Consider the following 72,089-nt stretch of genomic DNA (forward strand, 5'->3'; position numbering starts at 1 on the left):
ATATAGAACTAGTAGTACTACATAGAGGAGTGGCCATTTTAGGTAGAATCAGTTTGAAAACTGTTACGTGTACAAGATCAGATGACTTTATAGACTTAGAATTTGTTTTTATATTAAACCAATCCTTACGATTGATTGATTGTTGGGGTTTAACGCCCATGCAGCAATATTTCAGCTATATTCAGGCAATGAACATGAAATGGTGATGATGAAAGGAAAAGAGGGATGGGACACAAGGATAATAGGGTCGACAAATTTTGATTGCCACTAGAAAAAAAGTAGGGATGGGTAGGGTCGTGCAATTTAGCCTCCTGTGGCGGAGCGCAAAGGTTCCTACTCCTATCGAATACCATATCAGGGTTCTTTAACGTGCGAGGAACGTAGCATCTTTAACAACACGGTGCACCACTATGGTTTGCGGTCAGGTTTTCCGTATTATAGCCTGATAACACGCCAAGGGTACCGCATTCCACCACCTGGGGCACACATCCCAGTTGCTCTGTGGGCGGAGCGCCTAGTCCCCAGCCAGGTTTCTGAGCACTATTAAGTCGCCTTTTACGACAAGCTTAGCGCTGCTGCTGGCCTATTCTTTTAACATCCGGACCTGCACGGGGCCCAATCCTTACGAGAGTTATCTCCCTTGAAATATCATTCTTATTTTTTAAAAATTCAAATTTTTAAAATCTGGACGTCATAGAGACATGGAATCTTCACCAATATCCTTTAGTCCATGTGACTTATCATTCGCATCTAGTATCAAAAGTCACATAGTTTAAAAACGTTTTCTTACTGCAACATCGTGCTTTGATATAAAAAAAAAACGATAAGAGATAAGTGTACACATGAGGTATGACATGACTCTTTTTGTGAGCAGTACATTTTAAGCTCAGGTTTACAATTGTCCGACCACCTGTTCAAAAGTTATGGCAGCTTAATTGTTACGAAGAGTTACTTTAGTTATCTTGACATTATTTTATGACCTATTCAAGGTCAAATCATCGTGAGTTCAATAGTAGTGGTTCCAAAAACATTTGGTATCATTCGAAAGATAATTCAATTTCCTTTATAAATAAACCACGAAAAACAAATTTTCAAGAAAGGATTTTCAAAAACAAATTTAAAATATACCCCTACCCTTAGAAAACTGGTCTCAGTATCAAACAGAATTCTCATTCACAGCATACTGACATTGTAGAACTCATATTTTAGGCATTAATAATTAAGATAATGATGTACCTAACATATTTGATCTATTCAGGCGCTTAGATTTTGGTTTTGGGGTGACAAAACTATAAGGTCGGAAAAATAGGAATTTTCAGAATTTTAGAATTTTCTACTTCATCACCCGATATTTTTTCAGAATACTGTAGTTTAAACAATTTTTTTCATTAATATAAAGTCTTAGCTTTAAAATGAGCCCAAGTAATAAAACATTGAACCTTTTCAAGTCAAGTTAGGTGGAAAATTACCACCCCTACCCATAATTAAAAAATACCGTTTACATGACTTAAAATGTTTGTCATATAAACGGTATACAATAGACATTTTAGGTACTATTGTTTAATTATTTATGTATTCAACATATCTTCTCATTTCAGGGCCGTATTTGTCAGTTTTAATGTGACAAAAATTAGTTTTTCATAAAAAAGGGAATATTCGGAGTTTTATATTTTCCTCAAGTTCATCTATAATTGGCAATGTCTTTCAAAAAATACAATACTTCAAATAAGCTTTTGTATATGCAAATACAACTATATAGTGTCTTAGCTTTCTAATGAGCCCAAGTATTAAATATTTGACCTTTTCCCAGTTCAAATAGATGGAAAACTTCATTTTTGTCACATTAAAACTGAAAAATACTCACCTGAAATGAGCAGATATGTTTGATACATCAATAAGTAAGACAATAGAACCCAACATGTCTATTGTAAACCGTTTATATATTAATTATTAACATCTGGGTTCATGCTGAGGCATTTTTTCCATGGGTAGGGGTGGCAATTTTTCACCTAACTTGACTTAAAAAAATTCAAATATGTATTACCTCATTTTGAAGATACGAAAATTCCCCTTTTTTCCAAATTTATAGTAGTTGTCAACCCAAAGAGAAACTCTTAGCATCTGAATTGACCAGGTATGTTGGGTACATCATTAACTTGATTATGAATGCCTAAAATATGAGTTATACGGTGCCGGTATGCTGTGAATGAGAATTCTGTTTGATGTTGAAACCAGTTTTGTAGGGGTAGGGGTAGTATTTCTAACAATTCTTTTTAATTCATTCTTGAAAATTAGCTTTTCTGATTTATTTGTGTTTTGACAGAAAAATCAAAAATCCTATTCCCAAAATTCATCAAAAGAACACCGAAGTATACATTGTGATAATAATAAAGAGAAAATACCACATAAATCATTTTTACTGAAGCATAAATACTCTATGGGTTTTAATATTGAAAAATATGTCAATTTAAGCGATTTTTCGGCGGAGTAGGGTTACATTTTTTCATTTTACGGCAAAACCCTAAGTGTTACCGCAACTTTCTTGGTACTATAGCTGAGACATTGGGCTATATGATGATACATACATATGTCAGTCTACTTCGTTCTGTAGAAAGAAGAAGTTCGTAGAATCAAAGGCTTTAAAAATCAATTTTTGCTTAACGAGATATAAAAAGTAGCCATAAAATACAAAAATGCTTCAGTTTATTTTTTGGCGACAAGAAGATTCGTAAATGGGAGGTATAAGGGTACCTGAAAATCATATTTTGGTTGATGACCCCTACAAAACTGGTCACAGTATCAAACAGAATTCTCATTCACAGCATACCGACACCGTATAACTCATATTTAGAATAAATATGATATAGCTTTGCATGTTAAAAATCTGCTTGCAGAAACGGTAAATATAGATGTACATATATATATATTTGGAAAATACACACAATACCTTAAATAAATTTCTTTTTTGCAACCCTTAAAAATAGGCCAGTTTTGTTGATTTGATGTGCAGACCAAAGACTGTTCAGGGAAAATAAGGAATTGAGATTTTAGGTTAATATTGCAATATTTTTCATTCAATATGGCTTTTAGGGGGCAGAATAAAGGGGTTAATTTCACAATTTTGAAACAAACTGCCACCTTTTACACAATTGGACCCTGAGAGATGGTTGAATCAAACAACCTTGGTAAGCATGCTAACATCACCCCATGTGCACACATTTGCACTCTTTAGAAAATTTCGATTCCAATACCCAAAATAAAATAAACCCTCATTTTATGCTCAATTGTAGAATCAATTCTATTGAAGTTGTATTTCTACTAGCTATTTAACAAACGTGAAGGTAGACTCAAATAAATTATTTTGCAGAGTGCAGCTTGTAATGCCTGCAAAGGTTGAACCCAGAACATTTGGAGCAAGTAAGGATACACCATTTATAAACTTGACACAACTACGATATTTTATTAAGATTAGATATTTGACACAGGATAATAAATTGACCAGAACCAAAGTGGTAACGTTTTTGTCATGATTTCAAAATGGTTCCAATATAAATCTGTAAAAACTAATCCCAAATTTCCTGTGGAGATATGGTACAATGTAGTACAATTTCAAAGCGATCCATTGTACAAATTATATGAGATCCATTCACTTTTATTCAAGTTACTATAAAGACATAAGAAAAGAAAATGCTTGTTTCAGGCCCCTTTTGGACCCCTAATTTCTACACTATTTACGTCTAAGCCCCAATGATTTATCTCACTCTTCCTTTGGTAGTACATTGTATAATGCCTTGTAATACAATTTCAAAGAGATTCATTCGCTAATAGTCAAGATATTGTTTGTACATCAGGAAAATGCATGTTTCTGGCCCCTAATTTGTGATAAATTCAAGTCTTCATCCAAAAAATCAATCCAATTCTGACCATTGTATAGAATATTAAGGAACAATATCACAGACATTCCTTTGCTTTTACTGGAGTTATGAGGTTGAATTCTATCAGATGCTTATTTTAAGCCCTTTTACAATTTGTAGGCCCCTTATTCTAACACAGTTGGTTCTATAAACCCCAAAATCAATACCAACCTTCCTTTTGGAGTTTGTAACCTTCTTTAAGATTTAATAAATACAAAAATGTATCAACCAATATTTATCATTTACCAAAGAAATCTATCCAAAATAATGATGCCCTACTCAGGCGACAAGCCTAAATTGTTAATTGTTTAACATGAAGTCCCCACCAAAAAAATTAACCTCCTAGACTATTTTCTAGGAAAAACCATCCCATCTAAGATTAATTTGTACTTACATTTCATTGTAGTTTTAAAACAATTAGTAAGAAATAGAGGTGCTATCACAGTGACTTTTGACCAACCAGATTTTCTAAGCTGATTTCTGTAAATGATCCATCTCTATAGATGAATATGGAGTGCCTACAAAATTAATAATTATCTTTTACACCCCAAAAACCGCAAAAAAAAATTAAATTAAAAAAATAACATATAATTCAAAATAACTGTTACACATCGAAAAAATACCATACAAAATTGGAAAAAATCTGTTAGGCAAGGGACTTACTTCTTTAAAATGTCACCTAATAATATCAATTAATTATGTAATGAGTATTATCTGATACTTCCATATTGTTTACTCAAAAAGTAATTTCCATATACATGTCAATTTAACTTACACACAGTAACTATAAGATTTATAATATCTAAAATAAAGTCTACATCTTAATCTCTCTCCATCTACATGTCTTAGTACTATTTGTATGGATTTGTCACTTTTGACATGAACAATAAAACTGACTATTTACATCTACTTGTCTAAAGGGTCTTTTTATTCCAGGGATAGATGGACAAACATTACATTTGTCAAATGTTACAGACCCAGAGATTTTGAAAAGAGAGGGTAACTGGTGTTTAAAAAGGGGTATTCAAGGTTGTTATTTACTAATTTTACTGCATATTAAGCACGAATGTAACAATTTTTTTTAATGAAGAGGAGGGTTTCCACCACCAGGAACCTCCCTTGATTCTCCCCACTAGATCATCTATTTTCTTGTTGTTTGTCATTTTGCAGGTTGGGAACAAAACCTAAAATTAGGGTTAACCTACCGTTTGGGGCACTATCCCTCATATGGTAGGTTTTTCATCCATTATATGAATAGGAAATTTGGAAATTTTGATTTTCTATTTTAAAGGGTAATCAAGGGAACCAAGGTTATAGCGATAATCAAAAGAATGTAATCCGTGGACAAAGATCAGACATGGAAAACAGACACACACAACAAAGAACACAAAGTAACTAAAATCATACATAAAAAGTAACAAAAAAAATGAGCAACTCAGACTCCAGTAAAAAGTGGGAGCATGGACCAGGTGCATCGGTAGGGTAAGCGTCCTCTGCTTTTCTAGAAACACCCGCCGAGTTACTCATGAAAAGTCAAGTCCGGGGTAGACAAACTAGGAAAAGGAACACTATGACTTATAAAAACTATGAAAACTATAAAAGTGGAAATATTTATTGTATTTGAAGTATATTTTTTGGAGGAAGGATACTTTTTTTATTTCTAATATTTAAAAAGTTGTAGGCCTTTTAACATTGAAATTTACTTGGGTCTGTAACTTATAAAATGGTGCAAGAGTAAGACAACTCGTCTCTCGGACTTGGACCAAGACAACTCGGACAGTTAAATAAGACAACAAGCATATTGGGACAATAAAAAAGACATCCGGATGAAGAATGTGTTTAAAATGAAAAAAAGAGTTCGCAAAGCACAGCATGATATGACCCTGAACAGTTTAGGCAAATATGGACAAAACAAGTTTTTGACACACTTAGAAATGTAAGCATTGAAGACTTACAATTCACTATGGACATTGTTTGGGGTGTGGCCGTTTTGAACCCTTAATTATACATGTAACTCAAAAAAAAATGAAAGAGATATACATGTATGAAATATGTCTGGAAAAGGCAGACAGGGATTTTCATAAGGAATACAATATTTTGTTTTTAGAATTATTATCTGACCAAAATTTAAAAAGGTTTTTGGATGTCAAATTTTGAAACAGAATTTTAAAAGGAACAGCTTGACATCCAAGTCATATAAAATCAACAATAAGCTTTTCCTACCCATTCTAATGATAACAATCAATTCCCCACTTTAAGCTCCTTATTTCCAAAAGATATGGATCATAAACCTTAAAAGAAACGTAAGGGCCCTTCACTATATCCCTATGAACAATGTATAGAAATATGAAAAAGATTAGTTGAGGTTTATCTACTTTATTGTAAATAAACTAAAGTAAACGGACATCTACAACGACGACAGGATGAGAGTAAAATTATTGTTTTAGCAGTCGTATAAAAAGGCATTAATAATAACGACTTCTATATGATCAGGTTAATCTGACCCTATCTAAAATTTTATGCCTACCCTTACAGTTTTTACCATTTTACAAGTAACATGTATATTGTACATGTATATATAAGCTAAAATGACATCCCATTAATTTAATGTAAAAAAATGATAAAATAGAAAAATAAGTGTCTACCTGCTCTACCTTATTTTTTATGGGTGTTACCCTCAACACACATTTTCTACACAGAATGAAAACCCATAGAATGATTCAGTGTAAGTGGGTAATGACGAACAACTACATGTATATTCATTTTATTTTTCAATTTTACATCATGATTTGAACCGAGCATAATTCAGTTTCAAATAGTTTTTATTTATCCATAAAATTTAATCCATTATAAATGGGTTTGATTCGCTGTTACCTTTATTTTCATAGACGGGCCCAGTTGGTCTTTTGAAAATCCTTCTATTATTCTTGAATATCTTCTTTATTATGATTTCAGTCCGAGTTGTCTCAACTCAACAACAGTCTGTAAGTCCATGGGACGATGATTTCTTCTAACAAAAGGAAAATAAAAATTTCATTTGCAAGTTAAAATAAAGGAGCGACCATTTGATTTTTAGGGGGCTAGGATTCAATTTTCTATCCTTTTTAGGACCTGCCTTTTTTCTTCGACACTGCTCCATTTTTTTTATTTTGAATTAATACTAAAAATATTAGGGCAACAATAGATCCTGCCTTTTTATTTTTTTTCTCGAGGCTTGTCCTGGCTTGATATTTCTTGAAGATTCCTGGCTTGATATTTCCTGACTATTACAATCCTACCTTTGTATTTCAAATTTAATCGAAGCTCCCCTGTCAAATAAAAACTTAAAAAAATAAATTGTGGTTCCCTTACTGGCCTTATTACTTTACAATATATCATATTTTGAAATTTTTAATATTTTATAATTGATACACAAAACCCACACAACCCTCCAAACATAAATTTTAGTCTAATTTGTGATGATTTTTATAAAATACATCACACAATGTAAGAAAATGCCCTCCATACATTATGCGTCCATACGACAGGTATCAGAGAGAATCATAATAGTATTTTTTTATTCGTTTACTAGTAAAATTATATACATATACATATAAATGAAGTAAATTAGTTGTCCCAAACAGCGTGGTAAATATGGCCGATGATGGGGCATGAAACCATTTGAACATTTAAATGGTGGAGCATTGTTTAATTTTCGCAACTGATTGCGTTGACAATCTGGCGAAAAGTTTTTACCGAAGTCAATTGTAAAAAAAGATAAATATCGGCATATAATCACCAATTTTAGATAATCAAACATTTTGTCTCTGTGTTTACATCCTTAAATAACCAGCTACAAATTCTCCTTTCTGCATCCAAGGTTTTTTTTAGTGTAGCGGAAATGGCCGAGTAGTTCCGATTGTGAGCGGAGGGATACATCCATCTACTTTCTATTTGGACAGATCTAGTTGTGCAGGAATAGTGGCACATCAACATGACATTAAAAATATGAAAATACGGACAAAATTAACTTCTTGGCCAAGTTTCAAGTCTTTTTATCATGTAATAACGAAGAAATTAACAAATGACATTTTCCTTTAGCGGAACCTTAATGCTCACAAACCTGTAGCTGTGTTTTATCGATTTTTTTTGGTACCATTGTTTAGCTATGATGGGCAAAATGACATTTTATTTTACTTCATCTATCTATCAAAACCTTGAAATTAAAGTGATAACAGACACGACTTCCTCTGCCTCATTTTTTTTATTTATTCCTTAGATTTGACCCAGCGGTCACCTCAGTACAATACTTTATGATAAAACAGATGATTTTGATTTATAATCGCATCAATATACCTGGTTCTACTGCATACGGGGTTTACATCTCAAATATAAGATATGCTAGAGCCTGCACTTATTATGTGGATTAAAAAGGGCAAGTCTCACGTTATGTTGGCCACTTTTTAACAGTTTTGACGTTCTTGTACATAACACAAACCTACGCCGTAACTCTTATGGCCACTATTGACGCGGGAAGTTTGGCTAACCATAAAGTCTCCTTTAACTCCCCATTTCACTTTGAAATACCTGCACCAATTCTGGAAGATAAGTGGATATTTTATTTTGTTCCGGTTTATTCATGTCTTTCAGTTCATGTATTATTTTTGTTTTTACTTATTTTTCAGTTTGTTCTTAGTAGAATCATGTCCACTGATTTTTAAGCTATTATCTTGTTATTAATAAATTAAACTGGAAAGTATGAAACAAACAATAAATTTAAAATGATATGAGGGAGACAACTTTTTAGCAAGAATACATCAACAAAAATATAAGAGAAAAAATTGAAGTACAAATTCAAAAATGGTTTTCCTAACTTTTCTATGAACTCGATTTTGATGAATAAGACCTCATTGATTTAACTGAAACATTTGAGAAAGAAAAAAGGGATTTACATTGATATTCTTTTATATTTTCCATGGAATTGTTTTACACAATTTTGCACTGTAACTTGAGATCACACTGCTAACCATGTTTTATATTTTACGCAATTGTTTGTTATAATAGTTTTATTGTCTGTATAATACCCTGTGTGTGGGTATTAAGAAGTAGCATAACGTATATAATCTGATACAAAATATTTTTATTCAATTATTTGGACGGTTATATCATGCGTTCAATGCGCAGCGGTTTATTTACCTACTTTGGAGAAAATTATTTAAATGAATGGCAGAGAAGATTCTCTTCTAGAAAAAAAACTAATCTTAAAAGTTAATTTTAACACTTAAATTGAGTCAATTAACATTGTATCATTTTAATTGATGCAACGTATCGTTTTGGTTGAGAATTGTATCTTTAATTAAGTGAACATAGAAATAGAGAACGATTCAAGCCTTTGATAGCCTATAGTTTTATTGATTGTTAAGATTAATGGTTCTAATTTCTAAATAGCCTCTAAGTTATCATTAGATGGTACTCTTTTTGTTGGTGCCACTGTATAATGTGTACATGTATTTATGTCTCCCCTTCAAATAATTACAGTCCCTGTATGGGGTAAACTTCCCACTTGCCCCATCCCCCTTTCCCCATTGTCCCATGTCCCATTCCCCATAGCCCTATTTCCCATTGTCCCATTCCCATTGTCCCATACGCTATTCCCTACAGCCCCATTCCCCATTGCTCCATCCCCCATTGCATCGTCTTATTTCCCGTTGCCCAATGCTTTTTTTCCATTCCGAAAAGAAAAAGTAAAGTAAATGTTTTGTCTAACACATATAATGCATTAGGATGTAGAAAGTTTTGTGCAATCAATATTTATATTAGAATCTCGCCGGCTAATTCGAGAATTACCAAAATCACGCGATATTTGCATTGTTTACATGCACAGCCATTCAAAATATTCTTAAAACTATAGATATATGTATAAATTGTGAATGAATTTTATTTCTAAAATTATTCTTAAAACTGTTAAAATTGTCCAGATAAGATTTTTGTTGATTGTTGTTATACATATATTTCAAACAAAATTCTTGAAAATGAGATATTTTTGCAAATTAAATGAGTGCGAACACTTAAAATGTCCTTAATGTTCTAATATTATAGTTTAAGATATTAAAATTGTCAAAAAAAGTATCATGTGTGTAGCTTTGACACATCAATTTCAATCAAATTTCTCAAAAACGACATATTTCTACAGATTGTAAGGGTGCGGAAAATTTTAATTTCAATAACGGTCCCAAATTATTGTTTAAAATATTAAAACTGGTAATATTTGTATCCGGTCGGTGGTTGCGACACTCATATTTCAGTCAAAAATCTTCAAAATGACATATTTTTGCAAACTGTATGTATGCGAACACTTTTATTATACCTATTAGTCTAAAATTATTGTAAAAATGTTAAAATTGTCTATATCATTATTATGTTGATGGCTGTGATACATATATTTCAGACAAAATTCTTGAAAATGAGATATTTTTGGCAAATTAAATCAGTGCGAACACTTAAAATATCCTTTATGGTCTTATATTAATGTTTAAAATGTTAAGATTGTCAAAACAAGCATCACGTGTGGCTTTGACATATTAATTTCAGTTAAATTACTCAAAAATGACATATTTCTGCAGATTGTAAGGATGCGAACAATTTTAATTTCAGTAATGGTCTAAAATTCTTGTATAAAATATTAAAACTGGCAATATTATTATCATTTTCGAGGTTGTGACGAATGACATATTGCTGTCTATTGAAAGGGAATCAGCATATATTTGTTTTAAATGGTCTTGTTATTATTGCTCAATGTGTTTAATTTATCAATATTAAAATCATACGAGTGTCTCCGACACAAAATTATTTCAGTATAGATTTTTAAAAATGATTTACGTTTAGACCTAAAAATAGACATTGGTTATCTTATTTTATATAACTGTATGTATAAATAGACTACGTGTTTTCGGAAAATCATTTCAAGGATTATCATAAATCAACCTGATAAATAATAATAGTTTAACCATTTTGTATCTTAATAGAAACAGGTAGGTACTATTTCCGTTAGTTAGTGTTTATTAATTAAGTAGCTGTCTTCGTAAGAATCATGCAAAATCTGAAAAATATGATACACCCTAAAGAAGGCTACATATTTTTATTTTGAAATTTACTTGTTTTATGGGTCTATATTATGAAATGTGCAATTATTCATTCTAATCTGTCTACTCTTAGAAAATAATCCACATTGAAAATCCAATAGATTCTATGGTATTTGAGTGTCATGTACAGAGTTATCTCCCTTAATTATTAAATCTACAGTGCATTCTATATATTTTTTATCTCATAAGAACACAGGTTATATGAAAAACCAAAGATTAATTTCTATTTACTATGACAATTTAAACAAAATATCAAAAATAAAAATATGTAGGAGTTTCACCCATGAATCACATTTTGCATGATTCTTAGCTGGAGTGCTACTTCAAAGAGTTTGCCTGTTTGATAGACATTCTTGCAATATATCTGTCTATCTTTCTGCATTAGAAAAAAATTGTATTTATAATTTCTCTTCGTAGACACCATGACTACATATTATGGTCACTTCTCCTTAAAACGGAACAAATAACTTTACCTTTTCAATCACCTCTATGACGACGATTATTTGAAATTAAATGTCTCTCAATATTTCTAAAACTTCCTCATTTGTCTACCCCGGACTTGAATTTTTATGAGTAATTCCGCGGGTGTTACTAGAAAATCAGAGGACGCTTACCCTATCGGTGCACATGGTCCAAGCTCCCAGTTTTTAGTGGAGTTCGAATTGTTCATTTGCTTTTGTTATTTTGTATGTATGATTTCAGTTACTTTATGTTCTTTGTTGTGTATGGCTGTTTTCAATGTATGGTCTTTGTCCCTACATTACATTCTTTTGATTACCACTATAACCTTGGTTCCCATGATTATTCTCTCAATATAATGTCAATTAATTTCCTGGGTTCTACTTCCAACTGCACGCGTGCTGTATTATGCCGCAATGTAACTAATCGTGAGTTATGTTTATGGGGTAACTTTTTTCTTTCTTTAAAACTTACAAATTATTAGAAGCATAAGATTGCATTGAAAAGTTTATTCCCAGTTGTTGGTGGAGCCCGAGTTGCTCATTTACTTTTTTACTTTGTATGTATTATTTTGGTTATTTTATTTTCTTTGTTGTTTGTGTCTGTTTTCCATATCTGATATTTCTCCCTGGATTACATTCTTTTTATTTCCGCTAGAATCTTGATTCCCTTGATTACACTTTAACTATAAAGTTCAATAAAACTTTAAGTCTTAAAACTTATTCGAAAATATATTTTCTTAAATTCCCAGTTGAAGTTGTTGAAGATTATCGGGTTTAACATTGCTATAAGATATAAGTTTTATTTCACTTTTGTGGTTTTAATAATAAAAAAAAAACAATACCAATAAAACACAACTTTTCTGGAGTTTTGCATATTACGATTCTGATGGCCATTTTCATAAGATACGTAACATTAATTTAACTGTTGCCGTAAGTTTGAGGACAAACGGAATAGTAACTGTAATCTTGCAATATAGAACAGGGGAAATATGTGAGATGGTAAAATTTATATAAAAAATGGTAAAGTAGTGCCCACAAATGACTTGGTTAAAGATTCTACAAAGACAAGTTGTTTGTAATGGGATTCATTATAACGTACGATCAACGTCCTATCTTTATAACCAATGAAAGACCTGCGTGTTGTGTATTTGTAGCATTGTAGCAGTTTATGTGATATTTCCTTGATCGAAACTGCTTTAGTTCAATATTTAAGGACTAAATACAAAAATGCCAATCATATATTATTGCAAATTTCCGTATTCTAAACACGCATTTAAAGGAGCTACCAGACATTAGGTTCAAAGGTTACATCTATAAAGGAAGTTAAACAACCAAAAACTATCGCCATAGGAAGCTAAATTCAGAAAGTAGACGTTGTGCAATGTGTTATACAATAAATGAGCCTCAGTTTTTTTTTTTAAAGATATCCTTTCTTTAATTTAATTTTCTATTTAAGGACCAAAGTCGATTTTAAATAAGGGTGGGAAATCATGACTCTTAAAACAGTGACCTGCTTCCCCAATCATAGTAGAAAAATCCTAGAAGATCTAGAGGAAGGAGATTTGATTGAGATTAAGAGAGGAATGTTTTTACACTGGGCTTTATACAATGGTAAATAACAAAATAAAACTAAAACTGTAATTTTTTTCAGACTTTATCGTCAAATTTAGTTATAAACACAAAAGTATTTTGTCACAAGCAGCATGAAATTTTTTTAAAGTATTTTAGTAATACCGACAACTCTTGTCGGTTTTATTTTGTGATAGCTTATTTCTTTTCTGCGAATATTTTATCTTTTCACATCATGAAACCATCATTTACATGAAGTTTTTTTTTTAAATACCAAACCAATTCACAAAAAATGCATGCCTGTGCAAGGATCTCTCCCTCTTCATTCTTTATTATGTAGGAAATGAAGAAGTTATCCATTTAACTGTAAATTCCGACCGTTCTACATCTACAGATGCAATGTTTTCTGTAAGCGGCGGCTTGAACGACAAAGGTGTTGTCAAAGTAGATAAGTTTTGGGACGTTGTTCAAAATGACGAAATTTCTAAAAACAACCAGCATGATCATACGCACAAGTAAGTAATAAGATTTTCGGTATGTTTTGAAATACAGTATATTCGACTAATGAAAACCAAAACTGCGTATCAGAATTGTAAAAAAAATCTTTGGAAATCACTGAAGCGCGACCATGCCTATGTTGCTCAAATCTTAATATATGGCTATTTTTTTTTACAGTTCCTGAAATTTCATTTCCTGAGGTGTCCAACAAAACTGTAATACTTTGTGTGTATTATTATGGTCATTTTATGTTCATTGTTGTGTGTGTCTGTTCTCCATGTCTGGTCTTTGTACATGTCCCTGGATTACATTCTTTTGATTTCCGCTAGAATCGTGATTCTTTTGATTACGCTTGCATGTAAAGTTCGTTATCTGTAATAATATGTTCATTATTATTTAGAAAACTACAATATGTAGTAAACTTAAAGTTATGGGTATACAATCAATTGATTGGCTTCCTTCATATTTGCCGCAAAGAGTACAATTTTTGTCTGTAAATAATACTATGTCTGAACCAGTGAATGTAGTTTGTGGTGTACCTCATGGTAGCATTCTGGGACCGCTGCTATTTTTAAGTTACATGAACGATTTATCAATTAGCATAGATAACAAATGTAAACTAATTGTATATGCAGACGATAGTGTAATATTATTTCAACAAAAAGATCCAAATGTAATATCAAAAACATTAGGAAGTGTATTAGAGCAGTGTTCAGACAGGCTGATTGATAATAAATTATCATTGCATATAGGTAAAACCAACTGTATGTAACAAATGAATTTGGTCCCAAAAGAAAAATCAAACAAATCTCAAATGTTTCTGTTAAATGTTATGATCATGTAATTAAAGCTACAGATGTTGTCAAATATCTCTGAGTTTATATTGATAGTTATTTGAACTTTGATAAATTAATGTAAAATATTGTTTCTAAAGTCAATGGAAGACTGAAATTTTTATATAGAAAATGCTAAATGCCTTGATTCCAGATCGAGAATAACACTGTCAACGTCTTTGATACAATGCTATTTTGATTGTTCATGTGCCTCTTGGTACAGTATTTTAGAGGCGGGATTAGCCAAAAAATTGCAAATCTTGCAAAACAAAGTTGTTAGGTATATTCTCGGCCTGGGACTCAGAACAAGCGTAAATTTTGAAAAAAAATTGAGTGTCAATACATGTATGCTTTCGGTGCCAGATAGAGTTAACCAACATAGAATTAACCATATTTTTTTAAATATTTACCATAGTACTGCACCTGAATATTTGTGTGAACATTTCAAAATGAATCAAGGAAATACAAGAGGTGCTTCAAATTTAAATTATAGTATACCTAATTGTAAATTATGTAGTAAAGATAGTTTCAAATATCATGCTATACAAACTTGGAACAAATTACCCCTTACTGTTACAAATATAACGAACATTTTTCTCAAAACAGAAGTTAAACTCTTAATAAAGGAAGAATCCAAAAGGAGAGAATAAAAAATATTTTTTTTACTACAAAATGTCACTTTTTAGTATAATAAGTTGTATTTACATACACTGTTAATATTTTAGCAAATGTGAAATGCCTTATGAGTTGATTCAAGTATTTTTCAGGTATTCTTTTCTTCTTAAGGACCCCATTGGAAATAAGCCTTGTTTAATAAGTACGGCTGTATGGGTTATCCTTGACAAGTTTCAAAGTTACATATAAATGCTAATTCTTATTCATGTAATGTCTTCGTCTGTGTACGTTTATGTCTATGTGTATATGTATACTGCATTTTATGTTTTTATTATACGTGCTTGACTTGTCTAAATAAATATAAATAGAAATAAACAAATAAATAAATAGATGTCGACAAAGGATTAACGTCAAGCGATGCTCGAAAATCATAACCATGAGTCGTTTTGCTATTTTTAGAATCCATATAGAATTATTTGTGTGGTCTTATGTAATTAGATTCAATTTAAAAACAACTGATTAAAGGTTATATTTCAGTAAAGTTACAATTCATATTATCTGCATCTGTCTTCGATGCAATTCTTCTTTATTGGTGGAAAATATTTCTGCAACTTTTGGATCTTTAAGAATAATTAAGGAAACCAAGGTTAAAGCGGTAATCAAGAGAATTTAATCCAGGGACAAAGACCAGACATGGAAAACAGACATATATATATAAAAAAAAGAACATAAAGTTACTTAAATCAAACATACAAAGTAACAAAAGCAAATGAGCAACTCGGGCTCCACTAACAGAATTGGTGTCGTTTTCTACTCATCGCCTACAGTTGCCTCTCATAATTCTGTCAGAATCTGTCAGGATTTTTGTTCTACGACAGCAGATAGAACAGAAATCCTGACTGATTCTGATAGGGTCTGACAGAGGCTGTCCTGGGTCAGGACACATTTTGCCCTAATCCCTGACAGATCCTGACAGAAACTGACATGGGTCGTGACAAAGAAAATACGAAAAACTGTTCTAAACTGTCGTACCCCCTGGACAGTTCCTGACACTAAATCTTCCTATTCTGTATGACGTAATTTATAACAGGAGGACCGCGATTAATAAATAAAACTGTGTGACTAATGTAAATTAGCTAACCCAATTAGTTAGGAAACAAATTTTGATTTCAAAATTTACATTGAATTCCCAATTATATATAGAGAGCTCGTCGTGATCATCATCCCACAATCACTCGATCATTGTTCATGTTCCAATTTTCAAAAATTATCATTGTTTACATGTATATTTTTTTTACATTCTATCATACACCTGTGGTATCAATTAAATCAAATTATTACAAAATTAAAGGTCTATGTTTCTGTTCTAAGTGTAAAAGTCGTAACAGATAACTTTCAGATGTTCGGTAATTCTCACGAAGTTCAAGATTGACAAAGTCTTTTTTTAGTGACAGCTACTTTTAATGACATAAGGGTCACAAATCATTCTAAAAATATTAAAATTGACAATTTAGCATTAAATGGGTGACTGATGCCTAAATATTTCAGTCAAAATTCTTCAAAATGCCACTTTTAGCAACGAATAACACTTCCAATTTCCATACATAGTCTAGATATGTAGAAAATGTAGAAACTAGAAATGTTAGTTTCATATTAGTGACTTTGACACCATTATTTCAATAAAAATTCTGCACAATGTATAAGTGCAGTCAATTTTATTTTTCATGAGAGTCTAAAACTATTGACTAAAATGTTTATTTTTTTTTCAATACAACTATCATGTGGGTGACTGTGACTCATAAATTTCTGTCAAAATTCTACAAAAATGTCATATTCCAGCATATGTTATAAAGCCCACACTTTTAATTTTTATGAGGGTCTAAAATTGATGATTAAATGCTTAAATGATTAAATTTTTCAATATAACTATCATATAGTGGCTCTGACACATTAATTTAAGTCAAAATTCTTTAGAAATTTCATATTCTTGCACAATGTATGAGTGCGAGCACTTTTAATTTCCAAGAGGGTCTAAAAATAATGACTGAAATGCTATTTTTTTTCAATATAACTATCATGTTTGTTGGGGTTTAACGCCCGAGCAGCAATATTTCAGCTATATTCAGGCGATGAACATGAAGTGGATGATAAAATGAACATGAAATAATGATGAAATGAAAAAGGGATGTGACACAAGGAAAATGGGGTCGACAAATTTTGATTGCCACTGGAAATAGGGAGAGGTGGGTAGGGTCGGGCAATTTAGCCTCCTGTGGCGGAGCCCTATGGTTCCTACTCCTATCGAATACCACAGCAGGGTTCTTTAACGTGCGAGGAACGTGGCACCTTTCCCAACACGGTGCACCACTATGGTTTGCGGTCAGGTTTTCCGTATTATAGCCTGACAACCCCAGCATACAACACGCCAGGGGTACCCCATTCCACCACCTGGGGCACACATCCCAGTTGTTCTGTGGATAGAGCGCCCTAGCCCCCGACTATGGTCCTGAGCACTATTTAGTCGCCTTTTACGACAAGCTTAGCGCTGCTGCAGGCCTATTCTTTTAACATCCGGACCTGCACGGGGCCAATTTAATTATCATGTGGTTGCTGCGATACATTTGTTTTAGTCGAAATTCTTTAAAAATGTCATATTCTTGTAAGATTAATCAAGGGAACCAAGGTTATAGCGGTAATCAAAAGAATGTAATCCAGGGACAAAGACCAGATATGGAAAACAGACATACACAAAGAACATAAAGTAACTGAAGCAAATGAGCAAAGTAACAAAAGCAAATGAGCAACTCGGACTCCACTAAAAACTATAAAATATATGAGTGTACAAACTTTTAATTTGCTTGAGGGTATAAAACTATTGACTAAAATGCTACATTTTTCGATACAGCTATCATATACTGGCTGTGACATATAAATTTGAGTCAAAATTCTTCAAAATGTCATATTCTTGCAAAATGTATGGGTTTACACACTTTTAATTTCCATGGGGGTCTCTCTAAAATTAATGACTAAAATGCTAAATTTCTCAATATGATTATCATGTGGTCGCTGCAACAAATTAGTTTGGCTCTACATTCTTCAAAAATGTTATATTCTGGCAAAATGTATGAGTGCCTACAGTTTTAATTTCCATGAGGGTCTAAAATAGTGACTGAAATGCTTAATTCTCCGATATAATTATTATGTGGTGGATGCGACATTTTATTTTGAGTCAAAATTCTTTGAAAATGTCATATTCTTGCAAAATGTATAAGTGCGCACACTTTTAATTTGCTTGAGGGTATAACATTATTGACTAAAACGCTATATTATTCAATATAACTATCATATAGGGGCTGTGACATATTAATTTGAGTCAAAATTCTTCAAAAATGTCATATTCTTGCAAAATGTATGAGTTCACACACTTTTAATTTCCATGAGGGTCTCTCTAAAATTAATGACTAAAATGCTAAATTTTTCAATATAATTATCATGTGGTGGCTGCAACATATCATTTTGAGTCAAAATTCTTCAAAAATGTCATATTCTTGCAAAATGTATGAGTTCACACACTTTTAATTTCCATGAAGGTCTCTCTAAAATTAATGACTAAAATGCTAAATTTTTCAATATAACTATCATGAGGTCGCTGCAACATATCATTTTGAGTCAAAATTCTTCAAAAATGTCATATTCTTGCAAAATATATGGGTTCACACACTTTTAATTTCCATGAAAGTCTCTCTAAAATTAATGACTAAAATGCTAAATATATCAATATTATTATCATTTGGCTGGCTGTGACACATTTGTTTGAGTCAAATTCTTCAAAAAACCTCATATTCTCGCAGAATAAATGAGTGCGAGCACTTTTGATTTCCATGAGAGCCTAAATATATTGACTAAAATGCTCTTTTTGTTATATAACTTCCATGTGGTAACTGCGACTAATATATTTCGGTCAAAATTCTTCAAAAATGTCCTATTCTTTCAAATTGTATTAGTGTGAACACTTAAAGTTCCACAAAGGTCTAAAATTTCTGTATAAACTGTTTAAAACTGTCAGTATATATAAGTAATCTGTATCATACCGGTGCCTAGATCTGCAACCAAAAAGAATTCAGTCCAAATTCTTAAAGTCAGGGGCGTAACAAGTACGACAGGCAATAATTTTTGTTGGTACTGCATGCCATACATAAAAGTCGGGTAAAAATTGAAATAAAAATCATGGCGAGGTTTCCTTCCCGTCCTACGAATCGGAATTCGGATGCTACGTCTTTCTTTTTTCGTAATCACGTACATGTACTGTATGTGATTCAGTCAGAGAATTATTCTCGAGCTAATGACTGTCAGAATCTGTCAGGAACTCTTCCAATCCTCGTATCGGATCTACTTAGAACAGTTCCTGACAGGAGGGTGTCAGGACCCATGACAAATTGTGGCAAAGCTTGTCTGAAGTCCTGACAGGCCCTGACAAGTGTGTCGCGAATCAGAACAGTTTCTGACAGTTTAGAACTGTTCTATGACAGCCAATCCTGACAGAATCGAAGAGAGGTTAGAAGTGATCGCAATAGTTTCTGACCCGACCTCATCATTATACAGACTTGTTGCCATCATTTTGGATATTGGTTTCCACAGACTCTTTAAACCAGTTTGTGTGAAAAGTCAAGATGAAGGAAAACGATTATTTCTTCCACTACCGTTTGTCAACAAAGGTATAGATGCAATTAATTTGGCTAACATCCTCCATCACAAAAACGTTACCAATAAAGTTCCCCCATATTTCAAAGATAAATCCATACCAATTATTTCATATTCCTATACTTCACGCATTACATCCAAAATTTTCAATTATAAAAGGCTATTGCAGAACCTCGAGATTGAGGACTTCAAGGCTAAACCACCTGACTGTTCTTGCAAAACCTCTCCACTCAAATATGGTCCTTCTGGTCACGTCGTTACGGGAGATTTAACCAACATCGAAAACGAATCTCTGCGTAATATCCTTTCTAAAGATTCAAAGTACCGTGAACTATAAATTGGAATTATAACTTTAAAGTTCTTATGGATGCCGTCGAGGACTATACAAGAAAATGGATAAAACGAGAACAAGAAGACATTGATTCTCTGTCAGAGTAGTTAAAGGCCGTGAGGTCTTTAATTTTGAAACGAATGAAAGTTTAAAGTAGGTCAATGAGTGCCAAGGCTACATCGGTTTTCAAAGACCCCGATGTAGCAAAAACATTGTCTACTATACATGACATATATGTTGTCGTACCAGCAGACAAAGCCCAAAACAACATTGTTTTTGTCTGCAAACCGTTTTACGTCCAATATTTATTATCAGAGGTAGACGTAGAAAATAATAGCAGTGATAAGACCTATACTGCTACCACACTCTCTAAAGAAGAGATTGTGGAAAACCATAAATCTGTGCTATCCTCTTTTGGTCTCTCTACCAAGGACGATGATTGTAATTTATGTGTCTATGTACTGGAATCCTAAACTCTACAAGAATTCATACACACAACGTTTCATAGCTGGATCTGCAAAATGTACCACCAAACATCTGTCAAAACTTTTAACTTCTATACTCACAACTGTCAACGAGGGTCTGTAGTCCTACCACAACACTTGTTACTCCCTTAGTGGTATTAATTCAATGTTGATCCTGAAAAATTCGAAAGATCTTTTGGAGACAATTAGTTCAAGACTATTATCTGAATTAAATAGCATTAAAACCTATGATTTTTCAACACTGTATACTTCTATTCCCCATACTCAGTAAAAATCCCGACTTAAAAAACATTATACACCGTTGTTTTTCCACAAAAGATGGTGCACCTAGATGCAAATATATAGTACTTGGTAGAGATTTCTCATACTTTGTAAGAAATAATTCCAAATCATCTTCCAAATATACAGAGGAAGATGTTTACAAAATGCTGGAATTTTTAATCGACAACATATTTGTCGAGTGTGGTGGACGTGTTTTTCAACAAACGGTCGGCAATCCAATGGGAACAAATTGTGCTCCTTTACTTGCTGACCTATTCCTTCACTCTTATGAGGCTGATTTTATAGCTGATCTGATCAGAAAGAAAGAATATCGTTTGGCTAGATCCTTCAATCTCCGTTTCCGCTACATAGATGATGTATTATCTTTAAACAATCCTAATTTCGGGGATTTGATACATCGCATCTACCCAAAAGAACTTGAGATAAAGGATACTACAGACACTGTGAAGTCAGCCTCATATCTTGACCTACACTTAGAAATCGATGGTAAAGGAAAACTATCGACCAAACTTTACGACAAACGTGATGACTTTTCATTCAGAATTGTCAACTTTCCTTTCATTTGTGGCACCATCCCTTCAGCACCTGCGTATGGAGTGTTCATATCACAACTCATACGTTATGCCAGATCTTGTCGAAACTACGCATACTTTTTGTATCGCGCTAGAACTCTAACAAATAGGCTTCTGGAACAGGGTTATGTTGCTACAAGATTGAAGTCATCACTGCTGAAGTTTTATGGTCGTCATCATGAACTGGTGGATCGTTATGGTGTATCCATCTGCACCATGAAAACTGATTTATTCAACAGGTCATAGTTTTCCTTTCTTCGTTTGTCTTCCCCGGACTTGACTTTTTATGAGAACCTCGGCGGGTGTTTCTAGAAAAGCAGAGGAGGTTTACCCTACGGTGCACCTGGTCCATGCTCCCAGTTTTTAGGTGAGTCCGAGTTGCTCATTTGTTTCGTTACTTTGAATGTATGATTTTAGTTACTTTATGTTCTTTATTGTGTATGTCTGTTTTCCATGTCTCGTCTTTGTCGAAGGATTACATTCTTTTGATTACCGATATAACCTTGCTTCCCTTGATTACTCTTGCAGTAATCCGAATTAAATAATTTATCAACATGAAATAAAGTCAGCATCGAATCAGGATTCCCTCCCCCTTTTTTCGAAAATCAGTAATTATACGAAATTTATCATTTTTAACACAAACCAAAATTATAAATAAGCAATCTTGTCACATTTATAATAAAATAACTCACAAACTGTGAAAGAAATGGCTCAATCTGCTCTATAATCGGCGTTTTCTTCTCGTTCTTCGCAATCCGTGTTTGTTTACATCTTCAAATTTGAAGAAAGCGGACTATCAAAAAGCGTAGGCGCGGAGTGAAATTTAAAAATGCCATTCAGAAATCCTCATTTATTTCTGTTAGATTATATCGTACAAGCTGAAAGGCCGAGTAGTTCCGATTGCATTTAGAACGGTATAATTGGCAGGTGCATTGGCGGTAAATTTCATAATTATTTAAAAAAAGTTTGTTTTATCACATTTAAGAGGTAATCAGCGTCAGTGTAATTGCAATGTTTTACAACACTTTACAACTATTTATACTCAGTTTGGAATACTGAACTTTTCCATAACAGTAAGCGTTTTTATTATTTCTATAATATGACTCTGAAGTGGAAAAACCGTGGATGAATCAATGTTGAAATTATTGACACGACTTCAATGTTGATACAACGTAGACACATCCACGTTGATTTCATCGACGTGGAAACGACGTAGACATTTCGTCGACACATCAACGTGGAATTTATCCACGAGGGTACCACGTGGAATTGACTTGATCCACGTCACCACCAAATAACAACCATATTTCTATATTGATTCAACGTGGAGTGCCCGCTGAGTCCGATTTCTTTGAGCCGCAAATTCTCTGAAACCATACAAGGTCGAATATATTTGTGATAAGAACAATAAATGTAGTATTGTGTATTTCCTAAATTTGTCTTTGAAACAATCTTTTTTCTACCGTCAATTACGGAAAACGCGAATTTTTGGGGAAATATCCCAATTCGGAGACCGTCATTGGTCCGTGTGTTATAATACGCTTTCCCGCATGGTCAATCGACGTATTGTCCGGATCATGCGTACATGTGTTACTCGATTATTGTACGTTCATCATTTTCTTAATTAAACGACATTCAACATTTTTATGAAAATGAAATGGAAAGGCGTAGAACGTGTCGAAATAAACCTTCACCCTTCTATGTGTAAACATCTGCGCCCTAAGTTGGGACCCTTATGTGTAAACTGTCTGGTAAATTCGTACCCATTGTTATGAGTAAAATACTGAATTATTTAAAATTTAAGAATTTATTGTGCACCTTTTAACTGGGTGGAGCAACACTTTCAGAAAATTAAAGGGTGTTCAACTCAGATACCCTTCCATTCCACCCCACCTCCCAAAAAAACTATAAAAAAAACGACTGGATCATCAATTACAAACAAACAGGAAATGACATTTTCACACATTTAGAATGACTTAAAAAATCTTGAAAGCTAAAAGTATACATGTAGTTGTCTTTGTTTTATTACATGGTATGATAAGGAGTTCTGTTCGAGCTAAATCCATAGTTGGGATAAAGTGTGAATAAAGCCTTAGGCTTTTATTATGAATAAAAAAAATCTGTTGCGTGTCCGTCTTTTTGTCCGTTCGTCCCCAGGCGTTTTCCATTTGATAAACAATACATTGTACAGTTGTTAAGCACAATAATACATACAAGTTCGATTTTGAGCTAGATAAAAAAAATTTCGAGTTGGCTCAAAATATCAGCTCCTTCCATAGCCTTCGGTCAAATTAAATCTGGGACCAATGAAACAGCTTCTTAGTCTCAGATGAAATCATTTTGTTTTAGGAAAGTGCATTGGCATGAGGATATGAAACTTAGCGTTGTGATGCACCATTTAACTTCCGTTGTGTGTGTGTGGGTGGGTCGGGGGGCTTAGTTTTTTTTCATTAGTTGATAACAAATGTCGACCCTCACTTTGGAGAAGATAATTTGGTCAAAAGAAGTCAAAAAAGAGTCAAAAGAAAACCAAGTCCCGATGAAAGATTAATGGTCAAATTCTCTTAATTAACTAAACAATTTGAACAAAAAAGATGCCCCGTGCAGGTCCGGGTGTTAAAAGAATAGGCCTGCAGCAGCGCTAAGCTTGTCGTAAAAGGTGACTAAATAGTGTTGAGAACCACAGAGCAACTGGGATGTGTGCCCCAGGTGGTGGAATGGGGTACCCCTGGCGTGTTACATGCTGGGGTTGTCAGGCTATAATACGGAAAACCTGACCGCAAACCATAGTGGTGCACCGTGCACGTTAAAGAACCCTACTGTGGTATTCTCCCGGAGTAGGAACCATAGGGCCCCGCCACAGGAGGCTAAATTTCCCGACCCTACCACCTCTCCCTATTTCCAGTGGCAATCCAAATTTGTCGACCCCATTATCCTTTTGTCCCATCCCATGTTTCATTTCATCGTCATTTCATGTTCATTTTATCATCCACTTCATGTTCATCGCCGGAATATAGCTGAAATATTGCTGCTCGGGCGTTAAACCCCAACAAACAAACAAACAAACAAACAAATAAATAAAGCATTGATGTATGGTAGATGATCGTTGTTCCTTTACAACGATTACTCATTTTGTTTGGATTCGTAAAATTAATACTGTGGGAAAAAAATATACATCTAGGTTTGGACGTTGTTTGTCTTAGGCCAATTTTTTTATAATCTGCTTTACGGCATTTTTTCTTTAAAAAAATTGGGTCGAGGAGAGCAAATAAAAATCAGTCTTGGCGAGTCGATGGAAAAATTAAAAATAAAAGTAATTGCTTTTCGTTTTTATTTTTTATTTTTTATTTTTTATTTTTTATTTTTTTGCTATATTCTAAATGTGCGAAAAGTAAAAGCTTTTCATACCTAATTTCAATATACATTTCACTTCTTTAATTATTAAGACTGATTGATACTGTTTTCACAAGGAAACAGAGAATACACACAAATTTTTACTTTTGAAAAGAAGATGTATAAAATATTTTCGATATGTAGGTACATTTGTACTCCTATCCAAGTTTTGGTCACATTTCAGAAAATTTGTTTTGAATGTGTATTTCAAGTTTTTGTGAACATTTCGACCCCTCTGACAATAATACCTTTGCCTAGGTAAATACATCAGAACCCACGCCACATTTGATCTTATTTTCACGGATCGGTTAAGGTCATTAGTTGGAGAATAACATTTGTATTGTGTCCTAGGTATGACTGGATGTCGGCATCTTATTGATATAATGTGTTTTGATAATGGTTTTATTGGTAGGTGAAATTGTCTTGATAAAAAGCTGCAGCTGAGATGTGCAGTGTTGTCCATCAATCTTCAGTTTATGTAATATGATAGTTAAATTTAGGAAGGTCTGTTTTGTTTACAATAATGACATGTACATTATTATAATGACCAGTAATCATCAGCAGTCCAGGCCAGATAAAATGGTAATTATAGGCAAGATGTTTACCCAGTACAGTATATAAATGTGATTTATTTAATTTATCCATCGAGGATAATCTTATCTCTTGGTAGTTAGATAGGAGCTTTTCTAGATAAGATGATTATTTTGAATTTGCAATTAGTATTGAAATAGTTGGTTACATCAGTATCAATTGCGGAGGTGGAATGTTGGACGACTCTTGCTTTTTAAAATATAAGTAATTTATGTGCAGAACGTTTTTACTGTGTTACAAGATATGTTGAGATTTAGAGATAACTTTTAAGCTAATACTGCCCGCTTGTGAGTTAGGCAGAGTGCGAGAATGTTTTGGTAAATAAGCACTTATTTCATAATCATGGAGTTAAATATATTAATCCTTGTGAAGCTGTTTGCATAATGAAAATGTTCGTAGGATCATGGCAGGACACCTTTGTTATGACAACCGCAGCTTTCTCATCGGCAATCTCATCAATTATTTCGTTGACGGATAGAGCAACAAATCACCTTTCTGTATTCACCAATAAAAACGAGTTTGAAATAATCATACGCAATGTTGTGGTGGGCCATTTACCTTCAGTGTTTTTCATCAGCTAATTATGATAAATTCCGAGAGCTTCCGATAGATTACTAAATTATAAAAATAAAACGATTGCTGATTGGTCGCTTCTTTTTTTACTCGTCCAATGAAAACTTGCGATCTATTTTCCTTTATTTTTAGCATGGGATTTTCTCGCATATATTCCAGGAGTCGGTGGAATTTACAGAACTTTAATTTTTATTTTATTTTGGCTAACATAGGATCGGCGGTCCCGTAAAACAGATTATAAAAAATGTTGGCCTTATTGGAATTAAACACTCCATATCGGTCAATCGTGATGACTTAAACCTACAGACAACATATACTTGTCGCAGTAACTTTTTGTAAGTCTCTTAGTTCTACCTTGCAAATCGATGCAACGATCGAAATTAAAATAAATCATGCCTATGATCAATCAAATATTCGTTGTGGCATTTTTCATTGAGGTTAGTTAAAACCTATATCTTGATGAAGATCAAGTTCAGTGTATATGTAGTGCTGTCAATTTTTCATCTTCAAATTACACCATTTACAGTATTTTATTATGTGGCCTTCATTGTGTATATGGATCGTGATTATTTCCTATTTCCCTCTTAATCATGCTACCATTGTAATATTTAGGTATTTTCCCGATAAAAAATACTTGAAAAAATATAAATTCAGAATGGACCATATGATCATGTACAGTATATGCCAATGACTATTCAAATTCCATACAAGATTTACGGATTGAGTACGCACAAAATCTTTTTTTTCAAGAATATTCCTTATAATCATAACAATATCAAAATCAGACGTCACATATCTTTTTGCTGATTACATATGTATATTTCATTTTGTGGATTCCGTGTTGAGGGAGTAAAAACCAAAAAAGTCTTCAGTTACAAATAATGATCAACTGTTAATTGTTTATAACTTGCTGACTTGTTGGCGTTTTAGTAAAATGTTCCTCATAGTGAGGTAAAATTTAACTCACATTCAATGTCAAAAAAGACAAAGCACAATATAGGTACAAAAATTTATTAACAATGATAAACAAATGATTCCAAGTAGAAAAAAAAATAAGACAAAAAATGCAATAACAGGCACAATGCATCCCACTTACAAATACATATACACCCACACACAAATACACATATAAACACCCACATAACTTTCTCTCATAAATTCAATGAGCTTTGTAGAAATGTCTGATTTACGTACAAAACAAATAAATACCACAGCGCCTACAGTTATTCTAAAACTACCTTTAAAGCACCAATCTAAATGCTCAGCTCTATCCATATTGCACACAATTAGTTTGTATCGATGTTGGATTTGTCGTCTACCATCTAATTTAACAAAAAACTAACCACCTACTTTAATGTCAAAACCATACAACCAAGATTTATATAACTTTGATATTATTTTGTATTTTCCTCTTCACACATATTGTTAAACAATAAAGTTCCAGTGTATACAGTGTGGAATTAATAGAAATAAAAAAAACTGTTTCGAATGAATTTATTAGTATATGAACGACAATGTGAATAAAAAATGCAAAACTTAATTTGACATAATGTATCATTAATTAGTTGTTTTGTTTACACTTTTCTATTTACATGTACTTGAAAGGGAATGTAAATTAATAAGGTGAAACTGGGTTTGTCTTTCAAATACATGTAAATAATTTTCATTTCTAGTTGAACACGTATGCAAAAAACGCAGTATTGACATTTTAAAGGTTGTTGCCCCCGAAAGTAAAATATATGTAACAACAAAAATGGAAAGCCTATGTCTTCAGCACTTAGTAAAAAGATCACAGATTGGTATTAAATACTTTTAACAATAGACAAATCCTAATAATCTTTCTGACTATAACTTAAGTAGTTAACACTTATTTTCCCTCGATGCTTTTTTTATGTTCCGTTTCACAGAATGGCGAAAACAAATATCATTAGATGATAGCATGGCAGGCCATTTACTGGATGATTTTCGCTTCTATAATTCTCGTTGGAAGCGCCAGACGAACTCTTCAATTGCATGACTAGAAGAAGAATTCATCAAATAATTCAGGATTTACGAAACTAGGACGAGGTATCCTGTATGGTCCTCCTATGTTCAGATGTTTCAAACTGAAAAGAAAGGAAACAAGTTGACAAAAACATCTACCACTCTATGGTATATTTGTAACCGTATTCTTGATCCATTACTATTTGTTCTTCTAAAGGATAATAAATACTATAAATGCTGTATACAAATTTATGTGTAAATCTCTTCATAATTTTATATGTTTTATTTTCAATCTTCAATTTTTCATAATATATTTAACTACGCAAAACATTATGCAAGCAAGAAAGTGACATTTCCTTATATCTGATATTATTTATCTAACAAACCCAGAACACATAATTATTATATACTTACTACTAATATTAAGTTTTGAGAAGTATTTTTAGTGTTAAGTACAGTATTTACCTTTCAACGAATGCCTCATTTTCAAAAACAGTACAGTTTGATGTTAACGTTGCTAAATCCATGGATGGTAGCATGTCAATTTCTGTTGGTCTATAAATAAATAATGAACGAATTGTGTAAAACATCCCATTAAAGAAAACTTTTTAAAAAGTCGAAACTAAGGCATAAGCAGTTCCTTAATTTAAAGAGAATTAAATATTTTGATAAGCACATGACTGTCATAAAAGACACATTGCAGTTATTTGTTTTCCTGAAATAAAATATAAAATACATAAAATCCAAAAATATTATATTACCTACTACATCTTTCTATTATATGCAATATGAATACGTAGTTACCAATCTGATCTTAAAGGTCATTACTTTTCATTCGTTGGTCTTATTAAGAAAACAAAATAAACTTACTGTTCTTCGTCTGGTTTCGGTTCTTTCCGCCGTTTGAAGAACAAACAAAAGATAACTATACAGATAATGACAATACCAACACCTCCTGCAGAACCAGCTGCAACAGGTAAAATTTCCTGGTCCTTACCACTGTCTGAAATTCATAATGATACTTCATTGAAAGTGTTTGCCTTTAACTACCTTCAAAATATGCTGAAAGTTTTCATTTTATTTGTAAAACAAAATGGCTCAAAAAGCATCTCAAATAAGATAAGTCATTTCCAAATCGTAGTCAAAGAGCTGAATATGGTATATCTTTCCAACATTACAGTTAACAACGATACTGAATAAATAAAGAGTGAGTCTATATATTATCTTTAATACAAGTTTTTTGTTTGATTTTTTGAGTAAATGACATATGATTGGTGCATAATCCATTGCACTTACTGGTAACAATTTATTTATATACTTATCATCTTCAGATCTGTTATCTTGGTTCACAAAGGTCATTTAGTTAAAAAGTTACCCAAGTATTGCAACCGTAATATTCTACTTTCCTCTTACACCATTATAACCATTCGATTGCAATATTAATCAGTGAGAATATAACTTAAAAACATACTGATTTTCTCAGCACAGACTGCTACAGATCCTGACCAAGTTCCATCGTCTTTGCATATACGGAGGAAACAGTCAGAACATAACATAGCATGCGGAGGGTTACACCAAAATGTGGCGTTGTCACCGACCGAATGTCCACTAACAAGTTTGTTTCCGTTTTCTGGTGTTTGTAAATATGGACAACGTACCACTACAAAATGATGAAAACATTTATTAGTGCTTTGAATATTTAAAACCTGATTTACTGCCATCTGAGTTTAGGAGTAAAGTAGTCGACAAGAAACAACTACATTATTGCACTGCACATGTTTCTAATACGTATCTACAGCTTTGCACTACATCTATTTCACTACACTTTTTATTTGGACATTGTTTTTCGTCTTTACATCTGTGGACACATCATGCTTCACATCCTATTTCTTTCTTTCTTTCTTTTTTTTTCTTGTTTTTGGGAGGTTAATCTAATCTTTGCCGTACGTGCTTCTTTATATGGTTTATATAGTTATATACGAGATTTTGTCGCCTTCGAATTCTAAAATTCCTTTTAGCATGAGTTTACCTTGCTTTCACTTTCAAATTATACTTCATAAATCATAGTTCAAAATTGCAATAGATAATGGAAAGTAACAAACAATGTCAATCCTTTATTTTATTACCTACCTTCTTCGACATCCTCTTGAATCTGTTTAAATTTTTCATTAAAAGTTAAAGTACTTTTTGCTATCTTTTCATCCCCAGTCACTTGATAGTCATAAATGCACTGAATATTGTCTTTACATATTTTATCTGTTCCATTTCGTAAAAATGATTTGTTTACACTGAAAACAGGTTCATAGCTAACAGAACTTTCCACAGACTCACTGAATAAGCTTTCTTCTTTTGTAACCTGCCCTGGAAAATTAAACAGTCATTAATTAGAAAATGGTAATTATCGAAATCAGCTAATAACAGAAATGACTGACATCGCCTTTAAATCATAAGTTCATTGTGTAGTAATAGCGGATTCGTGAAACAAAAAACGAAAAACTTAACGTTTAATTATCATGTAAGTTATTTTTTTTTAAATCTCAGACATCATTTATAAAAACTTTATATGAAACACGCGATTTAAAAGCGGAACTGGCATTAGTTACAAAGTATACTCTGAAATAATGTGCATTAACTTACAAGTCATTCCGAAATCATAATGAACTGTTCTTAGAGAAGATGAAGATGAAATGATGGTACCGTTTCTGGACATGAAATCATCAGTTGTATTCCCATTGAAGTTACCCAACAAACCACGCAATTGACCTGAAAATGATATTTATTTTATAAACCATACCTCATACTAGAACGGTCTTTACTTTTGTGTGCTGTTTTCTTTACTCTCACGTTTTATATGTACTTGTATTTTATTCTATTATTTACAGATTCAGATCGTCTCTGCTTTCTGTTTTCACATTTCCCAATTTACTTATTTTTAAAGTCTCTAAATCGTTTTTCTATTTAAGTAGCAGTCTTTCTAAAAATCACACATAAGGTGATTCACGCATGTCAAAAACCCATTGAATTCATTTCTATTTCTTCTTCAGAAACAGATGACATAACAAGTTTCAGTTTTTTATTTACAGTGTAGTTGTTACGCTTTTGAAATAAAAATTATACAGATTGTACATGAAATTTGCACTTGGCAAGAGTTATCGTTCTTGATTTGGCTTGATTTGGTTGATTTTAGTGGGAGATGAATGTATGATTTTCTATAAAGTGCTGATTTGAATGCAGAAAAGATTATCGATCGTCATGTGAAAGTATAGGATATGTAGACTAAAAAAAGCATCGTTTGTTTGGTGGGTTTTTCTTAACCATGAATCACTGTTCCATTGGCAGCGTCTGAATTTAATGTGGACTGGTACTTGAAGGTGCATTAGCTGTCAAATTTGTTCAGTTTTGATTCTACTGAATTTTGCTGATTCAAAGAAAGAAGTTTGTAGTAATGCAATTGAAGCAATAAATGTCGATGATATCTACAGAATATTGTGAAAACAACGGGTTTTTTTTAATTAGAGAAGATTGATAGCTCTGCTCTAATTATTGTTCGCCATTACCTCCGAAGATTGCCGACAGGACATTAGCCTGGGTTCAAAATACTTTAACCTTGGTAAAAAATTAACAATAACGGATACCCAGGTAAGCAAGTGTCTTGTTTTCATTTCATTTCATTTATTTCTTGATTAGTTTTCAAATAAATTTGGCCATATTTGAGCCACATTATATCACAACACGTAAATTTTAAAAGGATTCTTGCGATATATTCTTTTTTTTTTCTTTTACGACTTGAGTCCGTCGGTCTCTTCCTTGCCGTTGAATAACCACTTTCGCTTTGCAATCACATTTGTTATTAAAGAAGCGACCCTTACAGCACATGCGCAGATTAAGGTCACCAGAATTAATATGCATACGATTTTATCTAGGTCGATTTTTTGTCTTGCAAGACAAAAATATATAGAAACCTATTTCATTTATCTAATGCATTTCATTTGTGGATATCAAATAAAATTATATAGGAAAAGTACAATTTAGCAGAAATGATTCAAAGTTGAGGTATATTCCAACAGAATCAAAAATTTACGAGAATGACACCTAATTCAGCTTTAAAATGCTTCGGTATTTTTTACCAATGTATTTAGGGACAATTACACCTGCTACAGTATATTGATGCCTTATTAATCCATAGCTACACTAGCTACAAAACTTGTCGATAGTTTCTTGACAAAATGTGCATCTCCACTTAGTGATCTAACATTTTATAAAATTATTTCGTTAGAACCCGAGTAAACAGGAGGAGCTATCTAGATAATATTCCGTAAATGTGCTACATTTTTTTTTCGAAAATGAATTTCTGATAATATCGGCATATGAGGGGTTGTGTCGAACAATAAGTCGACAGACATATAGATGGGCAGCAAGACTGAAACCTGTATATCCCCAAACCTGCTTGCTAGATTGAATTAAACGCTAAAACTTAAACATATTTAATTCAGAAAATTTATTGTCACAAAAATCATTTTATGCAGCAAGTAGAAATAAAACGTACAAATGATGAACATTATCACACAAAGCTGCCATAGTTAACGTGGATGTAGGATCAGGTTCTCTAGTAAAATACATTTTATGTTAATATGTGAAGGTTGAAAAAACATTGACTTCCTACTGGTTATAATTTCTTAAAGTTTAATTTTACCTTTGAGTGATTCCTCTCCAACCATGACTAGTATGTTAATGAGATCACTGGATACTTCTAATGAAACAGAGAGGTTGATCACTTCTGAGATTATCAAAATAACATCTAAACCATCGCTCGTCTTATTCCGTGATATGGTCACATCTAAAAACATGGCAATGTTTTAAATAAGTGAATGTTATAAAAAGCCAAAAGATTATGTTGATTTTTGTAAAATTAAAGAGTGGGTTTGGTCGAAATAACAACATTGTATATCCCAAAGATTCAGTTGTTTTATATATTTACTTTATACATTTTCAAAATATCATTTTGCAATTTGACAAGTTTACAGTTAGTTTATCTGATACATGAGCTATTGTTAATGTTATAGTCTACTGTTTAACAACTATACCTTTTAATTCTGAGGTAGATGGGCTTTCCATTTCGAATGTTAGTCCATTTACAAGTATTCTGGCATCCCCTGAATCTTTCTTGTAGACTTCGATTGTGTCAGAAACGTTTCTTACACCAATAGCTACGGCGGTGAATAAACTTGCATTCTGGCCAGCACCTATTGTTAATGTTAAGAAAATCATCTTTCTGCTTCAATTTTTTTTCTGACTTACACTGTTAAATGGATATGTGGATATCAGGTTTTCAAGCAACAAAAAAATAAGTTAAGACAGATTTCTTATGTGATGAAGAACTTATCAAAGAAAGAATATAATTCAACAGGAATGCACACAAGTTAATAAAATAACGAGAATAAGTATGTCAAAGAGACAACAACACAATAGGGAGCACATTTTGCAATTCAATCTTAATAACCAGATAAACAATACTAAACCCGATTTACATACACTTACATACATATGTGATTTTAATTATTTAGCACACATAATATTTGCTTTCCGTTCAATATACCTTTTAAATCTCTTGCTTGGTTAGCTCGAACTTGTATCACAGCACTGGAATTTGTGTCTTCTACGAAGATGAAATCACCAAGACCGTTAAAGGTGTAATCGAGTCCATCCAAAGTAGCAAGATGTGGGTCACCTGCAGCCATTGCTGAAAAAAAACATAAAATACATTTCACTTTCTTTTTGATTTTCTGTTGTCGATTGACAGTTTGAGTTTGACCAGAACTGTATTCGCTCCTGACGAAGGGGCCAAAACTTTGGCCTTTCCTATCTCATTCTTTTCACATTTTATTTGTATGTAGTTCCTTTTTACCTATTAAATTTTGCTACTCTTTTGTTCTTGTTTTATAACTCATTATCACTGTATAAAGAATGATTTTAAATAAAGTCCACTCGAGCAGTAATTTAATGAAACCTTAGACAGACATTTCCATAATTGTCCTCACAAATTCTAACCATTTGACTTCCTTTACATATTTAGTTTGTTGTGTACCAGTGTTCGTAGTATTCGTGGTTTGGCTCAACGATATATTTACGGTCTAAAGAAATATATAACCCACTGAAAAGTAAAATGTTGGTAAACCATCGAAAATTGATACCAGTGAAAAAAGTACATTGACAGAACGAATATATAGCATACCTGGCGAAGGTGGTTTGTAAAACTGACATGTAGTTGGAGGTCGGTACCTCTGAAATGTTTGGCACATTTTTTTGTTGTTTGAATACTGACAACAATGAAGATATGGTAATAAATCCTCAGTATAATATGAAAAATAAGGCACAATGTTGTTTCCCTGAGCTTGATAATGATAGCGATTGTGTGTTCCACCACTTGGGTTATCCCGAATGTCTAATAATTCCCCTCCACTATCATAACAACACAGTTCTCCTGTTGAGGTGTGGCTAAAACATGAAAATAGATACACATTAATCGTGGTAACAAGTTTTGACAGTCGGTTCATAATCTGTTATTTTCAGCTGATGTAAACCAGTATTTGTTTTACTTGGAGGATGTACGGCACACAATGAAGTGCCGAAAGACTGAGTGAAAACTTTCTACATACTTTTATACGTCCGACAGATTTTCCTCTATATTTTCGAATTGTTATAAGGATGACAACAAATTACAAAACTCACTATATTTAAGTAATCTAATGTTCTCATTTACTAATATTACATGCAATGCAAAGTCATACATGTATATAGTTACTTTACATTTCCAGAAATAAGATAGGGCAGCCCATTTCACAAAAAATCGCAAGAATAAAATTAGTCGTAAGTTGTGTCGTCACAATACTTAACTCTATTATGACATCATAACTTACGACTAATTTTACATGTACGAATTTTTTTGTGAAAAGGACCGCAGATACTTTTAAAATTTGTAGTTCAGTGAACGGTGGTTTGGCAGAAACGGGGCCAATATGATAAAAACAATCCCATCCATTGATCAAGTGTTAGAAGTTATTAAACTTACATTTTAGAGTTCCGCCTTATACAATGCGAAGCTTTGGAATGATAAAGACAGTTAGTAGAACTGATAGAATTGTCTATATTACACATGGGATCACTATGGTAACGTCCTACGTCACGTAGAGCTTGAGTCAATGTACATGGACATGATGAACTCGTGTCTGATAAATAAGATTTCATTCGTTCTTCATTTATCCAATTAGCACACCACGAAATTGACTTTTCGGGATTATTCCACCGTACCGGGAAAACGTCGGACCAGATCACAAGGGGATTTCTATAAAATAAAAACATTCTTAGAAAACTACTTAAATAAACGAATCCACATCGGATATTTTTTAAAAGTGTTAAAATCATGAACTTATTTTTGTCTTGATTTTAGCATTTTATTCTTTGACGATATGTGATATAGCTCTCTCCTATTTTATCATCCTGAGTCTTTTGACACTGATTTCTTGTTATCTTTAGTCTGTTGACAGTGATTTTTTGTATTATCATCCTGGGTCTGTTGACAGCGATTTCTTGTGTTATCATCCAAAGTTTTTTTTTTTTTTTTTTGTTTTTTTTGTTTGTTCTTTGACATTGAGTCAAAATATTGTTCTTACAATTGAATTGTTCCCTTTAATTAACTCTTTAAAATCGTGTTATCAAATAGACCAGATATGTTTGTCTATAAGTTAAAAAGATAGCATTTTCATAGAACAGGAATGTCAATTCAAATATTTAACAAGTGTCAAAATTATTTAACTTACGTTTGACTATTTGAACTTTGGTTCAATGAAAGACGTACTACAGCAAGAGAGTGACTACTAAGGCTCTCTGCTAGGGTAAATCTGTATTCACCATGTTTGGTGTCGTTTGTAGAAAGGATGAAAGACTGAAGGATGTTCAAACTTGGAACATTACTATCAGACTGTAATGAAATTGAATAATATATTTTATGTAAATCGTTACATTCAACATGAAACAATTTCTTCGAACTATTTCGGAATTTTAATACGATATTTTAAACGTTTTGAAGACATGAATAAACAATAATGGCATTAAAATATATTTCTAAGTATTTTTGATTTGCCAACTTTACTTTTTTTCTAATATAAAGACTGCCTAATAAAACTGAACAAAGTGAAGCTGAAAATTTACAAAAGAGGATCCAAAAGAAGGGTTACATAATTCCATTATTTTTAAACTTGAATTGATAATAATCAGAAATGAATACAGTTCAATAAGTAATCATGCAATTTCGTAAATATATCATTTACACTCGTGCTAATATATGGTTCCTATTTGTCTAAAATAAAAACCAAAAAAAATCGGACATTTCTGGATCCACAACTGAAACATTTATAAGATAACATGTATTAAATCATTACTTACATAGGTAAGAACATCAAGCTGTATAGAAAGGGACGGATACAAACTAGAGTTCCAGAAACATTCTACAGAAGCACCAATTGTCCAATCTTCTGGACTTCGTCGTATAATTTCGTTCGTCTTTTTCATTACATTTTCTACAAAGAAAGGATATATGATAAAGATGATATTTGCACTTTATAACACTTAATTACACTGAGAGTGTTGTCTTGTTCCGTTTCAAAACTCAAACTATAAAAAAAATAAGTATATGTAGTAAGAACAACCAAAGCGCTTATTACCAATGGGTATTCACAAGAATAGGCTTTATAATAAGACTTTTATTTCCTTTTCAATAAATTCAAATGAACCAATGAATCTCATTTTTCAATTATTGGTTTCCACTGTTCAAGTTCAAATTGAAGTTGAAGTTGCCAATACTTACTTATTACATATGTTCCTGAAAAAGACTGCGTGTTATCATATGGACTGTATTCTATTGTCATCTCGCCAGTCTGGAATATTGGCGGGAAAATACATGATGATACATTCCCGCCAACAGGCTGACAATTGACTGAGATGTTTGTTCCAACAATTTGTGCCTTGATTGTGTATTGGGATGAAGCACATGGTCCTGATATGTTGACTTTGCTACCACCCAACATATATCCAGAAGATGGAGAGATAGAAATTCTTCCTGCAACGAAATGATGTTATGAACTTATATTTAGTGATATATAAATTTTAAGCTTAATTTTTGGTTTTAATCATTAAAGTTCTTAAAAGATTGTCTGTTCACATGAAACTATAAAAAGGATATACATCCTTCAATTTAGTAACATATAAAATAGAAGTGGTTATTTACTATCATTAAAATCATAAATTGTCGGCCTGTATCCCGAGTTGTGATATATTATACTTTGTCATGTCCTTTTTTTTTTTTTTTTTTTTTTTGCCTCATTTTTCTTTTTATGAATCATTGAATATGAGATTTAAACCTAACATACTGGCATTCTCACAAGCATTATCATCAATGCCTCCATCAACCTGAAACACCCATTTACCGGGTATACCAACATTACTGGTGAGAGTCAGGTTTATAACTGCAGGAGTCTGGGCCCCCTCAATGGAGTAATAGTGAACCTGGTCACCGGCATTGAAACCAGCCTGAAATTCAAGATGGCATCATCTTTAAATAAATGCATAATGCACAATTGAAAATGAAACATGCACTGGTACAGTACACGCCCAAACATATTGTTTAATGTCAATGTTCTATTCTTAGTTTCAGCAGTGGATTTGTTCTGTTTTGTGTTTTTGCTGCTGTTATTGTTGTTATTGTTTATTTAAAAAATGTTACGTTTTTAAATGCCGCTTATTTTCTATTCTTTTTTTCAAGCAGTCAAATTGTTCACTATTTTGCTATTTATCAACCGTTACGGTTTAAAACAACAGTTAAAAACCATAGAATTAATTCAAATTTTCGAATTGCATGAGATATTCCTCAGTCTGAAAATATCTAATAACGTACATTGTATGAAGAAAAAATGTAATTCTTTAACAAGAACTGTTTACACCAAGACACAAGGAAAGGGTGTAACAAGGAAACACGCACTTATATATTGTATTTCAAATTGTCACAAACAAGTGCATATAAATTACTATATTTAAACATGGAATTAAGAAATTGAGTCCATTGTTACATAACCCAGGGTGTTACCTGTACCCTCCTCGGAGCGTTTGTTTCCATTCTTATTTGTTCAAAGGCAGATAAATTGAATTCACCTGTCCAGGAGGTAGATAAACCTTGATATAGCTTTAAACAAATGACTTGCACAATCTCAACTTGTAAGGGCGTTACCATGAATTTTTATTTGCATAGTAAAAAGTATTCTAAGTATTATTCCTTTTAAGAATTATGTAGTTTATAATTAAATTATTCAGTGTTCCTCCTTGTATAATATCCTAAAAAAAATCTCTCCATAAAAAAATATTTACTTTAATTGCATGATTAAAAAACAATTTCTCATTGATTTGAAAATTGCCTATGAACATGTATGTACAAGATATTTGGTATATTGTTAGCTCTATGATATACATGTAAGTTCCTATAAATTATGTTCTGGCAGAGCTACAAAGAGGTTTTATGACTAATAGGGTAGCAAACATATTTCAACCTTGCAAATTAAAAAATAATAATCCGTGTTTTCGATTTGATATATGTAAGCTTTCTTAAAACTCTGAGAGAGTAATTTTATGGTAGTTATTGGGTTATCTATGCATGTTTAATGCAACTTTAATTATCAAGTTCAATATTGAAAGTTTTAAGACTTAAAATCAGGAATAAAATAGATAATTTTAAAACGTCTAAACTAGTTATTGCATCGTTAATTGCTCGGGTGTTCATCAGAAACTTGACTTTTCCGTTATTTGTAAAGCTCCGTCAGTATACATTCACTCTATCACAGGAAGTGCATTATTGTAGCTAGTATAATTATTGTCATTAAGGTCAAATGAGTTAATTCTTACTAAATTGTTGCATTTATACAGAACATGCATATAAAAGTAAAACTGAAGCGGATTAAACCTATTCACTTTGTCCATTTATAATTCTTTGCCTGACTTTTACGAGGACATGTATATAACAAATACTAATATTGTTTGTGTACTTAATGTTGTTTTAGGTCCTTCAATAAACACGTTGGATGAAAGAAAAGAATTTTATTATTTGGCGTTGTATTCGTGTAAAGCTTAGGTGATATGTTATATTTTGACAGCACCATTGTAGTAGGACAATTGTGAGACATAAAAATGGAAGATTCTTAGGAACGCCCTTCTTAATTCTTTTTATGCATCAAATGAAAAATAATATTTTGATGTTAACATGTATTTCGTAAACCATGTCTTTGCCTATTAATATCGTATATTTGTTTCACTTTTATGAAGTTGTACTTTTAATATGACATTGTCAGTGTTTGCTTGTCCATGGTTCCTAACATTTTATGTTTTGGGCGTTTTATTACCTTCCCCTTTGATTATTTGATTTGTTTATCTGATTTTTTTTATCTAATTTTGAAATATAAATTATTGTTTTTTCTTTGTAATAGCATTCATCGTCGAATATTGCATGTACTTACGTTATTCCGCTTTTTTCTAATAAGCGGTGGATTTATTTTTATAATAGTTGTAATTGTTGACCCATTCTATTAATATCTGACCTAAGAATTGTTCCACTCAGTCATTTCAACATTCTCTTTCAGATCATCGACCTTGTCGGACTTCTCGGGTTTTTCTTTTAAATGAAGCTTCCACAACCATGAAAGCCGAAATCTGATTGGTTGACAAGAAAGGAATCTGAACAGAAGGTAGAATTGTGGCCGACCAGAGACATGCTTTTTACCATGTTGTTTGTCACAGGTTGACAAAATAATTACTAGCTGATATATACCGTCAGTACTCATTTAACTTCTAATTTTACCTGTGCTGGGTTCCCTCCTAGTCCCGTGGTTGTTTCCCCGTCACTATTTGACCCGGTAGTCCAAACTATTTTGTTGTAGTTAAAGATTACAAAGGAATGGATTTCGTCTGTAGCTAAAACGGCTTGAAATGTATTCCGCTGTAAAAAAACAATTTACTTACAAAATATATAAACACATTCATTTACATTTTGACATAAAAATTAACTCGATATTACTGTTTGTAGAATTTGCTCAATAGCATTTAAAAATATGTATGCATTGGGAGTTTTCGAGTTATTATTATTATTATTATTATTATTATTATTATTATTATTATTTTGAGTAAAAGTTTGGCAGTTCTTGATGGTACGTAACATGAAGTTCGTGAAGACAAAAAAATAACAGAATAGAACTTCGTGAAAAATTAGAATAAATGGGCTAAGCAAATCTAATTTAGGACCAATAAGCAGTTTATAAGTCTATGATATAATTAAAAATATATTACAATGTTCTTGTTTGTTTTGATTTTCCATCCACCGATCCATCATTAACATTCAGGCACTTTCGGCATGACCATTTGGGGGTTCCAACAAATCCCTCCCACCTCAACAAATATTAAAATTAGTTTGATTTAGTTTTTATAGATAGGCCTAAAATGTTTTATTTCTAAAAAGTCTATTAAGTGGAACAGTAATAACTGTTCTTGAAGATAAAAGAGGATGACGTCACCGGTGTGGTCATCATCAATGCCAGAAGTGCATGACACCATTAAACTCTTACTTTCTGTGTCCCGTTTCTTGAGGCTCCATAGTACCCTACTTTCTCCCACGTGACTATAAACATCCAAGAGGCTGTAAATTTACGTTGTCTAAGAAAGTACGATCTTATTTCTGTTGTTGCTTTGTCTAACAGATCTTGGTCAAAAGTTTCCCGGAACCACACACTTCCACCGACGTGTTCTGTATTTACATCCGCCCAAAATGGCGCAATGATAGACCGATTTTCCTTCGAGGGGAAAGACTGGGGTTTGTATTCCTCTAATTTGTTGTCAAACGTTAGAATGCCGTTATTATTTACCTAAAAAATAAAAGAAGCATTATTCCATATTGTATAAGATATCAAGGATGATAGTTCTAGAATTTATACCTCGAGTGAACTCTGTGCTTCATTTTTGTCAAGTTTGGGCAGCATTATACTATCAATATTTCGGAAATCTCCTGTTTTTTTTATACTTATTACTTTACATGAATATTCTAATTAACAATTTGGACTAATATAGTGTTATGTGTAAAAGTACAATCTGCATATTAGCATTGCGGTTTAAGCTCAGTTTGTCTCTTATCATAAAGTTTATCTAAAATTTGTTTTTAAGAAATCTTTTTGGCTGTGGTTAGTGAGTCTAATTTTCTTTAGGTGATGAAACAGTTTAATTATTAAAATTCACCTAAAAGTGATGGAAGAACATAAACTGGTAATATGATGGGTGTTTAACAGCATTCTATAGCAACAGCTGATAATGTGAGACGCCCTTCTTTGTTGATAAATGTTCAGTTAAACAGCTTTTATAACTAATCGAACATATACCAAAATATAGATATACTATATCATAAAGTTAGATTTGTAATTCTAATTTAAAGCACCTATATGTAGTATCAGATCGCTAAAATTCAATGGGGAGCGGAGGGGTCTTTTATTAGTAGAAACATAAGTAAAAGTATGATCTAAGCTTTTGATAAATAATACATTCATGGTATCTAATGACATTTACCGAATGATATGGAACCAAAATATTTTAAAAGCCTTTGAAGGTTAATGGGGGTTGAGGATATAGCACAGATGATAGTCAGTATTTTTAAAGACCTTAGTAATTAACATAAATGTTCATGACAAACCATTACAGTTCTACAAGGAAACGGAGCTCATTTATCTTTCACTATTTATTCAACCTCATGTGAACCAAACAAAATGATCCCTTAAATCAACATAAAGGTACACGTGTTAAGTATCCGCCTGTAGTTACAGATATTTTGTGGTTTACTCCTTCTCGTATACCTTGACCCCTCTTGTGTCCTCTTAAGAAGATCTGCTTATTATTATTCTTTAATGATTATCAAAGACTAGCTTTGTAAAGTTAATTGATACGCTTCTGTTATCTTTCATTAGGAGAACAAGTTTTGCTGCCCTATATTTTAAGTTATCTTTTATAATAGTTAATGTACATTTAGTTCTTTATTGATATCTTTTATTCTTAGACATTAAGTTTTGCATGATTTTTTTTAGATAGAAGCAACATTGCCAATATACTTATTAGTTACACAGTTACATAATAAAGAGTGTGTGTTCGCACAATACATTTTTATAGTTATGAAGATTGCCAAAAAGAAAAATAATACTTTTAAACAAGATATTTTCAAACGAAGCCTGGTCTAACTACATAACAAATATCAGGCTAATATGTCAAACAACTTCATTACAAAAGTCCAAACGACAGAATAGTTGGAATAAACGGACTGACGGACCTAAAACTATAGTCTGCCTTGGGTTGCATGCATGGCACAAGACTAAATAGGGTTCAATTCTAGGCTTACTATTAACAAAGAACCAAATCATGAGGACACCTTCCTGCAGTAGTATAGTTAAAACGGATGTATAGATACTCAAGGGGTGCGAAGTAAATGCACCAAAATAAAATGATTAAAATGATATTAGGTTAACACAAGGTGTAGTAGCACGCGTTATCCTGTAATCCAAATATTTCTATTTGTTCAATCAGTGTAAAGTAAACACGATACTCTGTACAAAACCTCGTTATAACCTGTGTCAACAAAGGTGGTGCTCTTTTGCCTCGATTTCATTCCTCATCTACAAGGAACATTGCGGAAATCCTCGTCCTATACTAAAATATTAAACGGTTAAATAGTCATTTACAATCACAAGCTGTCCTTCAATTGACGATCAATGAAATCTTTTATAATCACTTGAAGACTGATAGTTACTTTAAAACATTAATAGGAACCAAGAACAAATGTTTAAGTACCTTAATGTATATTCCTGGTGACTAGTAATTATTTTTCGCTAATTCTGCTTCCTAACACAAATTCTGTATTGCAACGTTTGTTTTGAGGGTAGACTAAAGACAATTCACTTTAACATGTTCAAAATTTAAATTTGTGCTTGATAATATTTAAATTTATGAGGCGGAAATTACGTACAGGGAAACATTGAGCTTGGTGCAGAATTCAAACTGGAATAATCTCCGTCTTAGAGACAATTCTATGATAATGCTTATGCTAAATGTTCAAATCACAAAGTCAGTAACAAGAATTACACAGTATAGGTGGAATGTGAATTCAAAAAAACAATCCACATGATAACATGTGCTCGTTGTATAAGCTGAATTACATAGAACCGCGCTTGTCATGTTTTTTTTTCAACATTCTATGTTCACTAACAAAAAATCGTAGAAAGTTCAACAGACAAAATTAGTGTAACAATTATAACTGCATGTGATTGGTTGACTTCTGTATCGTCTACTATCGATCTATAATACCAAAATCTTAATCATGTAAATAACTGTGTATGTACTTTAAGTTTTCCTACAGTGCATGTTTCATGCTATAATCGAATTATTCTATATTTTGTTCATGGTAAAACCACTAAATGGTCTGTTCTTCACGCAGACGTTGCTTTAACTATAAGTTCGTATTAGTTCACTGACCACATAATAGTGTAATTAATGCATTCGTCTAATTTATGAATAGAGTAACGCCCAAAACGCAGAGATAGATACATACAATTTGCAGAAGCGGTTTGACCCGTCACTTCACAGTGTCAAAAACATTAGTATACTAGCTAGGAGCAAATATAGACAGTATATATTACTGAGAATAAATATTAAACTGAATTGGTGATGATAATATGCAGAATGACAATAAAGAGTTGCCTACATCATTGTTAAATTACATGTCCTTGTATTTGTAATTTTTCATAAGGTTTTTCCGTAAGCTTTTGCATATATTTCAAGGCATATTTGAAGATAAACAAATTATTACAAAATTATAAATTCCTATTTTTCTAATGCCAAAAGGGGTATACTTGCGAACATTTCAAATTCGATCCTAAAAAACTTAGTAAAAGCAGAATGGATTGTTGTGTTACATAGAGTACAATACATGCTTTATAAGTAACGACCGATTATGTGTAAATTCGATTATGTTGACGAAAACAATGCATTGATTCCTTGACTTTCTATGAAGTAAATTGAATATTTCAACCACGAACCTTTAGTTACTGTGTCAATTAAAAACAGCTTTTGACAAAATATTTTTTGTCGAAGCACATAAGCAATATTTCAGAATCGAAAAGTTAACCACAGACTTATAAGTTTCATTAAAATTAATAAAAATTAAAAAACAAAACAAAAAAAAAACAATGTTAAAATAACGCCATTTTTGACACGTTAATGACGTAACAACTCGTATTAAAGTCTAATTTCACTTCATTAAACATGTTCCGCGGGATAGCTGTTGAGTTCATGAACAACCCCCACTGTAGACACGAAAGAATCTAAAAGAAACTTTGCAGGGAAATCGGTGATTGATTGATTGTTGATTGTTTGGGTTTAACGCCCGAGCAGCAATATTTCAGCAATATCCAGGCGATGAACATAAAATGGATGATAAAATGAACATCAAATGATGATGAAAGGAAAAATGGGATGGGACACAAGGATATAGGGGTCGACAAATTTTAATTGCCACTGGAAATAGGGAGAAGTGGGTAGGGTCGGGCAATTCAGCTTCCTGTGGCGGAGCTCAGTGGTTCCTACTCCGAGAGAGTACCATAGTAGGGTTCTTCAACGTGCAAGGAACGTAGCATCTTCCCCAAAACGTTGCATCACTATGGTTTGCGGTCAGATTTTCCGTATTATGGCCTGACTACCCAATCATGTTGCATGCCAAGGGTATCCCATTCCACCACCTGGGGCACACAACCAAGTTACTCTGTGGGCAGAGCGCCCGGGGGGCTCCCCCGGCCAGGGTTCTGAGCACTATTTAGTCGCCTTTTACGACAAGTTAAATGCTGCTGCGGGCCTATTCTTTTGACACCAAATTGTTGTTAACTCTTTGAACATGATTGATTATCTGTTACAAACCTATTATTTGCATAGAAACATTTTTTTTTCAAAAGACAATTTTAAGAACAATTTGAATTTTAATTCAAACTACAACTTATTAGAAGTGATCCGTATAAAAGGGGGCTAACAATATTCAAGATTGATCTAAACCATCAAAGCATTTGTCAAATGTCTGATATGATTTTCATTCCATGTTTAAATATTACCAGTACCTCTTTTTGTACAACATGCATGTATGCAGTGTTAGAACTTAATGTACGAAAGAGTATTCGGGCCAATGTTTGTATTTTTATTTTTTCAAATTTTCAACTTTGAAGTTGGAATTACCGACTACAAATTTGGAATTATTGACTTTGAAATTGGAATTTTTTACTTTCATGTTGGAGTTAACGACTTTAAAGTTGGAATTTCCGAATTTTAGTTACTTTGCTTTTTTGTGTTTTATTTATATTTCCATTTGAGAGATTGGAGTACGTACATGTAAGTGCACATATGTAACAAGTAATTTGTCACCAAAGACGTAAGCATTTAATAAACCTTGAGTGAAATAGTATAGAAGCAAAGTCATTTAGAACACTTAAAGTATTTGCATTCTTGTGGTTTCTCTGTGTTAAGACAAAGAAAACATTGATTTTAAGTATTTTTCATAAAACTGAAAGATTTGAAATATTTTCTTAATTGATTTATTTAAAGAAATTTTCTTTATCTTGTTTGCTATCTTGGCCTCTCAAAGTTTGTTTTTTGTTTCTTTTTTTTTGTACTATAAGATCACAAAAGAAAAAAGTTTATATAATGTATACCACAAATCTTTTACTGTCTGATAATCGATCTATGAGATAGCTTATCTGGTCCCTCCCGAAATCGATTCGTATTTAATGCATGGTTAAGAACTGTACCAAAGATTACAACGCCCAACGTAAAAACACTTGATTATCTTATAAAACAATTTAATATCAGACAGGTTTAATGAGAAAATAGTAAGTGGAAGGTAAAATTAGAACATGTTTATTGATTGTGGTTATTCTTCCTTGATGCAACCAGGGCGAAGCTCCTCGTATAATCCTTCTGAAAACAAATAATGAAATTCTCTTACGACAGTAGGGAAGATTTTGACGTCAACTGAGCTTTAGATCTTTATATTGTACTTTTTGTTCTCAAGTTTAAGTCATAATCATGCAGAACTAAGGTGGCATTCGAAAAAAGGGTAAATTGTTTCCATATCATACAAGAACCCGGCTTCAACTGAAGTACCGGAACGCAACGCTTCTTGGAATTTCAGTTTTTTTTACAAAATGTCATGTAGAAATGATAAGTTTAATCTTTCCGTTTATACTCCACTCAATTTTGTTTCATTTTCTTCAATTTTGAAAAATTGATGCAAAATGCGAATGCATTCACGTGCTAAAAAAACAGATCGCATACTAAGCTATGCATATTACAGTTCCTTACATCAAAGATCAAGTAATTGTATACGAACTGAGCATTTACAACAAATTAAAATTCTGATATTAAATAAACGTTCTTTTTGGTTCTATGTTGCCAGATGTCTATACATGTTTTCAAAAAATTATTGTTCTTTAAGATACGTAAGTAGTATAAAAATACAGAATAATCACAAAATTTTACGATTATTGATGCAAACCGAGTAATTAACATATGCAAGTAAGTAGGATATAGCCATTCATAGCTGAAGCATAGAAGCTTTTTATTACAATTAAAATCCGGGGGATATGATCTATAATAAAACTGTATTGAACATTTTGATCGTATCAGTTTTTTTTTAATTCACTCCACCCAAATCTTTACACAGAAATATCTGTACGACATACATGATATTTTTTCCGCTTGGCTACACAAAAAATATGACAGCGTTTCCGACTTCCTATCAAGCAACGCCTACCGTCAAAGTATGTCACATGGTACTCACTGTCATGTAACGTAACTCGCCGCTGGTTATAAAACATATGCTACATAAATAACCGTGTAACGTCTGTAATTTCACCTTATGGAGAGAGGACTAATTATACATTGGTGCACTTTTCTGTTTATTAGACAAGTGCATATTAAATGGTTGTAAGACGTTCGTTTTTGTTTCGTATAAATGGAATTTTAGACATGCAAGTCTAAGTTAAAAAAAAAAGATCACAGGAAAAAAAAAAGTTCTTTTGTTATTTCTTGTTTTACAGAACCTGACGCAAAAACTATAATAAACCATTTGGATAAGTCCAGGGACCGCTTTTCTCTCTACTTAAGAGCACAAACTTTAAAATTTACTTTTGTCATTAAATGCACTATCGACAAATGGCATATTAAAATTAATTATCCGCTTAAATCCTGGAAGAAGAAAGTGGCAATATAACCCCTGAAACCATGATTAAAGAGGGGATAAAACTGGAAAAGAAGAATTGAAGGGCGCACTGACTGACCAAAGAGGGGGCGCGCACCGTCACTCTTTACAGTGACTTTCTTTCATTTCTACCATTTTTTTTTACCAAAACGCCTTGCTATACCATTGTGTGAACAATCTAGCCGAGTATACATTTTGTTTCTTTATTTACGAGGTATACATGTATTCGTAATCATAATGCGATGTTCTACATATTTTTTAATTGTTCAGAGTAAATTTCTTAATACTAAATCCGTTGTCAAGTTTAACATTCTTTTGTATATGGATGAGTCTCATTATGAAGACATTTTTGTTCAGATACCAACAACAAGAAGAGTTTGTAGAATGAAGTTAGGGCGTTGCTGGTGTACATTAGATATCCATTAAAGACTTGGATGGAATAAACAAAATGTTTGACGTAAGAAACGCAATTACAAAGAAACTATGAAGATTCTTGCTACACACTAACAACACTTTCAGCGTGAAGTAAACTTGTGACGTAACCAGCGTAATTTTTAGTATCAGTTGAAGATTCTTGTTTATAAAGATAACAACGGAGCTATACCTAAACTTAATGATCCTGAAAGTAACTTGTGTTAAAACTAATCAGTTCTTTAGGGTGAAAGCGTTCAGCTGTTATGATGTATTGTAAAAGTGTTCCTTCAAACGGAACGGTATATTAGTAAATTTTATGTCAGAACAATTTTGCGTAGGTATTTCTTATTGAAATGAATTTAATTAAGTTCACCATGACTCTATACCATGAGTAAGGAACAAACTTTGGCGTATTTTTTTAGTTTTTTTTTTCTTTTTTAATATCTAATTGATAATCTCATCCAGTGCCTCTATAAGTTAAGTAGTTTATATGTCATTTCGTTCTTATTAAATATAATTTCTAATTCTCAGCGGTTTTTAAGTCCACCTATTGTCGGACGTTTGTTGGTATACCACTGTCCTTCCGTCCGTTCGTCTGCCCGTCAATACTTAGTATGATAACCAAAAATCGATTCTGGGGAGTTATCTTTTTTTCATGCAAGGTAGCCTCCTTTTCTTTTTCATTGTTTCCGAATTTTCATTTCAAAGTTATGACTTTAGAAATACCTAAAAGGGGGGAAAGATATTACCTTGTTTGGTGTGCTTTATTTTTCTGTTCAAGTATTTGCAAGTTCACCAGGCTAACAGATGGTAAGGAATGGTTTATTCATATAAAGTTAAAACTAATATATTTTATAATAAAATCTATCCAAAAAAATGTCACTGGGTAACACAAAAACAAACCTTGCTGAATAATGTTAAACACACAAGAAAGAGTACGTATCTCCTTCTAAAGAGCACCTAAAAGGCAACATTTGTTTAGCGAATACTTTCAGGAAAAAAAATATTGCAAATTAAAATCTATACTGCCCATGTGATGTTCTACGTGTATATGAATATTTCGTTTTGAATGCACGGCAATGTAAGGAAAGTACATGTATAACCGAGTGAATCGACTGAAACAGTATCTTTAACAAGTTTAGGTGATTACAGAATATCACAGAAAACAATTCTAACGCCATTAGCAGCAAGTAATCAAGACAGTGAAAAAAAACTACATTATATTAAACACATTTGAAATTGAAAATAAAGGGAAAGTTTGTAAAGCAATTAATGTCTCACTAAAGGGATCATCTCGTTTATATATGTTTATTTTCCTCAATGCTTTGTCTTTAAACTATAGTCCTACAACAATGGGTATCATATAAGTTTGGCTTTTCTTCATAATTATTCATCAGTTTTTAAAAATCTTATTCAAAAGGTCGAAAGCAGGGAAAAAATATCACTAAACACATTGTCAATTTGTAATGCATTTACTTAAACAATGCATGCTATAATATAAGGCGTTTTTAAACTTGTCTACATGACCTCATCTACATATCTTATTAAAATCAAACAGGACTGTTATTAGGACGGTAAAACATGAAGGTATGACTAATGCTTTGAAATACAAATATGCATTATTGTATCTTTTGATTAAAACGGGTTATAATTATACTTTCAGCAGCATTTAGTTGCAAAACGACAGGTATAAATAGAACCAAAATAATTTTCTAAACTTTGTGTCGATTTTAGCATCTAGAGCTTAAAATGAAAAATAAAATATATGTATTAGAACAGGCATTACAGCAGAATATATGAAATCTGGTTGGGTTTCATTAAAAAAAAAACAAACAAAAAACAACAAAAAAACTCGAGATCATATTTTCCTCAAATCCTCGATCTTTTCCTAAGATCATTTTCAAGTGATTGGTTGAAATTTGAGTTGAAGAATGATCAGAGGAAAATCTCAGTTTGAAATTCTTTATTAAATCACATCCCTTTCCCAGTCCCAACCTACATGTAACTAACGAGTTGTCCCTAAACTAAAGCATGTTTTTATTTGGATTTGATACGTATAAATATTGGCAAACAAAATGCATTTTCTTACGATTGTATCAAAGGATAATCTTCATGATGCTTGATACACTGTGATGTAACACAATGAAGCTCAGACCAGTCTGTTTGGTGGCCACTATTTATGATAAATCTGGCTGAAATTAGCGTTTTCTAGAAGTCAAATGTAAAAACGAAGATATTTAGAAAATCTGCTTTTTCCTCAGTTTTAATCTGTTGGTGCAGAAAATATAATGTGCTATCTAAATGGTATTATCAATTGTATGCATGTACAATCCAATTCTAGCTAAACAATTAAAAATCCACCTTCGTATTGCAAACAAAAATTCTTTAATTCAAGATTAATTTTTATCCTAAGAAATGATTATGCATATTTTAGTGATATCTCGTCATAAATTAGCCGAGTGCAATAACCAATAATTGTGATACTTTTTAATTGGCATAACTGGGAGTTTAGCACTAATCGGAGTCATTATCAAATGCCATCAGAGTTGTTCCATTGATATAGGAAATGAGAAAACTCTAATAATAGAAAATAAATATTGGTTTGGAGGTGTCTAATATCACCAAGAACTACATGTTCAAACAAAGAATTTAAGTCGAATTTAACAAAATCGTTACGTAATTTACGCCTTTAAGGATATTTATAAATAACGTTATTAGACCAAAGTAACAGACTAAAATGTCTTGTAAGAATTATTATAACGACACAACTTACGGGCCACTTATTTGTTTATTCCTTTAAAAAGGGGGGGGGGTAAAAGGCAATTATTTCCATATAATCTATTATTATAATAGGAAAAGACTACATGTAATTAACACACCTACATGTAAGACAGCTGGAATGCATGTTTGTATTATACAACATTTCATCTGTAATAACGAGTAAAGGTTTTTTAAGGTCTGGATAATTTAATAATCGTGTATAAAGTGAAAGGTCTTGCATACTGCATAGGAAATTTTCAAGACTGCCGTATTTCAAACTTCTGTATTTCCCGTCTTAACAACTTGTAGGAATGTTCAAACTTGAAGAATTCTAATTGTGAGTCTATTGATTGTTTATGACAACATGCAAAAATCAATTTTATTGTTCAACTGGCAGGATTTAAAAATTAATTGTTTTTAACACTTCTGAATTTGAATATAGGAAACTCCGTATACAACAAAACCCATCTGTATTTTTTCCATAACAAATTTATATATAACAATAAAAGAGTTCCAAAAGAAAAAAAAGAAGATGCAAAAATACAGAAAAATTGCTAAAAACTAGAACACCTCTACAACTAACAAAAAAACTGTGAAAATCTAATATTTTATTTGATTACCGCATCGAATGGAAAAACGATAATTAAAATACCCAAGTGCAGCATTGACCACGTGCAGTGCCGTCTCAAAATGAAACAAGGAAGAAATAAAAAATAAAATACTTACATAAAGAATTGTAAAATTTTTTCCAAAGAATTTGAAAGTTCGTTTGAGTGTGATTTTGTCGGAACCTCCGTCGTCGACTTTAGGAGTCTGTTTATCCCCATATTGTGTACCGAAGGGATATAGTTCTGATAGAGAAACCCCGTAACACAATATCACAGTATTCAATAATAATGATAATAATAATAATATTTTTATACTGAACCAATTAGATGTCGTTACATTTGAACACATTATATTCCAAAAACAGCATAGATCTTGAAATTTCACATCCTGACGAAGACTCTAAATCATTCATTTTTCGCCAGGAAATTGTTACCACTAAAATCACATTCGTTTTAGATAAACCGATTCATAATTTGGAAAATCAAAATCCACAATTATGAAGTAAAAGCGAAGAATACAAGTTTAATTTCATTCTATCACCCCTCAACACGACTGAGCATTACAACCATCGGATTGTGTATGTTTAAGTGTGTGAATCTAGGTCATCAGTTAATGTAAAAGGCTTGGGTGTGGTTGTTATTTTCTACCACTGACAGATGTATTTGATGCTTCATTTTAAGCAGACGCGTTCTACAAACATTTTGGAAGATATTAGAACACTCAGGAAGTGGGTATTTGCTTTTATTCTTAAGATATTAGCAAAATAGCGTTGCGCCTATCGTAACGGGCAAATCAATATAGATTGGTGACGTCACAAGTATTTTCCCACAGGCATGTGTAGTGGATTGAATTAACCTAACATATAGATACAATAAATACTGTAATGTCTAATCACTCACGGTTCATCGCTTAACTGAAATAAATATGAATGGCATACAATAAATTGTACGACTACACATATTTATTTATGTGTGTTGGGCTCAACATATGGATGTCATATTAAAATTCTTCAGTTCATTTGATCCGTGTTTAAAGTGTTTATCTTTGTGTTCTATATTGTTTTTTAACATTTTAAATGAAATATACTGACGACTTTTTCTTCGTTTTATTTTACATTATCTGATTTGAATCATGTAGAAAGTTGTTTGATGTAGTGCATACAAGAGCTATTCATCATTATTCATTACATTTTACGACAATGAAAGAGCTAAGTGAATTTCTTTCCATTCATCTGTTGGTGTTTCTTTTTGCGCTAATACTTACGCCAGGGATTATGTTTAAATCTGCTATTGAAAAAATAGAACGTTGATACAAATTAAAATACATCAACTTAAAAAAAGACTACTACACACAAAACACCACTAATTGAGCGTAAGCCTGATGTTGATACAACGTTGGTCTAACCACCGAAATAAATATGCTAAAAAGTTACTGTGTAAAATTATTTTTTGTTCTGTTTTGTTGTTTCTCGGGGATGGGGCGAACAGAGTTTATGAGATTTTTTTTATTTAATATATTATTATTTTACTGTTTGGCTGTTCATTTGTTTATTTGTTTATTTGTTTGTTTTCTTACTTTTATGTTTTGTATTCTAGCGAAAGGAGCAGTATATTGGAGTGGCACACAGAAAATGTCATTGAAAAATAGTTTGCATGTTAAGATTTACCATATAAACCTTCACTATTAGCATAATATATTGGTAGTCGACTTAAAATAACATGATATCCTAAATATTTCGGACCAGACCTACTCGAAGCGCGTGATTTAAAATGCAAAAAAATACTGTTCAAATAACAATAAGTGACGTAAACTTCATCTCTAAGCGCTATTATACATATCAATTGTACCTTGGATAGAGCGAACACGGTGTCTAAATCGATCTTTGATTAAACTTAAAACCTGTCTATAAAGGCATATTTATATAAATTTCTTTGTGCACTGTATTTAACCTGACGCCGGAAAAGCACAAACCTGTCTAAAACATGTTTACGTTTCTAAAGATGTACGATTTCAGGAAGGTCAAAGTTTCCTTAAAATGTACATTAACTAAGCGCTATGCCAATGTATGTATGTTGTAGGCGTTGTCCACTCTATACAATGGGCAAAAAATAATTTAATCATCTAAGAACAACAATATAAAAACACTAACAAAAAGCACTTGTCACTTGGTTGTCTGAATTATACATCTTGACCAGGTTACTTAAAACTATGCGAGAAAGGTTGTAAATCATGATACAATCAATTCCATACATTTATAGAAAATTGAACTATTCCATTGTTATGAGCTTGTGACTCGACATTACTTTTTTATTGAGGGGTTGCTAAATTACCCTCAACTTTCTGATAGCTTTCTTGTGTTTTTAAGTCGTTAATATTGTTAGCGACTTCTTGCTCTCGTAATTTCAGTACTTTATATTCGCAAATTATTTGCATAATTATATATTACTACTCCATGTTGTGCTGCAGATCTGTGCCGTGTTTATCGCCACAGCGTCATAGATCTAGCTTCATACCAGATAAAAATGTACCTCTTAAATATCATACACGTGTTTCTTTCTTGTATAAGCACGGGAAGTTTACATGAACATTAGCATTAGCATTAAACATTACCTAGATTCATGCGCAGGGGCTTGTTACAAGACTATATAGGTCATATACATGTACATTAGCAGGGCCCGATATCTATAAATATTCATTGACAGTTGTTTAATCTGGTTCCTAATCTGGTTCCCTGGTCAATATTAAAAGCGACCGGAAGATTGCTAAAATGTAACTCTTTTAAAATATCATACACATGTCTATGTGGGTTTTTTTTTTGTCTTTTTTTTTGTTTTTTTTTTGTTTTGTTTTTTTTTTTGCTTGTATGAAAACACGAAGTTTTTACATTAAAAGATGAAATGATCGGTTCATTGAACTTATGTAATATTATCCAGTTTCAGATTCAAACACAGGGGTTTGTTACAATTGACTATATAGGTCATATACATTATCAGGGCCCCTCTGTATATATAGCCATTGCCAGTTGTTTAATCTGGTTCCTGGTAACCAGTTGTTTTGATTGAAAACATTCGGGTCGTGGCGGTTACGAAAGAGTAATCATATCATGGGAACCAAGATTCTATCGGAAGTCGCCCGATTCATAGACCTGTAATTTAATTATAGGTTTCTGTCCTATTTTAGAGCATATCGCATTCGTGCCCTTTCGGATGTTGAAAGTAAGTGAAAATCAGTTGCAGAGAATATTTGACGACTAGCGACATTGAAGACTTCAGTCTTTGATTTGATTTTGTTGTTGTTGTTTTCATAATATCTTCTCTGTCTTTGGGTTTCGAATGAATTAAGGAAATCTCTATTAATACAAATGAATTTCCTTAACAGGAGCACAATGGTGCTTCATGTGTTGTGCTATGTTGCATAGGTACTATTTGTACGAATCTATAATCACCTAACAGGATGGCAGAAAAATTGATAAAATAAATTTTTAACACAGACAGGCAAGTCTATATACTAACTTTAAGGTAAAATTTTACCATACAAAACAATAAATCTTGCAAAGCTTAATACGCAACTTTAAATTGAACTCCCACCCCAGTAACTAGATATTATACTAAACTATGAACCTGGCAAAGCCCAGTTCCTTCCACCTTAGTCACTATAGAACCCATACAAAAATATAAACCTGGCTAAGCCCAGTTCCTCCCACCTCAGTCACTATAGAAACATACAAAAATATAAATCTGGCAAAGCCCGGTTCCTCCCACCTCAGTCACTATAGAAACCATACAAAACTATAAACCTGGCAAAGCCCAGTTCCTCCCACCTCAGTCATTATAGAAACCATACAAAACTATAAACCTGGCAAAGCCCAGTTCCTCCCACCTCAGTCACTATAGAAACTATACAAAACTATAAACCTGACAAAACCCAGTTCCTCCCACCTTAGTTACTATGGAAGCCATACAAAAATATAAACCTGGCAAAGCCCACTGCCTCCAAGTCAAGTTACTATATGGTCAAATATAAACTGAGTTATCAAACAGGAAGCCGATGTCATTTTTATTGAATTCGAATTCCACGATGTGGCTCATCGTGTTTCTATTAATAGATCAAATGGTTGTGATATTTAGAAAAAAAAACACTGTAATGAACAAATTCTAGACGGGCAAATGAACACTATAGTCTCTATATATCTTCCGCAAAGCGGAAGGTTTAACAAACATACAACTAAATATCTCAAAATAAAACGAAACCAAACAACTTGACCATAGGGTATAAATTCTGTGGGACAGATCATTGGAGATCATATTGAAATGGATATATTAAGTCGTGTACTTAGTTTGCTTAAATCCAGATAGTTTGAGTGATATAGTTTCTAGTATCATTTCAGCGGCTGTAAGTAACTCTATGTTAGTAATTGCAAAGATATGTAAGTGGTGTTACATTTGGCCGCTCAAGCTGTATGTTCTTTGTATAAATAATTTTAATACTTCGAAATTCAGAAGATGTGTAGTTTCTTTTTCTAATTCAATCACATAAAAGTTGTTATGGGTGTGGAGGAAAGGAAGTAAACGGAAAATGTAACAAGGACCTGTTTCCCTTTTAATATATTCTAAAGCTAAGAACAGGTCAAGTTGATACTGTCTTTATCCAAGCTTGTCTTAAGTTGTTTATGTCAATATTTATAAGAGATGATTATGATCTGAAAGATCTAGACAGACCACAAAACCCCTCTCATCTGTAAATCCAAACAGTATCGAAACCTCAAATTTAGAATTCGCTCAATCGTTTTCCCTTTAAAAATCAAATTTGAAAGCAATCAGAGTGTTCAAAATGAGGATGGACAATACAGTTATCATGGCCACAGTGCTTTTCGAATTGTCACAGAACTTAAAAAAGTAGACTCGGCATATCACTTTCATCTTTAAAAACGAATTTCATCCAAATCAGAGCATTTTTTTTATTTTATTTTACATGTACCCTCAACATATAGATGGTGTTGTAATTGTAAATCAATGGTAACACACTATTTTGATGGTGATGCATAATTTCAAATGGTACTAAGTATGATGATAAATGGTGATCCGCGATAATTCGCCATTATTTCTTACCGTGATGCACGATAATTCGCCATTATCTCTTACCGCGATCCACGATAATTCGCCGTTATTTCTTACCGCGATGCGTGATAATTTGTTATTATTTCTTACCGTGAGGCATGATATTTCGTCTTAATTTCTTACGGTGTTGCACGATATTCTTTCATACTCTCTAATGGTGATTCACCAGAATTTCTAATGGCGATGCGCGATACTCCGTCATACTATATAATGGCGATGCATGATTTCAATGGTGGAGCACAATAATTTGTCACTCTTCACTCTTATAATATAAGGCAAGTGTAGTCTGTAAGAAGACGATATTGAATACATAGAAATGTTTTTAAAAATCTTCTTGACAATGCCAGCAGTATGTTTACCAGCATACATTTAAGTCCAAATATTAAGGATATAAATGATGGTCTTCGAATAAATAATGAACAGAACCAGAAAAGTAAAAGTCGGGATTAAACATTACCCTTAACGGAAGCAATTTTTATACCGACAAAAACATTTGACAGACACAGAACTTCAGACACAAATTCAGCGCCGTTGTCTGTATTTTATGTTTTCATTGTTTCTTTTTAAAGTCACCAAGAGCTGGATCCATTCATCAAATTAAAAAGTTTGTCTTCAAACACTGTAAATTAGATGTGGGATGAATATTAGTACATTCATTTTCTTTTTTACTGAAAACATAAGGTATTGGTTTTAAAACACCGATTTAAAGTTCTGACGTGTAATAAACGGAATAATAATGGAATAAATCAGAATAAGAAAAAAAATAAATCGAAATTTATTTTAAATGCTAAATTAAATACACTCTCACGTTATTCAGCATAATGCCACGAATGATGACATATACACCACCTTCACTTATTACAAACAATATCCATTCATTACGGTGAGACGTTTCATTCATAATAATTTGTGTTGGAATGTAGGCGTGTCAAATACAAGAAACCTAAATTATTTTCACCGTTTTCTAACAGATGAAGCTTGAATAATGATTAAGTTTTATGGTGTCTTATTTTTCAAAATGTTTTGTACGCCTGTCTTTAAACAACATGTATCGTTTATTTTTATTTCGTCTGGAATGTCGTCTTGTTTAGAAAACATTACTTATACCATAGATGCATGAGCAATATTGTAAATGCTAGTACTTATTCGTCACCATGTCTAAAAATGGGAAAAACTGTACGTGAAATCGAGAATTTTACATCAAAGTCATTGGTTGTTTAAGTTCTAGCAAGAAGTTAGTCTAATTCAAGAACAATAAAAAAAAACAAATCAAAACAAAACAAGCATGATGAATGTTACTGACGAAATCAACAATTCGATATAGAAACACTTGTATAATACAAGTAGATAATTGTTTCTTCCTTTTCCAATTAAAACTGCAAGCTCCGAACAGCGTCTCTGGTGTTCGAAATTTACTCTAGACGCTGCAGTCAGCCCTCTCAGAGAATGCAAGAAACTTGCAAAATCGGAAGAAAGTGAATGATTGTCAAACTACGTTTGATTTGAATAATGTCCGGGAATTTCGAAAGGCTTGTTTGCAGGGGTTAGTAACAGAAGAAACGAACGTCTGCGGCTGCGTGGAACTTGTGAAAACTGTCTAAATCGAAACCCTTTTGGACTTTGTAACATGTTTGTTTTAGACAGGTTTTCACCAAATTTCGGTGCACCAAAGTTCAAAATATATTTAAATTGATACAGAGACTCTAAATAGGGTTTGGTTTAAACAGGTTTTCGGTTTATTCATGGTTTGGTTTAGATGAGTTTTTGGATTTTTTCAGGGTTTGGTTTTGGACAGGTTTTGAAATTATTCTGGGTTGGTTTAGACAGGTTTCCGGATGGTTCAGGATTCGTTTTAGACAGGTTTGAACGCAACCGCTCAATGTCAGAAAGGATACTGGATGGTGTAGGCTTCTTCACCTACCATGTAATGTGTGCCATATAAATCTGCTTAGTTTTTTTTCTGACCCAAGACCCTGTAGTGCAATTCAGAATCAGAATCTTGCACGGCATTTCGTGTGAAAGGGAGATAAAGGAAACCAGGAATCTAATGGAAACCAAAAGAATATTTCCTAAGGATAACGACAGGGTAAATAGACACACACAAAAGCAAATGAGCAACTCGGACTCCACTAAAAACTGGGAGAATAGACCAGGTGCACCAGTATGGTAAGCGTCCTCTGCATTTCTAGAAATACCTGACGAGTTTCTCATAAAATATCGCGTTATTATTTTCGATTGAACTAATTTTACTATAATCGGAAACGACGTGCTATCGTGTTAGTACCTTCACCGAGATTTTATTTCTTTTGTTATCTTCCGAAACATTTTAGCCCAGCTCTGGTTTTTGTTGCACTATTTATTGCTTTGTGATAGCATGTATAAGATTAAGTACAAGATTAAATTAAAACTTTCAACAAATTATTGATAAATGGTGCACGTTTTATGGTAACTTTTCGTTGCCTTAATCTAATTTTTAATCGGATATCCACTGTTTCCAAGTTGTCTGCTGGCCTTGTGGCATGATACTTGGTTAGAAATAAATGATTTCGCCCAAATGTCAGTAATGTTGGTCATGTGTCTCCGTGTCGTTATTTAGCGTTTTAGTTTATTTGAAGTGGCCTCGTTCTGTTGCATTGGATTTTATTATTTTTGTTGTAAGGGCCTTTCGGAGCTTACTTGTGACATTTTTGTGATAAAGTTTTTATGATGATGCATTTGTTGCGTTTCACCATATCTGTTCTTTATTTTCTACGAGCTCAGGATGACGACCATGCATAAAACTTTTGTAGCAACATAACTTTGTTCCAGAGCATAATTTTACAGGAGTCAAGCAAAAAGTACAAAAAGTCCGCAAGCTCTATCACAACGTATGTGTTATGATAAGAAAACTCCGTTAGCAGGAAGGATGTTACTACAGATGAAAGGAAAAATGACGATACGGAATGAGAAACGCCTTTGTCGTATAGTGTGGCCATGAGTTTTCCCTTTCATCGGTCTCTAAGGGAAAAGTGCATTTCTATTTTCTCGATAGATAAATGTTAAATTAAAATAATGCTCAACGAGCCTTGTGCTTCAAACTTGAAAATTTAAATATCTACTGTGGATACAGTGTAAAATTGTGTTGCTCAATTTCCATTCCTCCTGCCTAGTGTAAGTAAAAAGTTTCACTAACATGAGACCATTGTTTACTGCAGATGCTTTGTATCAATATCATTGTTAAAGAAATGTTTCTTCACATGTCATTTAATCTCATTGGATTATTTTTGTAAATCTAATTAATATCAAATCTGCTTTTTCACATACATGCATTCGTTGTAATGCCAATCAATAATGAGCTCTTAACCACATATGCACAAGAAGTATACCATTTAAGAACGTGAAAACACAGACTTGTGAAAGAAAACAGTACATGACTCCCTTGGGCGAGTAATAATTGTACGCAAAAATCTAAAAGACTTGGTATAAATGTTAAAAGCACATAACATGCATGTTGTAGTCATCCCCTATATCACAGCACAAAGGTTTTCTTGTGATATATGGAAAGAGGGCACTCACGTTTCAAAACAATACAGACGAAAAACAACCACAAAGCCAAAAAATACATCATAAATTTCCCCTTGATTTAATTACTATGTAGTATATTGACCATGGGTTTAATTGGGAGTTGGATCATATGCTGCAACATGTGTATGAAACCGAACACAATCGAATTTTCATTTGGAAAAAGGTTCCAATCATTTGTTACGGGATAAAAAAAAAAAACATTACAATGTATAATGTTCCTACATTGTAAGAATATGTTCTAATTATTTCAACAAATATTGAACATTAAAGCAAAATGCATACATCTTTGTTACTATGTTTGTACTCTTTAAATGGGCATAATATACTAATAGAGGAACAGAGTAATAAATATACGTCAACTCCAGAAGCTTCTAACAAATAACATACTTTATAGGAAGTGTTAGACATGGAAGGAGGACTGGCAATCATTTTGGCAAGATATTAAACTGCCAAGTCCAACTTAAATGATGTTAAAAAAAACATATTAATTTACCGTATAACGTATAAATTTCGCGTTTTGCTCTATGATTTATGGTATCAAATTTTTGCGGTTCTTATTTTTTTGCGCCTTCAGAACTAATGGAATGGAAATAATATGTAAAATATGAAAATATAAATATGTATCTGAACTTAAATTTGTCGAGCTTTTATTTTTGCGATTCCCAAAACCTCGTGAATAAAGCGAAAATTTCCCCGCTATACGGTATTCAGTAATTCTGTAAAATGTCTATATAGGTTGCTTTAAATTGGCATTATGCATTCTGATAAGGAACTATCTAGTTGAAATATACTTTCAAATCATGTGAACAAATCAGTTAATTTGATCATTTCCCAATAAAAATTGAACACAAAAGAGGATTTGGCAATGCGTAGAAAGTTTAAGTTTGAAAAGCTGTAAAACTACATGTATAAAAGGAGCACAAGCAAACCGAAATTAAATGTAAACAAAAATTCTGTCAATGGTAAGTGGTATATGTAGTATACACTTCGTCCATCGGAAGGACAAAAGTTATCTTTTCTCCACAAAAAGTAAATAAAATGCAGGTACTATATCATCGTTGTGTTTTTGTTGTTGTTTAGATTATTTTTGTCTTCCATTCCGTAATTTATGTTTAATGCCATATATGTGGCTGTTTCAACCTCTTTTTCAGGGAACTGAAGGAAGTATAGAGCATGCTTAGTGAGCATCGTTTATTTTCGTATCTGTTAATATAAGCGCGACGGCAATGTTTATTTATTTGTAATGTAATATTGTGGCGACTATAACACCCTTCTATAATCTGAAACTTATCTACGAAAGTTAAAACTCTGAATATGAAATTATGACTCCACCTTCCATATCAGTTTATTCTAGAAGAACAATAAGGCAGCTCTGTACAATTTTTTGTATGCTTAACTTGACACGGAGTAATTTCATGAAGACATCAAATTCATTGATAAAATGATAAAGGATTACTTCGATAGAATGTGCTGATTCAGTTCCTCATAATTCAAATGTCTATAATACAGGATCGAATTGCAAATCTTGCTTAAATGGATAATTTAATTTTAGGGTAGATGATAATTTAGCATTCCTGCATAAAGTATGCAATTTAAAGTCATTGCCTTTCAGAAGGTAACGAGAAGTAACATATCTGATTACGACAAACGCCCATATCATTTATCATTCGCCGTTGTATGTGTTTCCATTCCACAAATGTTGATCAATGAAGCAAAAGGTATACATTTTTAAACAATAATGTCAGATTTCCACCTTTAGTTCTTGTCTTCCTTGTTTGTGTGTATAAGGTATTGATATAAGGTATTGTACTTGCATGAACCTATTTATGTACCAATAAATATCGGTAAAAATATAAATTTGTTTTAGGCTAACAGAGTCGCACAAAACAGATAATTTTTAGTTCATGATTGGAAATTGAATAAATTAATGCAAGTGTCATGGTCGATAGTGATGGACCATTGTTGAGTAACCATTTTTAGCAGCTGATTTATTTTGAAAATTTTGTAAATAAGTCTATATCTTATTTGAAGTTAATGTACTCACACAATGAGCACATTAATAGCCCAGTTCTGAATAAGTTTGCCATTTTATTTTCTTTCCTAATATTAGTGAAAATACATTAACTGGTGGTACTACATAATATTACACTTTAACTGACCCCCCCAGTGACACAAATCTTGAACAATTACATCTCAGAAAATTCTGTTTGTGACGTGATCAATTTTATATACTTTGATTGGTGTTACCATCGAATTTAAGAATAATTTTTGACTTAATTATTTTTATTTTTAGTGACGCCGTGACCAGAAGGGATAAAAAACGGAAATTAAGGAATATATTATTAAAAACAATCAAGAATATCCATCAAATTTCGATAATGCTGTACGCGTGTTTCAAGGAGTCACTTCTCATCAGCAGCATTATAATCAAATATAAAGAAAGATCTTAATTAAAAAAAAATAATTGCATACAAGAAGTGGTTCTACTATGTGCAATACAAGGAATAAAGCTTTAGTGGTTATGGAATTTCTGAATTTATAATACAGCAAACTTTGATGAATAAAATATGATATATAATATCAGAGTCCGTCTGTCTACTGGGTTTTGATTAGTCTTGGGAACCTTATGTCCACCAGCAGTGGCATCGACCCAATTGTTATTAAAAACAAATACAATCATAAATATTGCAAATTTCGATCTGCTGTACATGTGTTTTAAGCAAATGATCAAAATAGACCCACTCAGAACTGTGAGTATAACAAACATATTTTTTTTTTTAATTCGTTTATAATCTTTTTATGAAATTTGTACTTATTTTCTCTAGCTGTAGCTATTTCTTATAAAAGCTCTAACGAAACGTTTGTGCATGTAAGCAATAATGCTTTTACCAGTATGTTATATAACCTAAAAATCTTTTTGAACCATACTATTTAAAAAAAAAACTTATTGCAGTTATCTAATATTCCGAATGCATGCTGAATTAGAAAATAAATTTTTCAATATGATGTATTTTGGTAACTTGACAAAGAATTCACATTTAATGATTACCAATATCATGAAGAGGATGAAATTGGTGTTACAAATACAAATATCAATACATTTCTTACATTATTGTCAATTTTTAATATCTTTTTACTTTTTTTTTATTCCAAATGCCATTTGATGTAATAAATAATTGCACAATATAATTGCGTAGCATTGATATTTCTTTCTCACTCGACACAACAGATAATCAGTGAGAACTGCCTCCTTGAACGCCGAGTTCATCAATACACTCAGATCAGTCGCACTTGTCTTAAATACCAGCCTATTTTTAACATTCAATTCCATGACAAATTTATGGTTTTTCGATGTTATGCTAGGTTTATTTTGTGCATCAAGTCAATGTTGCGATTCAGTTATAATGAACAACATTAGAATAAATTTAAATGAATCGGAATCTTTAAAGACACATTAGATCGACCTCCACCCAGTATTTAACAATTTTTCAATAGGAAAACGAGAAAATGCTTTATAAATATGATTTTCTGTATTGACATGATCTTTGTCGAAACATGTTAGAAAAGAAAGTTTGTAAATATGATAATCGCGTTTTTCAATGTGATGTATTATCACTTTGTTAAGGTTTGTTTCTGAACTGCAACTGTGTGTACTAAAGTTAATGTTTATATTTCAAGTGAAAATGAATACTTTCAGAATCTGTCTTACACTACATTACAATTTAGTCAGAAAGTACAAAGAAAATGAAGTAGGCATGAAACATTTAGAAACACAAAATGCCACTCACACAAAGTGATCCGACTGATCATTTGCACTAGTATCATTGGTTTACAGGTTTTTTTTTTCTTGTTTTTTTCCCCAAGTTGACATATGATGCAACATATGATGCAAGACATTTTACAAAATATCGGTGGCAATTTTTTCTGATCCTACGGGACTGAAAAATGGCCGTCATCATGAACTTGTGGATCGTCACGTTGTATCCATTTGGACCATGAAAACTGATTTGTTCAGTATGTCATAGTTTTCTCTTTCGTCTGCCCTGAACTTGACTTTTACGAGCAGCTTCGTGGGTGTTTCCAGAAAAGCACCTGGACCATGCTCCCGGTTTTAGTGGAGTCCGAGTTGCTCATTTACTTTTGTTACTTTGTATGAATTATTTTGGTTATTTTATGTTCTTTGTTGTGTTTGTCTGTTTTGAATGTCTGGTCTTTGTGCTTGCTTGGATTAAATTCTTTTGATTTCCGCTAGAATCTTGGTTCCCTTCATTAATCTTCTATTACATTGATATGTATTTCCCAATTTGGACAGAAATTTTCAATGAACATTTTAAGATATTTACGAAGTAAAATAAATATATTATGTTACCTCGTAAGAAATATTTATATATATACGTCCGATGTTCGTTTCTTAGATGATAATCCATTTCCGTTTATTTTCATGTTAATGTAATGTATATAATGTTTGATTGTTTCTCTTCAACTTTACAAGTGAGAATCCGAAACAAACCGTACCACTCATTCATATTTTTGAACTTGAAAAAAGAATTAATAACAACTTCATTGAAAACATTTTGAATACTTTGCCTTTGAAAATGGGGAAAAAACAAAAAAAAATCATTGATGTAATGAGGGTAGTTAAATTGTCACATTTTTTTAAACTTTTACTTCATTCATTCTACTTAAAATATGTCTGTTAGAGATTCTGAAGTAATTAAAAATACGCGATGAACGGCCGATGTAGTTACACTGAGGTAACGTTACATACATCATGTGATTATTACGTTTAATGATAGTAACAATGATGTAACGTTAAGCCCAAAGGAATGCTAACGAGATGTTACACCTAGATGTAGTAGTAAATTTTAGATTCTAGCAAATTAAGCATCAAGGTGATAAGAATTTTTAATGATTTGTTTTTTGTGTCATTTGTATGCAGTATTTTAAACAATATTTGTTAAACCTTTGCCTCTAAACAAATTATTATGCCAATAGCCTTGAAAAATAGTACATGGAAGGTTTACACACAATAAAAGAGAAGCACAATTGGAAAATAGAAATTAATTTTGCCAAATAAAGAACAATTAAGGAACCATGATTAGGAGAAACATATTTGATGACTTAATTTGTATGAGCTGGGTTACGAATTCAATCGGATGGAATTGTTCGATAGTAATGGCACGAAATTGTAAGTCCCGTATTTTTTTATTTATTTATTTTTTTTATTTATTTATTTTTTTTTTTCGAAATAATTTATTTATTAGATAATGAGACGGGCTTCATAGTGACTGTGTTGTCCTTTGAGCTTAATTTTAAGACAGATAATCGTAACTGAAATTATCACAGTAAATAACATCCTTATGAAATGCTTGAACAATCAAATATTATGCTTATATGAAAGTGGGATGATAAATAGCGAAATGCTGTTTAAATTCAGAATAATGCTGCTGATAAATAACTTTCGCATTACAGGCCAGGGTAAATTACAGGTCAGGGTAAATTGTAGTTTTACAGGGTTATAATACCTTAACTAAGACGTTTAGTAAAGAAATGTAGTTAACATATGGTTTATTATGGTTTAAATTTTAGGTTAAAACACAGATATAGCTAATAAAGACATCGAAAAAAGCGGAAATGCTTATTAATTATTCATAATATAATATTGATTGTTATTCATTGGCTCATGCACAGACGCGGTAATTTATCATTTACCTTTTTTAATGTATAATAAACTTAACTTTACTAGGTAGTTGATATGAAGGATAATTAGAAAATTACCGAACTGATAAAATTTCAGAATAGTCCGTATAACAAATGACAATATCAAATAAAAACTGGAAAGATGAAAATCACCGCAATGGTCATGCCTTGGGACAGGATTTTCAAAATGAAAGATGGGTTAAACCAGGTTGTACCTCTCGCTTCCATTACGGTTCATTACTTCCGGTATATTTCAACAGAAATGGACAACATAAAATTACCTCCAGTCGAAATCGGTGAATACACTAGTCAAAACAGTATAGAAGATATAAACAGTAAAAAATGAAATTAAAAAGAGCAAAACACTATAAAATTTATGTAAATTATTTAAGCCACAAGTCTCCAGATATTGTGATTTTGATTACCATTCTGATAATTTTGAAGTACATACTGATCAACCGGATTCTCAAATGACAAGACAATACATGTAGTAATGTATGATTTTTCAATACCTAAGGATTATTTTTATTGTGGTTATCTGAGTCCTTGCATAAATTGCTGCTAATACCTTTGTGTATAAAACGGAAATTTCAGTTTAAATTTTTGCCATATAATGAAAGACAGGATGTATATTTGTCTGCAACAATTAAAGATTTAACTTGACACGAGTGATAATATGGCGTTTTTCGGGATCTTAACACTGGTATATTTTAGGCCCACTGGATTTTATTGTTTTAATCGATTGATAATCCAAATTATCGACACCAATTTGATCACTTATAATAACTTAAGTACGACTGAGTTGTCGTTCTTGCCTTATTTTACGAGTAGTAGATACTTCTACCTCACAGTTATATGCGTTTACATTCTTTTTAACACAACTGTCGTTTACATTGTTTCAAGCTGTATTTTTACAGCGTTTAAACAGTTTTAAACTGAAGATAAATAGGTATAATTTAGGAATCTCTATTAAAAAGTACGTTTCCTATTATTTAGAGTAGTGGTTTTTAGTTCATATGACCAGAACGGTTGTCAAGTGTGAGTTTCTCCATTATTCCGTTATTCATTTTGGGTAATTGAATTAGCATTCGGTGTCTGTATATCTAGATGAGGTACCGATCATGTTCGAATTCAGTTAATGACAATTTTCATGTCAATTTTTTTTTATTTTTAAATGTGTGACCAGAAATTGCAATGTTTATTTCTCTTTTTACGCAAATTAATGTCACATGACAACAGAAATGTACTATTCTTCTCATTGTCAACGGGATATAAAAGTGTCATTTAGACTGTGTCCTCAAACAATAACAATTCTTTAAAGCTGTCACGTATTTGAAATATTGTATTGTCTACATCACCATCAACATAATTGTCAATTGGCTTAGTGGTAAAAAATATTAAAATGGGTAATATGGAACAGTTATTTAATTACCTATCTAGATAGAATTCAGACACCGACAATAACAGAGAAGTTTCAAAGTGCAGAAAAACAAAACAACTTTTTTTTGTCTATACTTTACGTAACCACAATCCTGTCAGTTCTGAAGAAAACCATACACTTTTCTCTCACATAAATTAACTAAATCAAGAACGATTACTCTTGAAAAGTACTAATTTCATTTACAATCTGTATAACTTTCACCTCAAAAGTGCTGTGAGATTAGAAATGCTAAGACGAGCTATTTTGTCTGTAACTGTTTCTAAACAAGAAATTAAAGTGAATTTATTTGGTTTTTGATCCTCTGTCTGATACTTGATAGTTTTTTTCGGGTAATCAATCATGCTATGCTTTCATGTTTACAGATCGTTTTCGTATGACGTCTTTTACTTCCGCGCCTGAAGATTTGATTATTGTTTTTTTTATGTTTTTAATCTTGTTTCCCGAATATCAAGAAGATTTTAAGTATATCATAGTTATTATAATACATATTCTATAGTGGTTTTAATTTGCATTTTATCTTAAAATAGCACTACTGAAATAAGAAAACTTTAGTATTTAGTACTTTATTGTTAATGAGAAACACGACTATAAAAATAATTGCTTACTTATTCAGTTACCTAGTATTTTGGTATTTATTTATTAATAATAACTTGATGTAGTGCATCTTTTTATTTTCATATCTCATACAATTAAAACAAAGGCAAAAAATCAAATGTTTTACAGTTATTACAGATTATAAACATTAATAACCTAAGCAATATAAAAAGAAACATTACCTTTTGCAAGTCTCTAAATCCTCTAAATCCTGTCTATTATTTTGTATAGGGGCAAATCAAGGGAACCGAGATTTTAGCAAAAATCAAATGAATGTAATAAAGGGGCAAAACCTAAACATGGAAAACAGAAACACTCAAAACAGAACATAAAATAACAAAAATAATACGTACAAAGCAACGAAAGTAAATAAGATACTCTGACTCCACCAAAACTGGTATACTTACACAATAAGAGGAGATGTATTGCAGTAGTTTCGAGCCACCTAATTTGGTTGAAAAATGAAGAGCTTACAAGTTTCCAAAATATGGAACTAAACACTTAAAAGTAATAATAGGCGTAAATGTGTTTGCTTATTGGTTAGAGTTACCGTTCTTTTGATACAGATACCAAAGGATACAAGAGCGCAAATATTCACAATGCAATTTCCGTATGGGGGGTCCTCACATCCACTTAAATCTAAAATTGATCCGGGTGAAATTTCTCTAATCTAACGGATTGCTGCTAAAATACACCCATATAGCTTTTAAATTTTGAAATAAAAACCACCATGTCATGCGGCGTTTCTGCCCGTAAATTAAGGTTCAAAAAGGGGGATACTTTTTCAAACATCATTTTTTCAGAAGCCACCCTAAGCTTTAAGTGCTCCATAAAATACACATATATGTGGTTCCTTACTGTTAGTACATTTTTTTTTTCATGAAAATATCTTTTTTATTATCCACCAATCGTGAACGTTTCTGTAATTTCCACTGGGCTGCATGTTGGGGTAAAGATCTGGCTGAATACCGAGGAGACATAATTGCACATAATTGTTTAAGTTGTATGATATCTTTACCTTAAAGCTCCCTATTTACCTTAAACAATACTTCTAAGTTTATATCTTAAGTCATATTGTCGTCATCAAATGCCAATACCCGTAGTCTGAAACAAATGAATTAGCTGTCATTTAACTGACCTTGTAACCTTTTAATATTATTGATGTATTTCCAATTTCGGTCAAGATATCTTCCGTAATACTTCAAACGACTTCTAAATGTGACTTGTCTTTAATTAAACACTTAGAATCCTTCGCCATATTTGATCAGGTCGCGCATTTAATTGCTACGTAAATATTGAACTCATTCATCAAATCGAACAGTACAAGAGTTTTCTAGAAATCAGAAACCTTTACAATGCCTATTACAAAGTAAGGGACAAAAGTAAACCTAGAAAAAAAACAATTACTTTGTTCTATAACTGGCTTAGAAACCCAAAAAAGTAGTTTTTAAAATGGAGAATAGAATAGATACAGCATATATCAATATTTGGCGTGTTTTAATAAGTTTTTAGAACAATTAAAAAATTATGAAAAAGATCATCGACACAAATTCAAAGGCAATCCCAACGAACGGTAAGCTTATAACAATATATATAGTCAGGACCAAAAGAACTATAGAGATCATCGTAACTCAAAACATCGGTGTTAACATAAAACAATAGAAATGAAATATAATAACAGTATTATTGTATCAACGTTGAGTGTTTCATATATGTGTAATAAATTGATATTAATTTGCATCAAATGACAAATACTAATGTGATACTTTTAAGCATCATCACACAGTTTGTTAGAAGTGTTTAAGTTTTCAGCACGAAATTAACTTTCAGTCCATGAAAATGTAAAACAAAGTATTATAATAACGAAGAGAATCAAACAGAGTTTATAGTTGTAAAATATCGGCAAAAAAACTCCAAGGCATCCAAAACAAAAGTCTCATCAGAATCAGAGACATGGCAAAACAGAAAATCCACACACACAATAAAAAAAAATGACGATAAGAGAAAAAAAGACAGCTAATAAAATCTACAGCACTAAATACCACTATAAATGGTGGGTGACATCGGATGCTTCGAAATGGTAGAATTGTCCTTTTCTCCCACTGCACATATCAATTTAGTATAATCCGGTAGGTGTCAAGTTCGGAAGAAGACATGAGAACAAACTGAAGATTTCGTGTCTTATAATAAGTGAAATAGAAAGAAGTCGATCAATTAAATTGCGATAATTATCTTAAAACTTCTGTGTGATATCAGCAAAGGCTATATATGTATATATGTCTGTCTGTCATATTCGACCGTATCCCTGTAAATCACATGCACGGCTGTAACTGATCAATAGTAAAATGTGTACTCCATAGGCTGGAGATAATATTACCTTGCCACAAAGAAAGGGGGCATTTACGATTGAAAAGTAAAAACCATCAAGATTCCGATCAAGTTTTAACTTCAGACGTTCTGCGTCATCAATGTATAGGTTGGGGTCAAATTATGAAACAGAAGAAGATGTATCAGTTGTCTCTTTAGTTTCAATTTAATTTCGATATAGAAATTAAATGAAACCCCAAAAATTAGAATTTTTCTGAGATTAAGCAACATCGATATAGTGGAGACTAAAATTACAAGACTTGACTCGTCGATTTTTTATTTGTATTTTTTATCATTTTGTCATTGTTTTGTTTTGTTTTTGATTGTTTGTTTGTTTGTTTCTTTTATTTATATTAGTCCTTTGAAAAGTTAAGCTTCCAATAGTCACATTTTGGTCCTCCTTACATAAATTCCAGAATGTTAAGGTAATAAAACTTAATAGAGTATCTCTACATAAATCTTATATATATATATAATTAGCATGTTCTCTACCTAATGTTCTACTTACATATTTTGTATTGATTATTATCAGAGGGGAATGTAGAAAATAATAGCAGTAATAAGCTATATATACTGCTGCCACACTCTTTAAAAAAGGGATAGTGGAAAACAATACGACAATGACTGTGATCTACCGCCTATGTACTTGATTCCTAAACTGCACAAGAATCCATACAAACAAAGCTACATAGATAGATCTGCAAAGTGTACCAACAAATCTCTTTCTAAACTCTATTATGTACTCTCAGCTTTCATAGAGTGTCTCCAGTCCTATCACGACACTTGTTACTCCCGTAGTGGTATTAATTCAAGTTGATCCTGAAAAATTCGAAAGATCTGCTGGAAACCCTCAGTTCAAGATTATTATCAATATAAAACAGCATTAAAACCCATGATTTTTCAACTCTTTATACTTCTTTCCCGCATGCTAAATTAAAATCCCGACTAAAAAGATACATTGTTGGTACTAAAAAAAAACAAAGAGTACACCTAGATACAAGTATGTACATCGTAGAAGAGATTCCTCATACTTTGTTTTCAAAATGTTGGAAATTAAATTATTAGTAACATATTTGTCCAATGTGGTGGACGCGTTTTTCAACTAACGGTCGGCATTCCAATAGGAAAATAATGTGTTCCTATACTTCCTGTCCTATTCCTTCACTTTTATAAAGCTGACTTTACAGCTGATCTTATCTAAAAGAAGGATCATCGTTCAATCTCAGTTTCCGCTATAAAGATGATAAATTATATTATCATTAAATAATTCTAGTTTCCGGGACTTTATACATCGTATGTACCTAAAAAAAACTTGAGATAAGGGATACAACAAACACTATGAAGTTAGTCTCTTTCTAGACCTACACATAGCGATCGATGGTTCAGTAAATCTATTGACTGAAGTTTACGACAAACGCGATAACTTTTCATTTCGTCAAATTTCCTTTCTTTTTAGCCATGAATAGTTTCAAAATTGAAATAGATTTCAATTTTGACAAAAATAAATTGTCTAAATAAACTGAATTATTGACTTTTTAGTACTCCTGATGTTGGTCATTTCAATGGATTTATCGTGCGTACTCAAATATTTTAATTATTTTATACAAAGTTTTAAAGACTTAAGCTTTGTTGTTTTGCTTAATGTAAATTCCATGAAAATTATGAACTTGTATGAAAAATAATACAGAAAATTAATAGAGCCAATGTGTGACGATATACAATGGATACAAACTAGATATTTATTTTATTTTATGCATGTAGTGATGTATGGGCTTGTTTTTTTTATTCTACTAATTAAATTCAAAACACAAATATAACATTGTAATTTTAGTTTAAAAAAATGGCCGGCAAAATTTGTATCAATTGTCATTGAGCAGAAGTGTATCAACTACGTGCAAAAGTTGACAGATTGTATAGTATTTACATGATCAATGAATATTTTGATTAAAACAACAAAGGAAAAAAATATTTTGTAAGCCTTTGCAACATGTACTTGCTATCGGAACTATTACATAACTGTTTGTATTTTCAAACAGAGGATTATTTCGACATTAAAATACTACTTGCTTGGTAACAAAAGTGCAGCGTGTCATCTTTTATTAGTCATATTCTCTATGCTTTGATAATTCAATATGATCTTGGCCTAGACACACAGGGAATTTTCATTTTAAGTACCAGTCCATATAAAATATACAATGCCTATAGTAGAGGTGAATCATGGTGTAAAAAAACACCGAAAAA

General features: G+C 32.2%; 2 protein-coding genes across 4 annotated transcripts; one reads left to right on the top strand and one right to left on the bottom strand.

The window, feature by feature from the left end:
- Positions 1–10,814: 10,814 nt before the first annotated feature.
- On the top strand, positions 10,815–15,414 carry LOC148611342 (phospholipase A and acyltransferase 3-like). 2 transcript variants are annotated; one of them, XM_088591796.1, is made up of 4 exons: positions 10,815–10,924; positions 12,953–13,107; positions 13,460–13,580; positions 13,741–15,414. In XM_088591796.1, exons 2-4 carry the CDS (start codon positions 12,987–12,989, stop codon positions 13,745–13,747), a joined length of 249 nt encoding a protein of 82 aa, XP_088447922.1. In that variant the 5' UTR covers positions 10,815–10,924; positions 12,953–12,986; the 3' UTR covers positions 13,748–15,414. The 2 variants fall into 2 exon arrangements, with proteins under 2 accessions (XP_088447922.1, XP_088447921.1); XM_088591795.1 differs by having other exon boundaries at positions 13,406–13,580; positions 13,741–15,404.
- An 11,520-nt stretch (positions 15,415–26,934) lies between these two features.
- On the bottom strand, positions 26,935–51,646 carry LOC148611343 (protein mesh-like). Of its 2 annotated transcripts, XM_088591798.1 has the most exons (19): positions 51,183–51,324; positions 42,603–42,694; positions 40,579–40,875; positions 39,819–39,956; positions 37,348–37,507; positions 36,786–37,037; positions 36,365–36,498; positions 35,740–35,900; positions 34,992–35,264; positions 34,155–34,417; positions 33,519–33,662; positions 33,007–33,165; positions 32,616–32,759; positions 30,560–30,685; positions 30,053–30,283; positions 29,394–29,582; positions 28,793–28,925; positions 28,388–28,477; positions 26,935–28,044 (listed from the first exon to the last, which is right to left on the bottom strand). In XM_088591798.1, the coding sequence occupies exons 2-19, from the start codon at positions 42,651–42,653 to the stop codon at positions 27,957–27,959; spliced, it is 3,033 nt and encodes a 1,010-aa protein (XP_088447924.1). In that variant the 5' UTR covers positions 42,654–42,694; positions 51,183–51,324; the 3' UTR covers positions 26,935–27,956. The 2 variants fall into 2 exon arrangements, with proteins under 2 accessions (XP_088447924.1, XP_088447923.1); XM_088591797.1 differs by lacking the exon at positions 42,603–42,694 and having other exon boundaries at positions 51,183–51,646.
- Between the last annotated feature and the right edge of the window lie 20,443 nt (positions 51,647–72,089).

The sequence above is a fragment of the Perna viridis genome, chromosome 7, assembly GCF_037379345.1.
Source record: "Perna viridis isolate PV_CMFRI_1.1 ecotype Kerala chromosome 7, ASM3737934v1, whole genome shotgun sequence".
Taxonomy (NCBI): domain Eukaryota; kingdom Metazoa; phylum Mollusca; class Bivalvia; order Mytilida; family Mytilidae; genus Perna; species Perna viridis.

Coding starts and splice junctions, on each gene's coding strand:
- LOC148611342 (XM_088591795.1), top strand. CDS start 12,987: ATGACTCTTAAAACAGTGACCTGCTTCCCCAATCATAGTAGAAAAATC. Junction 13,108..13,405: donor ACACTGGGCTTTATACAATG/GTAAATAACAAA, acceptor TTTATTATGTAG/GAAATGAAGAAGTTATCCAT.
- LOC148611343 (XM_088591797.1), bottom strand. CDS start 51,413: ATGTGTTCAAATGTAACGACATCTAATTGGTTCAGTATAAAAATATTA. Junction 33,663..34,154: donor TTACAAACCACCTTCGCCAG/GTATGCTATATA, acceptor GTTTTTTTTCAG/CAATGGCTGCAGGTGACCCA. Junction 28,045..28,387: donor AATGAGGCATTCGTTGAAAG/GTAAATACTGTA, acceptor CTTTCTTTTCAG/TTTGAAACATCTGAACATAG.